At 35.0% G+C, this 60,948-nt stretch overlaps 4 protein-coding genes, 1 long non-coding RNA gene and 1 other non-coding gene across 6 annotated transcripts; 2 read left to right on the forward strand and 4 right to left on the reverse strand.

Annotated features, from left to right (window-relative positions):
• The first annotated feature begins 7,465 nt into the window (after nt 1-7,465).
• On the forward strand, nt 7,466-9,070 carry LOC145036280 (uncharacterized). The gene has a single exon (XM_078984731.1). It carries the CDS (start codon nt 7,466-7,468, stop codon nt 9,068-9,070), a length of 1,605 nt encoding a protein of 534 aa, XP_078840857.1.
• A 5,035-nt stretch (nt 9,071-14,105) lies between these two features.
• Nucleotides 14,106-14,895, reverse strand: LOC145037671 (uncharacterized). The gene is made up of 2 exons (XR_013678945.1): nt 14,593-14,895; nt 14,106-14,484 (listed from the first exon to the last, which is right to left on the reverse strand). It is a non-coding gene; the product is annotated as an uncharacterized LOC145037671 (long non-coding RNA).
• Nucleotides 14,878-16,208, forward strand: LOC145037670 (1-aminocyclopropane-1-carboxylate oxidase homolog 1-like). Its single transcript, XM_078986368.1, has 2 exons — nt 14,878-15,780; nt 15,846-16,208. Exons 1-2 carry the CDS (start codon nt 14,959-14,961, stop codon nt 16,095-16,097), a joined length of 1,074 nt encoding a protein of 357 aa, XP_078842494.1. The 5' UTR covers nt 14,878-14,958; the 3' UTR covers nt 16,098-16,208.
• Nucleotides 16,209-31,306: 15,098 nt separating this feature from the next.
• Nucleotides 31,307-31,434, reverse strand: LOC145038029 (U11 spliceosomal RNA). Its single transcript, XR_013679132.1, has one exon. It is a non-coding gene; the product is annotated as a U11 spliceosomal RNA (small nuclear RNA).
• A 294-nt stretch (nt 31,435-31,728) lies between these two features.
• On the reverse strand, nt 31,729-36,199 carry ARP9 (actin-related protein 9). The gene is made up of 18 exons (XM_078986371.1): nt 36,067-36,199; nt 35,867-35,939; nt 35,460-35,578; nt 35,300-35,359; nt 35,147-35,212; nt 34,758-35,045; nt 34,532-34,652; nt 34,353-34,417; nt 34,180-34,269; nt 34,001-34,051; nt 33,607-33,738; nt 33,429-33,518; nt 32,904-32,974; nt 32,608-32,827; nt 32,426-32,475; nt 32,299-32,344; nt 32,158-32,208; nt 31,729-31,962 (listed from the first exon to the last, which is right to left on the reverse strand). Exons 1-18 carry the CDS (start codon nt 36,067-36,069, stop codon nt 31,819-31,821), a joined length of 1,740 nt encoding a protein of 579 aa, XP_078842497.1. The 5' UTR covers nt 36,070-36,199; the 3' UTR covers nt 31,729-31,818.
• A 14,437-nt stretch (nt 36,200-50,636) lies between these two features.
• Nucleotides 50,637-52,308, reverse strand: LOC145037673 (uncharacterized). The gene is made up of 5 exons (XM_078986372.1): nt 52,126-52,308; nt 51,384-51,498; nt 51,212-51,301; nt 51,019-51,117; nt 50,637-50,913 (listed from the first exon to the last, which is right to left on the reverse strand). The coding sequence occupies exons 1-5, from the start codon at nt 52,191-52,193 to the stop codon at nt 50,803-50,805; spliced, it is 483 nt and encodes a 160-aa protein (XP_078842498.1). The 5' UTR covers nt 52,194-52,308; the 3' UTR covers nt 50,637-50,802.
• Nucleotides 52,309-60,948: the final 8,640 nt, after the last annotated feature.

Here is a 60,948-nt window from a genome sequence, read left to right on the forward strand (position 1 = left end):
AAATGCATCAGGACTTGGTTGAAAGGTATCACCAAAGTGAGAGGCAGGAGAGGTACGAGATCATCACGTTGATGATCATGACCAAGATGAGAGACGGAGAGTCTATCACTTCTCATCTGCAAAAGATGTAGAGGTATGTTGACCGCCTGCTGAAGTTAAATGTTATCTTCGACGAAGAGCTAGCAATTCCCATCATTCTTTATTAACTACCACCCTGGTTCAACCAATTTCGCTTGATCTACCACATGAACAAAGAGGAGGTCACGTTGAAAAAACTTCAAGGCCTGTTGAGGACTGCTGAGAGCAACCTCAAGGACAAGTCCATTGCACAAACTCCTACTCCTATTGTTGCCCTAGTTTTGTTGATTGGGAAAGGAAAGGGTAAGAAGAGGACGGCTCCCTCAAAGAGCCACCATAAGGGAAAGTCCCGTGATGACACCTCTTTTAGTGGAACCAAGGATGGTCCCGCTGCACCCACCTCGAGCCCCAAGGATGCAGAGTGCTATCACTGCCACGACATAGGGCATTGGAAACAAAGTTGCCCAAAATATATGCAAGACATCAATGATGGAAAGATCAAGCCGTCCTTCGCTGGTATTTATACTATTCAATCTAATGATTCATCACATGTTATTTCTTGGGTACTTGATAGAGGATGTGGTTTTCACATTCGTTCTAATTTGCAAGGCCTAAGAAGAAATAGGGATGTGGAGCATGGGAAGATAAACTTGATTATGGGAAATAGAAGATCGTCGCATGTCACCAAGATTGGAGTTTATTCTTTAGTGCTTAGTAATGGATTAGGATTAGATTTGAATAATTGTTGATATTCGTCAGAAATGGAAACAAACATCATTTCCTTTCATGCTTTGTATAGAAAAGGATTTAGATATTCATTTGATAATGAAAAGGGTTCTATTCATGCTTATCTTAATGGTGTTTTCTATTTTGAAGTACTGCCTTGTAATGGAATATATGAAACTGTGATGGTTGTAGACAACTTAGGAAATGATTTGTTGCATATCGAATCTTCCAATAGTTTGGAAAAAGCATGCTTGTGGCATTGTCGTCTTGGACATGTCAACAAGAAACACATAGCCCAACTCCAAAAGGATGGAGTGTTGGAGTCATTCGACCTAAGGGACGATAACGTGTGCGAGTCTTGTTTACTTGGAAAGATGACAGAGTCACCCTTCACTGGTACTTGTGAAAAGGGTGAGGATTTATTGGATCTCATACACACCGATGTGGGTGGGCCCTTTAGATCTGCCATAAGGGATGTGAGCCGCTTCTATGTGACTTTCACCAATGATTATAGCAGATATGGATATATCTACTTAACCAAGCACGAGTCAGAAAACTTTGAAAAGTTCAAAGAGTTTAAGATGGAAGTGGAGAATCAACTAGGCAGGAAAATCAAGATACTTTGATCCGATCGAGGTAGAGAGTACCTAAGTCTTGAACTCTACGACTACCTCAAGGAATGCGGAATCGTTTCACAATTGATGCCACCTAGAACACCGCAGTTGAATGGTGTGGCTGAGAGGCATAATCAAACCTTGCTAGACATGGTTCATTCCATGATGACTCGTGCTTTTCTACCTATCTCATTCTGGGGGTATGCCTTAGAGACTGTCGCCCATATCCTTAACTTAGTCCCTACAAAGAAGGTTGCAAAAATACCTCACAAGATGTGGACAGGGAAATCTCCTTCATTGGCACATATCAATGTTTGGGGTTGCGAAGCTTTCGTAAGCCAAGAGACTCACGACAAGCTCGAACCTCATAGTGAGCGGTGTATTTTCATCGGCTACCTGTAGAAGTCCTTTGGATATGTCTTCTATAGACCGAGTGACAATGTTGTCTTCGTTGTGAGGAGAGGGATTTTCCAAGAGTGAGAACTCATAAGCCAAGGTGACAGTGGAAGGCAAATCGATCTTGAAGAGCTTCAAGAGTCGAGTGATGAAGGAACCTCTAACACTAGCATTCAACATGAGGAGTAAAATCCTATTGCACCAATTGACGAGTCCTTACCTCTTAGACGTTCTGAAAGAGTTAGGGTTCAACCTCTTTTTTATGGTTTTCATATTACTACTGAAGGGGATACGTTTATTAGTGATAGTACACTAGTAAATTTGGATGAACCTAACAGCTACAAAGAAAGCCATGGCAGGCTCGGAGTCTTCAAAATGGAAAGAGGCTATACACATCGAGATTCAGTCCCTGTATGACAACCGAGTCTGGAATTTGGTTGACAATGTGCCAGTCGTAAGACGGTCAGGTGCATGTGGATCTTCAAGAAGAAGACTGGCATGGATGGGAAGGTGATGGGTTTTATACATACAATCTTATGTGTGCATGCAACCCTAGATTTGGATCTATGTTTTTACTATTAGATACACAACATTATGAACACATGAATAAAACCCTAATGTGGCCTACTATTTTTGAAATTCACATAGAAGGTTAGATCACATAATTCTTGTTGTTATATTGCAATAACAACTTAAATCTTCAAACCCTAAGTCTTGAAAGCAAGTACCACAGGTGTAGTACCTCTAATGGCTCACAAACACCACAAGCAATTGGAGAGGCTATAGAGAGAGAAGGGAGAGGTAGAAATCGGCCTTGGGATCTCTTAGAAACAAGTGGATGGATTCTTAATGCCTTAGGGTCTTTATATAGGGTGGAGATTAGGGTTTCAGTCCTTATCTTTATCTAGTTACTTGCCCACCAAGCAATCAAAAGATAAGCCTTGATAATCCTTATCCCCTTGGACCTTTGGATGATTTCAAGGATATCTTATCCCTTGAATTCTTCTATCCTACAACTAGGATAACCATTGCCCTATTTTGCAACTATCACATAATTACAATTCAGTCCCTCTAGTTTAATTAATTACACTTTATCACAAAATTAATTCCTAATTAATTATTGACCAATATTAATTAAACAAATATGATTTCTCCTTTAATATATTATTCTTATAATATATTAATAAATCATAATAACCTCTCTCTCTCTCTCTCTCTCTCTATTTATTGCTCCAGTCAAGTTGCTTTGGTGAAGGCAACCTAAAAGGACCATGCATAACTGGGTCAAGTACTTACCAAATATGCTTACGGCTTAGACACTAATCCAACAGTCTCCCACTTGGATAAGTCTAGTAACCACAAATTCAACGTACAACTCAATTAGAAATCGTAACTCTCAAAGACGTTGTCGAACTCTGATCTCATCAGTAACCTGTCCTTTAGATAAAGGATCGTATAGTCCTCTGTTTGATACCGTGTAGACAATCTCATGAAGCATTGTCATACTTATTGTTTAGCAATTAGTTTCTCGATCTCAGATTTATTTGACATAGAACTTAATTGAACACATCAATTCAGTCCTGACTGGGCCCGACACATAAGTAAAATCAAATCATCGAGCGGCCGTGATATTGCTTTTACCCTCTTAGGATAGAAGTAACAGATAAACTTCGACTTATATGCATTTATTATTTACTAATCAATCATACACAACAATGTGTTTTATAACATCAATTTACTGATGCGGTTTTACATTATCAATGCATAACCAATTAGTAAACAATAAACCATATATCTTGGTTTTAAGACCATATGATATTATCGCCTTGCGATCACTTGCGATACATTCCATAAAGTGATTCCAGCAACCATGGGTTTATTCCAATGCTCAAAAATTGTTCATAAGCACTCATGAACGTTGTAGCAAACCTTTGCTATGTCTAATACCATTTAGACAATCTACACACCAATTCATGACAATCTTCATTGATACCTACTTCCAACATATGAATGATTGTGGACGGTTTGAATAATTCGATTATTCTTAATAAACTCAATTATTCTGGAAATCAAAACATGCAAAGTGAAACAACAGTTAAAAAATTAACATAAGACAAAACCCTTAAATAATACTCCTTTATTTAATCATCAAATGTCAATTACATTTATCTATTACATGTTTCTAAACTATCTAATCCAAACTAATATCATCCTTCAGCCCAATGCTCCTAGTGTGCTGCAAGTGCTTAACCCTACTCAGTCCCTTCGTAAGAGAATCTGTTGGGTTATCTTCTGATGATATCCTCTTTACTACGAGGTGTCCTTCTTCTACTTGATGTCTAATAAAATGATACTTTCTCTCGATATGCCGAGATCTACCATGATCCCTCGGTTCCTTGGTCAAGGAAACCGCTCCTTCATTATCACAGAAAATTTCCATAGGATCCTTTATGGCAGGCACAACTCCAAGGTCACCAATGAAGTTCTTCAACCATATCACCTCCTTTGACGCTTAGCTTGTTGCAATGTACTCTGATTCGCACGTTGAATCAGCTACGGTTTCTTGTGTGGAACTTTTCCAAGTCACTGCTCCTCCATTTAGGGTAAAGACCCAGCCTGACTGCGAATGGTAGTTGTCCCTATCGGTCTGGAAGTTGGCGTCACTATACCCTCGCACCTTTAGGTCATCACTCCCTCCGAGGACTAAAAACCATTCCTTGGTCCTCCGAAGGTACTTAAGGATATTCTTAACTTCAATCCAATGAGTTCTACCAGGGTTCCCTTGATATCTACTGACCATGCTTAAAGCAAAGTCCACATCAGGGCGAGTACAAGTCATAGCATACATGATCGAGCCAACTGCGGAAGCGTAAGGTACTTGGCTGATCTCTGTTATCTCGGCTTCGGTACTCGGACTTTGAGTCTTACTCAACTTGGCATTACTTTGTATCGGTAGTTCTCCCTTCTTCGAGTTTTCCATACTAAAACGTTTTAGTACCTTATCCAAGTAAGTATTCTGACTAAGTCATATTAGTCTCTTACTTCGTTCTCTCACTATCCTTATTCCCAAAATATAGGAAGCCTCTCTGAGGTCCTTCATAGCGAAGCACTTCCCGAGCCAGGACTTAACCTCCTGCAGAGTCGGGATGTCGTTTCCTATGAGTAGTATGTCATCAACATACAAAACGAGGAAGCTAACTATACCCCCACTGACCTTGACATATACACATGATTCATCTTCACTTCGTACAAATCCAAACTCTTTGACTTTCTCATCGAAGCAAAGATTCCATCTGTGAGATGCTTGCTTAAGTCCATAAATGGACTTCTCAAGCTTGCACACTCTATTGGGATGCTTCGGATTGACAAAACCTTCTGGCTGGTCCATGTAAACATCCTCAGCCAACTTCCCATTAAGGAAAGAGGTCTTGACATCCATCTGCCATATCTCATAATCATGAAATTCAGCAATGGCTAGCATCACCCTAATAGATTTTATCTTGGCAACTAGTGAGAAGGTCTCATCATAGTCAACTCTGGGAGTTTGAGTAAAGCCCTTCGCCACCAATCGCCCCTTATACGTGTGCACATTCCCATCCACATCTGTCTTCTTCTTGAAGATCCATTTGCACCCAACCGTCTTACGTCCGGGCACAATGTCAATCAAATTCCAAACTTGGTTGTCATACATGGACAGAATCTCGTTGTCCATCACCTCTTTCCATTTTGCAGACTCTAGGCATGCCATGGCTTCCTTATAGTTATTAGGTTCATCTAGATTTATTAGTGTACCATCACTAATATATGCGTCCCCTTCGGTAGTAATATGAAAACCATAAAACTAGGGTTAAACTCTAACTCTTTTGGAACGTCTAAGAGGTAAGGACTTGTCAATTGGTTCAACCGGAGTTTCCTCCTCGGATTGAGTGTCAGCGTTAGAGGTTCCTTCATCGCTCGATTCTTGAATCTCTTCAAGATCGATTTGCCTACCACTGTCTCCTTGGATTATGAGTTCTCGCTATCAGAAAACCCCTCTCCTCGCAACGAAGACAACATTGTCAATCGGTCTATAAAAGAGATATCCAAAGGATCTTTGTGGGTAGCCAATGAAAATACATCGCTCAATACAAGGTTCGAGCTTGTCGTGAGTCTCTCGTCTTACAAAAACCTCACAGCCCAAAACCTTGATATGTGCCAACGAGGGAGCTTTCCCTATCCACATCTCGTGAGGTGTTTTAGCTACCTTCTTTGTAGGCAGTGGCGGAGCCAACTAGTGCGTCGGGGGTACTGCAGCATCCCCAAAAAAAAATTATTTTATAAACATGCTTTGTTATTGTACCCCCATGCCCCAGCTAAAATGTTTGTAACATATTTAGATTTTAGATAGGGAATAAATAACTACAAAACTCATAAAAACTATATCTATTGATTATATATTTAAATCCACACGTAATTGAGCCCAAAAAGATGTCCGCTTCAATTTCATAAAGTAATAGTTACTTTATTGTGGGCCTTATCTGCCTTATAACTTGCATTCCAATTTGATGTTGCAATTTTATTAATTTGACGTTTCATAACCTTGCCGGCATGTGGAAATCATTCATCGCAAGTTCATAACAAACTAAGATAAATCGACATTTACATCAGGTATGTTTTCGCATGTCTTTTAAAATTATTTTCTGTTTTATGCTTTCAGAAAATTATATTTGTGAATATGATTTTAATAATTTAATTTGTATCATAAATGTTTCTGTTATTGATTATTGCTTATTGAATATTGATTTTCTTAATTTTATATGTTAGGGTTTGTTTAAAATAATGAGTAATCCACCCATATCAAAAAAATTGAAGGGAAAACAACCCGATCTTCGACAATTTATGTTAAAAAAGATGAAATTTCAAGACACTCAATGTTCTTCACCAATTGATTCAGATTTGGGTGGTTCAAATGCTAGTATTGCATCATTAGAGGATGATGAATTAGTTTATGATGTTGAACTTCTTCCTCATGATCCAGGAAAAAGAAAAAACATTATGGATTATCCTCCAAATCAACGAAATGTTGTTAGGAGAGCATACATTCTTAAAAAAACCTTATCAACCAAAAACTTATGCCTTTCCTACAAGAGACATTGGAGGTCCACGTCGGTTTAGCATTTCTTGGTATAAAAAACGGGATTGGCTTGAATATAGTAATTACAAAGATGCAGCCTTTTGTTTTGTTTGTTACTTGTTTAAGAATGAAGTTGAAGCTAATGTAGGTGGAGATGCATTTGTCAATAGCGGATTTCGGTCATGGAATAAACCAGATAGATTCCAAAAACATGTTGGTGGACTTAAAAGTGCTCACAACCTTGCTTATGAGAAATTTGTGAATTTAAGAGATGGTAAAAAGAAATCAATACATGTTGCTTTTGGTAATGCAAATGAAGCGATTCAAAGTGCATACAAAATTCGATTGAAAGCTTCAATTTCTTGTTTATCTTATCTCTTACGACAAGGATTGGCATTTCGTGGGCATAGAGAAAATGAGGAATCTCTTAACAGAGGAAATTTTCTTGAACTTTTGAAGTGGCTAAAAACACATAATGAAGACGTGTCAAATGTCATACTTGAAAAATGCTCCAGGTAATTGCCAATTAACATCTCCCATGATTCAAAAAGAAATTATTAATTATTGTGCTAAAGAAACTACTAAGCGAATTATACATAATGTCGGTGATGACTACTTTGCTATCTTGGCTGATGAGTCAAGTGACGTGTCCCAAAAGGAACAACTAGCTCTTTGTTTGCGTTATGTCGAACGAAATACAGGAAGAATAGTTGAGAGTTTTCTTGGACTTGTTCATGTTAGAGACACCACTGCATTGACTCTGAAAAATGCAATTATTAGTTTACTTGTTGAACATTCTTTAAGTCCATCTATGATTAGAGGACAAGGATATGATGGGGCTAGCAACATGAAGGGTGAGATAAATGGCCTAAAGACTTTAATTCTTGCTGAAACTCCTAGTGCTTACTATGTTCATTGTTTTGCTCATCAGCTTCAACTAACACTCGTCGCAATGGCTAAAAAGAATAGTGATTGTGCTTGGCTTTTTGATATACTTACAACATTGTTAAATGTTGTTGGAGTTTCTTGTAAGAGGAGAGAGATGATTCGAGAAATTCAAGCTCAAAACGTAGCTCAAGCATTAGAAATGGGTGAAATTAAAACAGGAACAGGGTTAAATCAAGAACTTGGTTTGAAGAGACCCGGCGAAACCCGTTGGGGATCTCACTACAAAACTATTTTAAATGTGATCAGCTTGTTCCCTACAATTGTTGAAATACTTGTGAAGATCGGAAAGAATGGTTCAAATTCAGATGATAAAGCAAAAGCCCAAGGTATTTTGTACTCACTAGAGTCATTTGATTTTATCTTTATGGCGCAACTAATGTCTACTATACTTGGATACACTAATGATTTGTCTCTTGCTTTACAAAGAAAAGATCAAGACATTGTTAGTGCTATGAGACTTGTTTCGGTGACTAAAGGAGTTTTGCAAAATATGAGGGATCTCGGATGGGATAACCACATGAATAAAGTCACATCATTGTGTAATAAGTATGACATTGTTGTTCCGAAAATGGAAGATCAGTATATCCCTCAAGGAAGGTCAAAGCGTTTTGTCCAACAAGCAACAAATATTCATCATTTTCGAGTTGAAGTGTTTATTGGATTAATTGACTTATTACGTCAAGAACTAGATGACCGATTTGATGAAGTGAATATGGATTTGCTTACATGCATGACTTGCTTAAGTCCCAAAAACAACTTCTCTTCTTTTGACAAAGATAAATTACTCAAACTTGCTACTTTCTATCCTTCAGAATTTTCAAGCACGGATTTGATGACTCTTGATTGTCAACTTGATATCTTCATAAATGATGTGAAAAAAGATGTTAAGTTCCAAAATATCAATGACGTTACTTCCCTTTCCATGAAGCTTGTTGATACAAATAGACATGTGGCTTATCCACTTGTGTTTTTGCTTATCAAGTTAATGTTGATTCTTCCGGTTGCTACTGCAAATGTAGAGAGAGTGTTTTCTGGAATGACATATGTCAAAAATAAGTTGCGGAATAGGATGGGTGATCAACTTTTAAATGATTGTTTAGTTACCTTTATTGAGAAGGATGTGTTTCTACAAGTTCCAGATGGCGATATCATTGATCGATTTCAAGATATGACGAATCGGCGGATTCATTTGTAATTTTTGTTTAACTTATGTTTTTCCGATTTACGACTTCAAATGTTTAGAAACTCTTTGAAATTATTATTTGAATCTTAACAATTACTATTTTGAATTTGATAATTTTTGTACCCCCGTATCAAAATTTCTAGCTCCGCCACTGTTTGTAGGGACTCGGTTAAGGATATGGGCAGCAGTATCTAAGGCATACCCTCAAAATGAGATAGGTAGTGAAGCACGACTCATCATAGAACAGACCATGTCTAATAGGGTTCGATTACGCCTTTCTGCCACACCATTCAACTGCGGTGTCCTAGGTGGTGTCAATTGCGAAACTATTCCGCATTCCTTGAGATAGTCGTGGAATACAAGACTTAGGTACTCTCCTCCTCGATCGGATTGAAGCATATTCATTTTCCTGCCCAATTGATTCTCCACTTCATGCTTGAACTCTTTGGATTTTTCAAACGTTTCTGACTTGTGCTTAATTAAGTAAATATACCCATATCTACTATAATCATTGGTGAAAGTCACGTAGAAGCGGTTCCCATCCTTTGTGGTGGATCTAAAGGGCCCTCATACATCGGTATGTATGAGATCCAATAAACCCTCACCCCTCTCACAAGTTCCAGTGAAGGGTGACTTGGTCATCTTTCCAAGTAAACAAGATTCGCACGTGTCATCTTCCCTAAGGTCGAATGACTCCAACACTCCATCCTTTTGGAGTTGGGCTATGCGCTTCTTGTTGACATCTCCAAGACGACAATGCCACAAACATGCTTTATCTATACTATTGGAAGAATCCATATACAACATATCATTTCCTAGGTTATCTACAACCATAACAGTTTCATAAATTCCATTACAAGGCATTGCTTCGAAGTATAAAACACCATTTAGATAAGCATAAATAGAACCATTCTCATTATTAAACGAATATATAAATCCTTGTCTAAACAAACCATGAAATGAAATGATGTTTCTTGCCATATCGGGCGAATAGCAACAATTATTTAAATCTAAACCTAATTCGAACTTTTTGGCTGTCTACTGCTAAGCTAAAACTTCGAAAAATCATAACTTCCTCATACGAAGTCAGATTTAGACGTTCTTTTTATGCACGCTCTCGGTTCAACATTATCTACGTCTTTTGTGTTGATCACTAAGGCTAAATATCACTCCTTCGTAAATTCACTATTTACATCACGCTGTGCCACACCGGTTTTGTTGCGAAACTTCGACATATCATAACTTCTTCATTATAACTCGGATTTCAGCATTCTTTATATTTTCGGAAACCTTGTTTCAACCACTACATCTTCGTGCATCGAATTTATATAACATTTTATTTTTGCGCTTATTTTTATTCTTGATTAAATCAAATCACATAATTAAACAGATAAATATAAAACACATAATTCGCAAATAATAAATTCTTATTATTTCAAATTGGGTTACAAAAGTTAACCTAGACTATTACATTGCTAAAAATGGTAAGCCCAGAAACACGGGCATTGTGTGTATTATCGACTCTAAATATTAAGCATTTAAAATAGTTAAAACCTTGAATGTAATTTATATTTAGATATAGTGTGCTGTGTGTATATATATATATATATATATATATATATATATATATATATATATATATATATATATATATATATAATTTTGAGATAGCTTTGTGAACTTTACTTCACTGGATTGGACCAACATCAATTTTCTTTTTCTTTTTTTCTTTTTCAATCGGTGGGTTTTCTTTCCCGATACTCATCTCTTCCCCTTCCTTCTATAACCCTTTTCCAGATTCTTCTCTATGCTTCCCACCGCTGCACCATCTATCTCTCCTCTATCTATCTCATATGAAAGACTAAGGGTGCGTTTGGTTGTGGAAAACTGTTTTCATTTTCTATGAAAATGTTTTCAGAAAATAGGGTTGAGTTTTCATCTTCAATTTTCAATGAAAACGCATTTGGTTGGAATGGGTGGAGTTTTCATTTTCCATCTTAGAAATTTGGAAAACTTTGGAAAACTGTAAAAATAACTTTTCTAATTACATACAATTTGGAAAACTAAAAATTTTCATTTTCTTAGAAAACTGAACGAACCAAACGCGTTTTCAAAATTTCCGTTTTCCTTGGAAAATTTTCCTAGAAAATTGGAAAATTTTCCTAGAAAATTGGAAAATTTTCCACAACCAAACACACCCTAATTTTTCTCTTAGCGAATTTTCCATTTTCTCCGTGCTTTCCTTGTTCTCTTCTGCACCATCGACATTAAGGTGCTATTTGATTTTCTGAAGCAAAAATTCAAGAAGTCTGCGGACCACCTCTGCAACCCTCTGCAGTAGAAGAGGTGGACCAAACGGCTGCAGACTATAATAAGAAGCGTGTTTGTTTTTTTAACATCTGCATACTGCTGCAGATATTACAAAATTAAAATAAACTAATTTTATAAACCAAAAATAGCTTTTTAATACGTAAACTTTAATAATGTATAACATTTCGGTAAAAATTAATGATATTTAGTAAAAAAGAATGATATTTCAACAAAAAAAATAAAGATATTTTAGTAAAAAATAATGATATTTCATCAAGAAATTATCATTATTGAATATAAAAAAATGAAAAATAACTTCAATAAGAATAAACGAAAAAAAACGAAAAAAAAATGTGAAATAAAACTTTAATAACATATAATCAAAATTCCAGCAATAAAAAAAGAAGAAGAAGAGGTTGGAAGAGGCAGTACAAGTGCTGCGCCAAACAGAGCACGCGCAGACGTTTTTGACTCAGAAGACTTCTAAAAAACAAACAGCTGCGAGATAAAAAGTGTTGCGCGTGCGCGTGTGCTGCACCGCGCAGCAATAAGAGGTTTGAAGAGGTTTTTTTTCAAAAAACAAATATCACCTAATTTAATCCGCCATCATCACTGCTCCACCAAATCGCCACTCTGACACCTTCTTCCAATCATGGTTTCAATGATAACTGATGGTGAACGAAGCACGACACTCCGGTGAACGAACGGTCGTTACCCTTTGATTTTGCTATCTGATGCGCTTTATCACTCTCTTCGATTTGTGCTTGATTTTGGATTAGATGATTACAAATAGGCTTTACACTTTCGGAACATTTTCAACGACTGTTACTCATGGACCTTCATTCAATGGGGCATCCGTTACACTACCATATGCTTCTTCCAAAGTGGAGTAAGGTAATGTTTTTTTATTTTATGTTTGTTCGTTGTTGATTTCTCCTTCCCACATCTCAAATAGCTCAACGAACACCATCAGTTGAGGTTCTATTACAATTTTTCTTCCATATGTTCCATGAAAGTAGTAAGTGAATTTTTTTTTATTGTGATTGTTCCATGGCGCTATTTCAAGAGCCTCAAGTGGCATGGGGACTGAAACTTCACGGGTTCTTGCACTTTGTAGAGTTTATGTAGTTATGGTTGTTAGGAATACGTCGGCATGAGGATTTGAATGGGTTACTTGGAGACGCTGACTACAGGTTTGCGAACTAGAAAAGCTCAAAAAGGTTACTACTTTTAGATGAGAAACATACTATAAGATGTTCGATTAAATGTCTGAGCCAATTAAGGTATTCATTCCTGATTGCTTTACCAATCAGTGTTTTTAATAAGGTGTTTTTATTCTATAGTTCATTATGATTAAGGTATTCCTTGAAAATTAGCTTGAATTAAAAAAAAAAAAAAAAATTTCAAATATTTACTCAGTAAAAAGCAAAATGGTAAAACTTCAAACATTCATTTCCTTTACTTTAACTCAAAAACACAAAAGGTTGTCATAACATGAATTTATCAATGATTAGATGTCATCCATTTAAGAATACAGTGTTGTATTAAAAAAAAATCAAAATGAGATGCTCAAATAAAAACTTTTCGGTTTGAATTTCAAGTCAGCCAATATCGAACTGTTCATATGCTTAAAATGTTTTGGTGTTCACTCAAAGTCTTGGTGTTTATATTTCCAGGGTACATCCTCACCCCCCTCCAAAAATAATAATAATAATAATAATAATAATAATAATAATAATAATAATAATAATAAATATGAGGAAATGCATTTGCAAATCCAATCTATGAAGCATATATTCCTTAAGGATCACGAAGCCTAGACCAGATGTTACAGAACACGAGTGGACGATTATGCCCTTTTGTTCATCTGTTAATAATTTACTATAAAGCAAAACAAAATTAAGCAAACTGATTTCAGTAAACAATATAAGTTTATTAAAAAATATACATGTCATAATATATTTGTGAATTTTTCTAATGAGTTATTATTTTATCCATATGATTATTATAAAATTATGACGGAAAAGCATGGTGGAATTCACTCGAGATAAGAGATCCCGAGGAAAAAATCATGTTGTTCCTAACATGCTTTTAGAATATAAACATTCGAGAAATGTATAAATGACAAAATATATATATATATATATATATATATATATATATATATATATATATATATATATATATATATATATATATATATATATATATATATATATATATAAAAAAGCAAATGAACCTTTCGTGGGGTGCAACTAATTGGATTCTACATGTGGATACTAACTCTATTGTTATTTTTTTGCATTTTATTTTGTTGTTTGCAATTATTAATAGCTTTTTTTTTCTTAATTCAGAAAGTTGCTGAGTAACTAAAAAATGATTTTGGTAGTGTTGATGCTTTGGTGCATTCACCTGCCAATGGAGCAGAGCTTTGTAGTTCATGAACATCAGTATATTAAATATAGTAATATACATTAATATATACCATTTTTTGTTACTTACTACATGATTAAATATTTGATCGAGTGACTAAAGCTTATATTTAAAATTGGTTATAACACTTGTACAGTTTCATGCACTTGCTTTGCACCCGGTATGCCAAAAATCTGTTTCATGCTCCTCTAATGCTTTTCTCATTTCCCTACAATATGTAACAATTAAAGGATTTATCACAAAAATTACCAAAATATCTTTGTTATATTGGGTTTTGACTTGAGCATATGAACTAATGTTGAACTTCTCATAAAAACGCTAACTTCCATTTAATCATTCATGAATATATGACAACATCAAATGTTTACAATAACATCTTTTATGTTAATATCAGGCGATGCTCGATACAATTGGTGATGACATGTGGATTGTAAGTAAGAGTAACAAAGTCATTGCACTTCAACAATATGATGTTGTGACTCCAACCCCCAACGAAGACTACAAACAGTGACGGTTTTACTTGGTACTCCGGTGTGACACCGGCAACACCTAATTTTCCCGTACGCAATGGAAAAAATTTCGTTTTTTTTTTTTTTTTTTTTTTTTTTGCCTGTTTTTCATGCACCGGCAACACCTCTTCAACCGCGGCAACACCTACGGTGTATTTCTACGTCCGTCCCTAACTACAAAGTTACATCAGAGGACCAATATCACAAACTATGGAAACATGTAGTAAATAACAATGTACTTTCATTGCTTTTATCGGAATTGCAATTTGTGTGTGAACTAACCAACTGAAGATGAAGCAGTTGCGATCCCACGGAGAAAACTGAAAAAGCGTCAACTATTTGGGTTGAATTTGATGCAGTACAGTAGTCAAAACTCAAATACTATATAACTCAATAAAATGTTTCCGTTTTGTCAATTTACCCCACATAATGGTGATTCTTTCCTAGTTATATAGTAACTTTGTTCCATTTAATATTAGTATTTACGTATGTAAAATATCTAGTTGTGTAGTAAATATTATATTATAATATTAATAAATAATGAGTTGGAAGCCTTTCCATATTTGCTAAGAAGATATTGAAAGGCGTATAATGTACCACATGCTCTCAAACTGAAGTATCACACAAGGCCTATCATTTTCACAAAAAATGGCTGCCGCCACTGCCTCGGACGTCTCAGGCTACGATCGACTAACGGAACTCAAAGCTTTCGACCAAACAAAAACTGGTGTTAAAGGCCTCGTCGATGCCGGAATCCGCCAAATCCCTCGCATCTTCATCCACCCACCGGAAACCTTCCCCAAAACCTCCACAACTTTCGAGATTCCAGTCGTTGACCTTGGATCAACCGATAGAGCATCGACGGTGGAGGTGATCCTTGCAGCATCGGAGAATCTAGGTTTCTTTCAAGTGGTGAATCATGGGATCCCTGTGACTGTTATGGACGAGATGCTTCAAGGAGTTGGTAGATTTCACGAGCAAGATCTGGAGGTGAAAAAACGGTTATACTCGAGAGATTTTTCGAGAAGCGTCGTGTATAATAGCAACTTCGATCTTTACAGTTCCCCCGCCGCGAACTGGAGAGACACATTCTCTTCATTTATGGGTCCGTCAACTCCGCCGCCTGAGGAATTGCCGGAGGTTTGCAGGGACATACAAATCGAGTACTCGAATCATGTGCTGAAATTAGGCAGCTTACTATTCCGATTGATCTCAGAAGCCTTGGGGTTGAACGATAATCACTTCGGAGATCTGGATTTTGACAAAGGGATTTTAATCGCCGGCCATTATTATCCTGCTTGTCCACAACCAGATCTAACCATGGGTACAGCAAAACACACGGATAATGGATTTCTAGCAGTGCTTCTACAAGATGAAATCGGAGGACTCCAAATCCTCCATCAAAATCAATGGATTGATGTTCCTCCAACACCTGGTGCGCTTGTGATCAACATCGGTGATCTATTACAGGCAAGTTTAAATTTTTTACTCTGAAAAACCAAAATCGGAGTGTAACGTTTCTAGGGTTTCTCCAGATTTTATCGAATGACAAATTGAGGAGTGTGGAGCATAGAGTAGTGGCAAATGTGAAAGGGCCGAGAGTGTCGGTGGCGTGTTTCTTCGGAACCTCCTTAGCGCCGTCGGAGAAGGTGGTGGGACCATTGCCGGAGCTGGTTTCCGATGAGAACCCACCGAGGTACAGAGAAACCACCTACCATGAATACGGGCAACATTCCATCTCCAAGGCCCTTGATGGTGTTCCTCAGCTGCTTCATTGGAGGATTTAGGTTTTATCACGCTTACACATTTATCAAAACTCACTGTCGTTTTCTATAAAATGAAAAAGGGTTATTACTTTACTTATTATTTATTAACGAACTATCATTTTATTTTTTTTATATCCCATTTTACTTTTTGCTTAATAAACCATCAAATCAAAAGTACTGAAAATTCCACAAAAAACAAAAACCTAGATCTTGATTCATTAAAGATGTAAAGTGGAATATCTTTTGGTTCCTATTTATCATTTCAGCAAAAACTCTTAACAAAAATTAATTTATTTTTTTATGTATTTATCGAATGCATTACCTGTTGCACATCATAATAATATGGAACTAAAATTAATATTTTTGTAACTAATACACGTCATAGTAAATTGTTCAAACTAATTCATATCAATCATATCACGTTTTTGAGGGGTCTTATATCATCACATTTAATATGTTAACCCGAGTTATTCCCGTTTTAAACCTATAATCTAATAAGCTTTTACATGTTTAACACTTTTACTTTTTAATTAACAAAGATATATGTTAAAACAGTAAACTAAAGCTAATGTGCATACTTCAAAGACACTATGTTAATGCATTGCATCATGTACACAAACTGAATCTTTTTACTCTTTACATTTTAGTTGTCTAAGGTGAACTAGCAATTCTTTTGAGATGCTTAGGTTGCGTTTAGTTGCGGAAAAATGGGCTGTTTTCCGGAAAAATTTTCCAAAAAAAATGAGAATTTTGAAAACGCGTTTAGTTCGTCTATTTTTCTAAATTTTTCACGGAAAATGAAAATTTTCCGTTTTCTAAAATTACAAAGAAGTTGTAAAATTTTGGAAAACTGATAATCATTGTTTTCCACATTTTTCTAATTCCAAATTTTTTTTATAAACACACACCCACTCCACCCTATCCACCTCTACCTACCCCCACCCACACACACACACACACCCATACACCCGTACACACACACACCAACCCACAAACACACACACACACACATACATACCCACTCACATACACACACACACACACCAACCCACCCATACACACATACATACCTACCCACCCACAAACACACACACACACATACATACATACATACATACCCATACATACCCACACACACACCGACCCACACACAAACACACACACACACCAACCCACACACATACACATACATACCCCCCCCCCCCCCCCCCACACACACACACACATACATACCCACACACACACCGACCCGCACACACACACACACACCCACAAACACACACATACATACCCACCCACACACACACACCAACCCACACACATACACACACAAACCCACCCACAAACATACACACATACATACCCACCCACCCACACACACACACACCCACCAACCCCCCAACCCCCCCCCCCCCCCCCACACACACACACACACACCTACACCTACCCCCACAAACACACACTCGCACCCCCACCCACCCAACACCACCACGACAATCACCGACCTACCATCACCACTACCACCACTACTAACCCGTCACTAGCACCACCACCACCGTTGCCGCCACCATCACCACCACTGACACAATTGCCGCCGCCACCACCATCGCCTGTCATCACCACCGCCGCCGCCGATCCGCTACCATCACCGCCCCCACCCACACCCTACCACCGCTACCGTTTTCTAAAAATGAAAACCGATAGAAAAATACACATCTAAACACGTTTTCTAATTTTCTAAAACTGAAAATGAAAAATGAATAAGTTTAACTAAACACGTTTTCAAAAATTTTCAATGAAAAATGAAAACGGAAAATGAAAATCAAAAAGGGAAAACAAAAAACGGAAAATGAAAATTGTTTTTCCGTAACTAAACGCAACCTTAGGGTGCGTTTAGTTGCGGAAAAATGAGTCGTTTTCAGGAAAATTTTTCCAAGAAAAATGAGAATTTTGAAAACACGTTTAGTTTGTCTATTTTTCTAAATTTTTCACGGAAAACCGTTTTCTAAAATTACAAAGAAGTTGAAAAATTTTGGAAAACTGATAATCATTGTTTTCCATATTTTTCTAATTCCAAAATTTTTCTATAAACACACACTCACTTCACCTCATCCACTTTTACCTACCCCCACCTTAACACCCCTCACCCACACACACATACATACCCACCCCCACACACACACCCGCACACACACACACCAACCCACAAACACACACACATACATACCCACTCACACATACACACACACACCAACCCACACACACACACATACATACCCACCCACCCACACACACACACACCCGCACACACACACATACATACTCATCCACACACACACCCACAAACACACACACATACATACCCACCCACACACACACACCAACATACACACGCACACACCAACCTACACACACACACCCATCTACAAACACACACACTTACACATACATACCCACCCACCCACACACCCACCCACAAACACACACACACATACACATACATACACACCCACACCCACCCACAAACACACACACACACACCAACCCACAAACACACACACACACATACAAACCCACCCATACACACACCCGCACACACACATACATACCCACACACACACACCTACCCCCACCCTCACAGACACACACCCACACACACACAAACCTACACCTACCCCCACAAACACACATACACACACAAACACACACTCGCACCCCCACCCACCCAACACCACCACAACAATCACCGACCTACCATCACCACCACCACCACTAACCCGTCACTAGCACCACCACCATCACCACCACTGATAAAATTGATGCCGCCACCACCATCGCCTGTCATCACCACCACCGCCGCCGACCCGCTACCGTCACCGCCCCCACCCACACCCTACTACCACTACCGTTTTTTAAAAATGAAAACCGATAGAAAAATAGACATCTAAACACATTTTCTAATTTTCTAAAACTGAAAATGAAAAATGAATAAGTTTAACTAAACGCGTTCTCTAAATTTTTTATTTTTGTTTCCTCTTGTTTTTTTATTATGGACTACATTTATGAGCATAACAATGCTCATCAAATGTGCACCATGTCAGCAACTTCCTTATTAAGTATACAAAAATTATTACCGAGATAAAAGAAACTTGCAATCAATACTTTATACCCATAATAGCAATATATATATATATATATATATATATAGACATTATATATCACAAATGTAAGTACATTGCTATTATCTGTAAATAAATATAAATACAATGCTATTACGGGTAAAAAATAATATAAAATTCTTGTATTGGAGTGGGTGACGTTAGCTAATTCACATATTCACTGAAAATATATTAAGCCTAGTAATTATTAGATGCTTAAATTTCCCAAAAATCCATAATACTCGTATGAGTAATCCAAAATGTAGGTATTTTTAGCGACACGTTATTTTCGGAAGGTTAGTGTATAAATAAGGGATAAGTTTGAACTCATATTAAGTAAATACTATAAAGTATCTTGACTTTTGGTTATTTTAGATGATTAAGACATATAGCAATTGTTTTCATTCAAAGTTTTGAGTTGTAGGCTTTTTTGTTTTCTCTAAGTTATCTCCCGTTTGCATACACAGTAATAAGAAACCATTTATAGTCATTCTTGTTGATTTCTTCTTAACTTGTAATCAATTGAAGTTATAAACACCACTCAGCCCTTGTGGCCATGGAGGTTCGCCTGCAGTGACTCCAGGACATAAGGCAAAGCTTTATGTTTGCAGCGGGGGATTAGTCGGTGCGCGAAAGCTGGCCCGGAAACCCTCGTTAGGGAAGTTCCCTTTCCAAAAAAAATTGAAGTTATAAACAGCAAATGAGGTTTTATGATTTGCATCCATTCATAGTTAAAAACCTCAAGATTATAGTACAAACGGTCATTGTCTAAGTTCAAGCAATTAGCATTATAGCTAATAAATTTTGTTCTTTCTTTACCACTTAAATGACAAGATGTCTGCTCCTTTGATTAATTTTAGTGGTGAGGAAAAGCATGAAACCTAGTGCTTACTAGAGGATTAGGGTTCATAAATCAGACGAGAGGAAACAATAATTCTCCACCCAATGCCATGCCCCATAATAACCTCATTTTCCATTTGGCAGTCCAATCCAAAGTCAAAATCAAACCTTCAAACCCTAAATAATCAAAATTTGAGAAAAAATTTACCTGACTAATATAGGATAATGACTAAATTTGAGGAATCGATTACCGATTTTTATCCGTTTGAGTTTGATTTCGTTTTCAATGCATCGTTTTCAATTTTCAGCGTGATATTTGTAGAGAATAAGAATATGAATGTAACATTTGAAACCTTAAGGTACTTAAATTCTCAATTAATTGCATTTTTTAAGGGGGCTCACGATGTGAGCCATAGTGGTCACGGCGTGAGAGTGACCATTGACTATTTGACCCACATTTTCAAACCTCACAACGTGAGCCATAAGGTCTCTTGATGTGAGCCAGGCCTGATGACCCAAAACCCTAATTTTTAAGTATTTAAAGGAATTAGAGGGCTTAGGCCACCCATCATCAGCCCCTTTCACTCTCTAGCCCCCTGAAAACCTTAAATTCGACCTCATTGAGACCTTTGCCCATTATTAGTGATATTGAAGAGCTTACTTGGAGGTTTTTGGTTCTTTGAAGTAGAAGAAGGCTCTTGTGGTGTTTCATTTTGGCAATCTAGCTTATACCACTTGGATTTGCGGAGCTTTTGAACATTTGTAAGTCATGAAGCTCTTATCTTTTTGCCTTAAGCATGCTAGATCTAAGCTTTGGAACCTTTCTTTGCATGGTTGGGTTGTTTAGCATGCATGAGATCCATAAAGTTGGCAACTTTATGGATTATCAAGACATCTTCTATATCTGAGTCCTTGGATATGAGTTTTAGTGCGGGTTTTGGACTCCAAGCTTGAGTCTTGATCTTAATACATTTCTTTTGACCTAGTTCGTATCTAAGTCATCGATTGGACATGCATGACTGAAAAGCTACGATTTTTATGATCCTTAGGGTCAAGGAAGGTGTTCTGGAAAGTCCCGAGGAATGTCTTAAAGGATTAAAAACTTAATGCTCAAAGTTAGTCAGAACCAATCGCACTTCATCACCCTATGTTTTCCACATTTTGAGGGTTTGGGAATTTGTACTCTGATAATGTGTTGTTATGAGATACACTTCTGACTGTTTCGATATGAGTATCTTATGTTTGAATGAATTTTTAAAAAAAAAATTATTTGTATTTTTGGGATGTTACAATTGATGGGTTTTATGCATAAGAACAATCCTATGTGCTCATACAAACCCTAATGCTTGGATCTAGGTTTCTCTATTGTACATGCTTTGAATCCAAGACTAATAAACTTAGATCTGACATATTATGAACTGAATTAGGGTTTATATAATTACCTTTGATTGTTATATAGAAATAACAATCAATTCCTTGCTTGGACTGGCTTCAAAAGCTTAGTGCCTCAAGTGTTGCACCTCTAATGGAGTCACAAACACCATATGCAACTTGGATGAAGAGGAGAAGAAGAGAGGCTGCCCAAAAACGACTAGAAACCCTAGAGAATTAGTTGTCCACGTTTTTGGAGCCTAAGGGGTCCTTTATATACTTGTGTGAGCTGCTGGGGTTTCAGTCAAAACCCTAATGGACAGCTTAAACTCTAAGCAGCCCATGGAACCTTCTGGATAAGGCTATGGACGAAAATATGATGGGCTTCCATCATAATTTCGTTCACCCCTTATTCCTTTAGTATTCCTTAGCCCAATAACTTAATTATCCAATAATTGCAGTCCAGTCCCCTGAATTTAATTAATCTCTTTTAGCCACAAAAATTAATTATCAATTAATTCTTGACTAATATTAATTAAACAATATGATTTCTCCTTTAATATATTATTCTCATAATATATTAATAAATCATATTTAAACCTTTCTCTCCTTAAATCATCCTACATATTGCTATGGTGAAGGCAACCCAAAAGGACCATGCTCATAATCGGGTCAAGTACATACCAAAATAGTTATGGACTTAGACACTAATCCAACAGTCTCCCACTTGGATAAGTCTAATAACTATTTTCCGTATGACTTCATAACCTGATCAGCAATCGTAGCTTTCAAAAGCCGCTGTCAACTCTGATCTTATCAGATAGCGTGTCCTCTAGATAAGGGATTATATATTCCTCCATTCTCAAGATATCGTATAGACATAAGACATGAATTTCAATCATTCTCTCTATACTGTTTCCCGACTTCCGATTTATGACGACTGACAACAGACTACAATTGAACACATCAACTTAGTCTCGGCTTGGCCAAGCGCTTAGGTGTCATCACTAAATCATCGAGAGGCCCACATATATCGCTTTTATCCCACTTTGGGTAAAAGGAATGGATAAACTTTGACTCAAATGCTCGCTTGCATTTACTGATCGAATCACACACAACAATAAGTTTTATAACACCAAATTAGTGGTGCGTTTACTTATTATCAATGTGCAACCGACCAACAAATAACAACTCACATGTCTCGGTTTCAAGAATATACAATATTATCGTCTCACTAATCACTCGTGATAAAACCATGAAGTGATCCAAGTGAGCGTGGGTTTAATCCAATACTCTAATCTTATCAAAGCACTCATGAACTCTGCAGCAAACTTGTGCCATGTCTAAACACTTCAGACAATCTACAGACACATTCATGACAGTCTTTCTTCATACCTACTCCCAACGTATAACCGATTGTGGATGTTTGAATAACCTAGTTATTCTGGAAGTCAAAACATGCAAAGTGAAACATAACAACAATACTTAATCCTATATGGCCCCAAACTTGTGAGAGTAAATAAAACCCTTCTATTTATCCACCATATTGATTACTCATTATTTATCATTTAATGTTTCGGATAATCAACTCATTACTTGAATTATACCAACAATTGTCCCATGCTCTAAACATGCACACTTTGTTTCCTATGGTCCATGCTTTGTGAAATAGATCACCTGAAAACTTTTCCAATGATGCTCATTTCACAATTCCTTAATCCTAATTATTAGTGTAAGAACACAAGGTTCTTGCCACTACTAGAATATGCTAGATTCTAACATTTTATGCAACGATCCCTTTGCAAAATCATAGCACAAAAGTCACCAAGACGTAGCTAATGAAATTACAAAGTACTTTCTTAGAAATTGTTACAAGACAATTCCATAGATGTGAAGTCTCACATTCAAAGTACATTCCTTTGAACATCCTTCTTGCATAAAAGTTTCTAATCTAGGCATAGACTCTCAATATCCAACTCCCAATATGGAAACATTTCCACATTTTCCATATGACAACTCATTCTTAATAGAATCTTATCTATTCATAATAATGTCGATATGGTCCATCCAATACCATACTTCCAACTACTTACAAGCGATCAATCCTCGGCGAACTTTGGATCGTCCTTTGATAGTTGTTAAATTCTTTCAGTCAAAACCAATTCTAGTCCTTTTTCCCTCTTAATGCGCTAGACATTTGGAAAATTTAGAATGGTAAAATACTATAGCATTTACAATCGATCCTATACCCGAAGCGTATGGGACACGATGCATAATGTCTTACATAAAGATATGATACGTTACCAATCTTTTGCCATAATATTTTATGTGTCATGTTCTCACAATTCGAACTATCAAGAGGGATGCCGTAATCATAATCGAATTTTAAGAACACACAATGTATCCTTTGACTGAAAATATTAAAATTTCTTAATCTAATCTTTAGATTTTGAAACGGAGTATAATATTCTCTCCCTTAATTATAGCAAAACAACTTTTCAACCCATGCAACTTTGCAAATGGAATCTTTGTTTTTCTATAATTAATATTGCTAACTTGCAATACTCTCCATAACAATCATACAAGCATAACACTTATGCTCCCACTATCATGATGATTATCATATAAGCATAACATTTATGCTCCCACTATCTTTGACATGTATTCAGAAAACAAATGAACTTCCAGAAAACAATGCCTATTGAATTTCTGAAATTCATATTTCTAATACCAGATGCTTCGATAAGCCTTTATCTAAGCTTCTTAACCTTATACACCTTTGCCTTAGATAGCTCATATGTGTGTTTAAACAATTCATAACTTATGTTACTAAGTTCCAAATGTTGAAACTAATTGCCAAATCTCACAATTCGAACTATGGAAAGGGATGCTGTAACGATAATCGAATTTGAGAATACAATTTTCACAATTGCTATCTTCTTAAAATCTCTCTTAGTGAAAGCATTTCCTCACAGTCATTTTCATGAAGGAGGGAATCTTATGACACTTATATTTTATGGTGTATGAGTTCCTATCCATGTGAATTTGCCAAAACCAAGGTTTGCGACAAATCCAAACTCATATGGACTGAACTTTCTTAATCTTGATTTCTTGCCCTATGGTAACACGAGTGCCCACCATGTCTTCCAAGTAGTTTAGTAACTTGTCCTTACATATCAATTTACTTTCCATCGACTAAGGCTTTAGTGTGTATTCAAATGAGAACTCATATACACAATAAACTCAATTGGAATGGCACAGAAACAAAACAATGTCAGCACGATAGGTTGTAAACCTCAAGTCGTGTGCTAGTGATGATCGATAAGGTTTGTTCTTGATTTGTTCTTGAAACTTTTCAAGACCATTAAGACTCCCACTGACTTCTTGACATATAAGATTCTCTTGTCAAGAAACATTTCTTGACAAACAAATATTCAAGAGTTAGTGAAGCATTTATCAAGACAAAACACTTCACACAATTGGTCCTAGTTGGTCTTTGTCTTATCCAAGACAGCACAACTTACCAATTTCAAATGTGCAAGAATAAGAAAACTTTTCCAAATTCCACATTTGATGAGTGTTATAAACCTACTTAAGACTTTTCACTCAATGTCACAATCTTGACTCTAAGACTTGATATTGGAACGAAGTATGATTGACTTATTGATATATCCATTTCTACAATACTTGATACCTCTTCTTAGACATGCAAATGCACTAAGACTCACTTAGAGGATCAATTGAGATATGGTTCTTAATCATTAAGACTTCATCATAAAAAACGGTACTCTCCCTTCTTCTTAGAATAGAGAAACTTTTATCTTTCTGCCTACTTGATTCTTCTTTATTCGTTCTACTATTCATTGAAACTTTTTCAATCAACTTAGAATTATACTTAATCTTATAAGTATAATCATATTTACTAAGCTTTAGTAAATCATGACGAATATCTTTGTCACTCTTGTGGTGGACTTGATCAACACACAACCTTGTGTACTTGATCTCCTTGTCCTTCAATTGACACTTTGCCAAAGAATTAGTCTAAGTTTCCCAAATGTGAAGGTTTTTCATTCATCATACAATACACATTGCATGATTCCAAGTTTCTGTCCAATTGAAACTTGGGCGATGAGAAACTCTCCCTATTTGGTAAACTTTTGACATTTGCACAAATAACATAATTAAGAATCAAATTCATTATTGCTAATAATAGAAACATTCAAACATCAATTTTTCATACATGCCATCGCAAGGATAAATAAATAAGATAAAATCAAAATTCATTTTATTGCGGGAAAAATTTATCCTTACAATGTAATTCAATTGAAAAACTATGTTATTACATATTTCTTAACAGTCTATTCTAACTCCAAGTAGTAGCTCAAGAATCCATTCTTCAAGTAATGCGATCGAAATCCATTTCTTCATGATTAGATTCAGCTCACTTCTTTTCTCAAGCTTCCTCTCTTTTCTTCGATCCTACAAAACATCAAAATGTTATCTTATCACATCATGTATTAAGAATCTAGAATAGGAACTCAAAAGAGTTAGATAATGGATTTTACCTGAAGTAGAGCCATACGTCCTGACTCTCCCATCTCTTAGATCTTTCAGGTAGTTAGGGCAGCTTCATCTCCAATGCCCCTTCTCTTGGCAATAAAAGCAAATGGACTCCTTTGGCACAGCTCATCGGACAATCACAGACTTAGTTCTTTCTGGACTTCCAATGTTGCCAGTGTCCATTGAAGTTTGGGAGTTTGATTCACTAGACAAATTTGCTTGACCAGCACGCCAAATCATTGCTGACTCAGCAGCTATAAGCAAATAGGTGAGATCAATTAGGGTCACGTCGTGGTCCATCATATAGTACTTTCTAACGAACTCACTATATGATTCAGGAAGTGACTGAAGAACCCAGTCAACAGCCAACTCGCTTGAAATCTCGACACCCAACATGCTTAACCTATCAATGTGTGACTTCATCTCTAAGACGTGTGTACACACAGGTTTCCCATCTTCGTGTTTACTCGCCAAAAGGGATTGAGTGAGCTTGAACTTTTCAAGCCTTTGAACTTGTGGGTCAGGGAGAATAATTGGAGGAGGTGGAGGAAGTGAAGCGTGACTCTCATTTCCTTGATCGTATCTCGGAATGTCATCTTCATTTGGAAAGCTTGTTCCAAAGGATTTGGGAAGACCATTGTAAGATTCAGACATCTACAAAACGGGAGAACATTCAAGTTATGTTGATTAGAATTCTTGATGTAACACCCAAATGAAACATCAAGCTAGGATCCAACACAATACTCTACAACCTAGAAGAGGGATGCCGTAATCTAGTTGCAGAATATTTGAAGGTAGGTAAATGATGATTTACCAATTTCCACCATGAAAAAACGAAAAAGAAGTTTAAGTTTTAAATGAATTGAAACTCCTAGATCTTTTGAGATTCATTGAACTTTTCAATGGCATGTTTAATCTCGATTATGCCCTACTATTTGTGACTGGGATGCCGAGGATCACAAACAAGGTGTGAATAACCATACGAATCACGTGGTGCACCCAATGCTACTATCACCTAATCAATGTGCCGGTTAGCCACACACGCTCCATTGATCTATGATAAGCATCGAGCCACCCTTCTCCACCAATGTCATCCCCAAATTAGTGTGCCGGTTAACCACACACGCTCCACTAACGTTTGACAAGGGTACGAAGTGTAATTCTATGGATTAGCATACAATTTCACATTTTCCCTAAAGTAACTATGATTTGGGAATTTGTATAAGCATTTAGTTACTTTGTACTTCATTATACTTATAATGGAAGGTTTCTGTCCTATCCTACCCGTTCGGCTAACGACCCTCCACTAGTCAAGAGTGCGGTGGGTAAGAGTGGATACCCATTCAATCGCCATTTTATAGGCAATTTCCTTAAACACCCCTTATAGACCAACTTCGTGAATGAGGCCTACTAACGGTAAGACTGACTGTTTACTCATACATATATATAATATTAGACCTTTAATGTTATATAAAGTATAGGGTGTATTTTAAACTTTTAAAATACTAGGTGGTTTATCTTAGTAAATTATACCTTTAATTTAATTAAATGTAAACCAAAACTTTATGGGTTTATTAAATCACTTTTAATTATACACTTTAATTAATTAATAAAACCATAAGGGTGTGATTTGAACTTTTCAAATTACTAGGGTTTTAGAATTTAACATTTCAAAATTAAACTTTTAATCAAAATTTTAAATTCCAAAACTTGAGGGCAAGTTTTGAAACATTTCAAAACATTAGGGATCAAACAACAAATAATTCAAATTAAACAATTAATTTCATAATTATCTATATTTGACCTACTCTTATTTTAGTCATTAGATAATTACCAAATAACTTTAAATAATCCATATTTATCACATAAACAACAAATATTTAAAAGATTTGAAATGATCTATTGTTTTGGCAAGGATAAACATATAATTAAGATAAAATTCGGATTTTAACTTCATAAAACAATTTAAGCATCAAATCCAAGTCAAAACAACAGCTAAATCCCGAAATACCCTCTGCCTGACGCACTGACTCGCCGAGTAGGGCCAACTCACCGAGTCCAGATACTGACTCGCCGAGTTGAGTCAGGCAGAGGTAAAAAAAAACTCATTTTTCAGTAAATAATTCAACATAGCATCACATACAACTGAAACCAATCAAGGCTCTGATACCACTGATGGGTTTTATGCATAAGAACAATCCTATGTGCTCATACAAACCCTAATGCTTGGATCTAGGTTTCTCTATTGTACATGCTTTGAATCCAAGACTAATAAACTTAGATCTAACATATTATGAACTGAATTAGGGTTTATATAATTACCTTTGATTGTTATATAGAAATAACAATCAATTCCTTGCTTAGATTGGCTTCAAAAGCTTAGTGCCTCAAGTGTTGCACCTCTAATGGAGTCACAAACACCATATGCAACTTGGATGAAGAGGAGAAAAAGAGAGGCTGCCCAAAAACGACTAGAAACCCTAGAGAATTAGTTTTCCACGTTTTTGGAGCCTAAGGGGTCATTTATATACTTGTGTGAGCTGCTAGGGTTTCAGTCAAAACCCTAATGGACAGCTTAAACTCTAAGCAGCCCATGGAACCTTCTGGATAAGGCTATGGACGAAAATATGATGGGCTTCCATCATAATTTCGTTCACCCCTTATTCCTTTAGTATTCCTTAGCCCAATAACTCAATTATCCAATAATTGCAGTCCAGTCCCCTGAATTTAATTAATCTCTTTTAGCCACAAAAATTAATTATCAATTAATTCTTGACTAATATTAATTAAACAATATGATTTCTCCTTTAATATATTATTCTCATAATATATTAATAAATCATATTTAAACCTTTCTCTCCTTAAATCATCCTACATATTGCTATGGTGAAGGCAACCCAAAAGGACCATGCTCATAATCGGGTCAAGTACATACCAAAATAGTTATGGACTTAGACACTAATCCAACAACAATTTGGTATCAGAGCCTTGGTTTGAGGGATTTGGGCATACTCTCAGGTGTACCTGGAGTCAAATAAAGGGTTTGGTATATTTTTCCATAAAAAGAAACATTTTTAATCAAAGGATTTTAATAAAAGAAAAAATGGGTGTGATCCGTGCAATCAGACAGCTCAAGTAAGTCTTTCCAAAATACTCATACATGTTATATGTTTTATGCTAAAATATGAGAATTGCATGCTAGATTAGAGGCTAAGGATCTGCTCAGAATTGCATGATAAAATGATAGATGAGATGCCTTTATGTGCCTATTTGTATAAGCTTATAGATTCGTATGTTGGTATCAGATCAATTACTTGATAGGATGGCCTGTATAGGTTATGTTTTGAGTTGAATTGCCTGATGCTCGAATGTTTCATGCTTTGAGCTTCAGGTAATACTATTGGTACTAACTAACTAGTGGATGAATGCGTTAGGTTACATATTATTGTGATTGGATAATTTTAGAAGGATAGGTGTAACTATATTGTGCAACTCTTGTTTGAGTCCAATCGTTGTAGTTTGGGGACTGTCATTCAAAAAATTATCTAGTACCGGTAGTATGTAACTGTGTTTATGTAGTAGTTAGGTGGTATCAATGGAAGTTCATTCTGCAGCTGATAGCAGAGAGGGGTAGGGAAGGGAGTCCTAGGAAAACCTTAAGATATGCATTGGTGTGTAGGATGCCTTATAGTATGAGGAATGTACTAGTTACGAAGAGTGGCTTGGAGGAGTCGGGGTAGTCCTTGAGGAGGGTATAAATAAGTGTAGAAGGTAGTATTAGGTCCGTACTACTAAAAGCGCAAGATTTATACCTGAAGACTAGGAAGACCATAATGAATCTAGGGAACTCGAGAGTGTGAAATTTCTCGTGTATTTGCTAATTGTTTATGTGGTTATGTTTCAGTATGATGGTGACACGTCATGGGGTAAAGGGTTCAGGATCGGGATTTGGTTCGGGCATGAGCACCGAACCGATTAATGAGAGGCTATGCGAGTTCATTACAACTGAGGTTACTAAAGTCATCCTTGATGCGACCTCGATGATGTTTGGGTCGATCAACAAGGGTATCATCGAGCTAATGGAGGATCGCCTTCGAATCTTTAGGGCTGATCTAGCCGCTAGCCAGTCTGGGGCCTGCACTCTCTCCTTCAAGGATTTGAAGGGATGTGGGGCACCATATTCCTTTGGGGTGAAGCACCTCATTGCAGCCAGGCATTGGGTAGCTAACATTGAGTGTGTCCAGATGACGAGCTTCTGTCCCGAGGGGTTGAAGGTGAGGTTTGCTACGGGATGTCTAAGGGAGCGAGCTCGAGATTGGCGGGAGGAGGTTGGCTTATGATTATATGAAGTTAACACGTATGTTTGGTTTTTTGAAAATGACTATTAAATCGTGTATAACTATATCTATCCAAAAGTATCCACATCACCTAGTAGACTAAAGTGGGATGCACCTGAGACTTCTTTATGGATGCACCTAGTAGACTAAGGGGTTGTTTTTTTTTTTTTTTTTTGTGAAGAGTTGTGCAACCACTTTTGTCTGCGCTGCGCAGACAACGCGCAAACATATGCCCTCGCAGAGTGTTTGTTTTTTGGAAGTGCGCAACGTCTGCGCGAGATCTTCCTGGTGCAGACATGGGTCACTGTCTTCAAAGGTCTTCAGACCTCATTTTAACCAAAAAAAAAAAAAAAAACCACCCGTTTTTTTTTTTTCCTCTTTTTGCTGAAAATGCAATTTTAATCTTTATGACATGAAATTAAGTTTGAAAAATTAATTTATTTCAACAGCTGCAGACGTTAAAAACAAACAGTCTTCTTATTGCAGACTGCAGACATTTGGTCCACTTCTTCTGCTGCAGAGGCTTGCAGATGTGGTCCGCAGACTGCATGCAGATGTGGTTCGCAGACTACAGACATTTTGGTTTCAAAAAAACAAACAACACCTAAAAGGTGAACCTGACCCTTCTAAGAACGTGGGTCCCCTTGATGGCCTTCAAAAATAATGGTCTTGTTATAGTTTTAGAATAACAAGAATGTTTATTTGTATATTACTTATAGAGAGAGAGGATAAAATGCTTCTTTTTATGTTACGAGTAGCTTATTTTGTTGATTTTCTTTGCATTATATCTAAATCTTAAATCAACGTAAGAAATAAAAATAACTAAAAAAAAAAAAAAAAAAAGTTAACGTGGCTTCACATATTGTAGTCACAAACTCACAATTGTGTACCTTACGAACGAAATTAATATTATGATTTTATTATATATTTTACAAAATAACAAAAAATGATTTCACATAAAACATGGAGGGTCGGCCAAAGGGAGCCAACCCTATGAGTTTCCACAAATTATGTCGGCCATATGTCTTGATATCCATACGGCACTCACCATTAATAGGTAAGCGTGGCATATTTAGCCAACCGACCCTTTTAGTTTTTAAAAGTTACACCTTCCCCCCTTCTTATACTCTCCTCCACCTACCAATCTTTCATCTTCCACTCGATGTGGGACATTCACCCCAAAAATACAAACTATCAAACATGGAAAATTATAACCTTCTAGTCCATGTTGAACAAACAACCAAAAAAAACATTTTGATAGGATGTCTAAATAAAAAAATGACGTGTTTTTTTTAGCCTAACTCCTTTTTATATACGAAGTTTGATAGTGATTTTAGGATTTTACTAGTTAGGATTTAGGAATATGAAACTTGAATAACAAAATCCTCATTGTAATATGAAATTAGTATATAATAAAATGAAGAGGTTAATAAGTAATAACATAAACCTAACACAAACACAAACACGTTTCAAATTCTAGGAATTAATGTAACACATTGGTTGCGCTTGTAGATAATAAGAATCTTTGTATTTTCTAACTCCTCCAATATGAATCCCATTTTGAATCCAATCTTCTCGATGTATCCAAGCATCTCGAACAAAATCAATCACGCCCAATATCTACATAAAATAAGTGTAAGCATTTATACACAACATGATGACGTTTTGTATTGTGTTTGATATGCACTGGACCACGACACAGACTGATAGCAATACGACAAAACTAGCAACATTTTGTCCCATTTGATCTCTTGTCCGTGAAAAAGACAGAAATACCCTCATCACCGAAAATAAAAAGGTAGAGTTTTGACTTACAGCTCCGCCTCGCCATGCAACAAAGGACGGATTGGTTCTTGATTGTAGGACCTATTCAAGAAACGACAAATTTTGCATAAGAAAAATTAAAAGTAAAACCTTTTGGCTAATTATCTCTATTAGAATAAAAAAAAAAATAACCTCAACAGTATCAATTGCTTCATTTGAGGGAATCGCATGTAAAACTCTGCAAAGTAAATACATCTCTTATCTTTTTAATCTAGTAAAGTAATTGAAGTTTTGAAAATAGAAAGTAATAATTTCAAACCTCTCCTCTACAGCAGAAATAAGACCAGTTGTCAAAGCCACTCCACCAATCTACAATATTAAAAAACATCTCATTGGTTAAAATTTAAAAATACAAAAAAAAAAAAAAAAATTCTAAGCTCATTAAATTAACATACAAAATTGCTCAAAAATTACAATTGGGGATATAGAAGTAGAACTCACTAATTGCATGCTACAAAACAACTTTCTTTGAAGATCTATACGCCCTGTTGAAAGAATACTCTTTGAAATTGCTTCTGCAAGCCCAATATTATCTTCTTTTTTCTGTTGGTTTGATGAATACGGATAATTATCCCACATCTGTAACGGATTATTCACACCTGGATATGATCCATCTGAGATATGCCACGTGTCCTCTAACATATCCTCATAATCTTTAAACCTACACAGCAACAAAAAAATATATATTAAATCAAATCATTTTTTTACCACAAAATGGATACAAAGTTAACACTCACCATGAACGAGGTGGAGGTGGATAAACATCTGGAACCAAAAGTGTTGGATAGAAAAGTCCCATTGGTGCCACCTATTATTATTATTATATTATTATATATAATTAAAAAAAAAATTATTGTTTACAGTAAATCAGTAATACAAAGACTTGTATTGTGTTTGACATGCATTGAACTGTGGCTGATACTGATGACAATCGGACAAAATTACAATTTTTTGTCTCGTCCAGAAAGGTGGGAAATGGATGCGTTCTCGATCTCTCATTAGTACAAAAGACGTGAATGCCCTCCTCGTCCTCGTTAAAACTAGCCCTAGAAGGCTTTCTAGGGCTATTCTCGACGGCGAGGATGAGAAGGGCGATTACGTCTTTTGCACAGACGAAAGATCGAGAGCGAGTTCATATCCCACCTTTCTGGACGAGACAAAAAAAAAAATTGTAATTTTGTCTCGTTGACATCAGTATCGGTCAGAGTCCAATGCATGTCAAACGCAGTACAACAAACAGATAAAAAAAAGAGGTTCCGTACATTAAGAGCGGTGAGCCTTGTTTTATGAGATCCAGGTGGCAAGCCGTCTTCATATGAATGAACCACCCCAACAGCTTCAACCTCACCCTCCTTTGTAATTTTCACCGTTTTATAAAATTAGAAACTGAACTATTATTAATTTTTTTTAAATAATTATTTATTTTAAATCATCTCTCACATATATTTGGCAATAAGATTCTTTGAGTCTGTTCAGCATCAATAAATCTATTGGCTTTGTAAGAGGATCTGTGCGAACTGGTGGCCATGTTTGATGGTGCCTCTGAGTCCACAAAAGACATCTTGATACATCCTGAAAATGTTATATTTACACTTAAGCCACTCACATTTGAATAAATTACAGATTTGGTCCCTGTGGTATACATTTTTTTTTTCAGATTTGGTCCAAGGGCAAAAAAAAACATTTGATCAGTTAGATTTAACAATACATGAAACATTGAAATAAGGACCTAATCTGAAAAAGTTTTATTTTTGGACTAAACATGGTTAATATCATAAAACTACAGGGACTGTTTTTGTAATATATTAATTATATCTGAAAATAGAATTCAAACCTCTCCACCAAAACGTAATGTGATCTGTGTATGAGGGAGAGCAACTCCATCCTGACAACAACAATAAATAAAAATTGAAAGTCAAATAATTAAATTTCTTTTGAGTTCCAAATTATGCAAATTATTAAATTCTACAATTTAATTAACAAAAAAAAAATTAAAATTAAAATTTTTTGCACCTCAACACAAATAACTGATGTGACCTGAGCACCAATATTCACAACACATGCTGTTGATAATCCGTTTCCAAACACTGCAGCAAGACCTTCCTGAATTTAAAAAAAAAAAAAAAAATGGTATTACTTTTTAAGTTTTTAACAAAAATTAAAAAATAAAAAAAATAAAAAATTACCTGGTGGACTACAGCTGAGCTGAATCGCAAGTCTCGTAATACAATAGATAATATTTCCTTGATTTCTGAAAAAGTATAAACCAAAATAAGAGTTCAATTGTAGTTTTTGTAGTTTAAAACTTTAAATCATAATCATAAATCAATAAAAAGAAAATATAAAAGATTAAAAACATGATTACCTCGATTGTCAAATGTTTCAGGTACTACAATAAGAGCACAATACATGTTTCTTTCACTTTGAGGAATATGTAGTTTTTCAATCAACATCCAATCCCAAATAGCTTCTATGTCTTCAACTACCTATAAAACAAAAATAAAAATAAAAAAAACAAATGGAAATAAACAAAAACTAAAAATTCCAAATCTTTTTTTTTTACTAAATGACGAAAATACCCTTCTGAGTACCTGTTGCATGGAGTAATGTTGAGAAATATTAAAATGTCCTCTACGTATAGGACGCCTTAAGCAATAAGGCTCAGTAGGAGATATTCTCATAGCTTCTTCACCACACACAAACTCCCTGTACCTGCACTCACTTGATTGTGGCTGCTGCTTCTCACCTTCTAGAAGCTCATTCTTCTCTAATGAACTTTCTGGCAAGGGCAAATCGGTAATTTGCTGGGATACATCAGTCCATGTCAAGGCACTCTCTTTCTTACTGTTTTGTTGAGATAATACATCAACTCGACCCGTCTAGAGATAATAAAAATATATAAAAAAATTATAATAAAGTACATTGATTATATTGATAATAATGTGTAGAATGATAGAATCAAATAGTAAAGAAGTGTTACCTTTCGTGAGTAAGAGTTGTTTACTACTTCTTCATCAAGAAATGGTATCTTTAACAAGGATGCTATCTACAACAAGAGAAACATCTTCAAAAAACATGAACATAGATTTATAAATGAATAAAAAAAATAAAAAAAAAACTATAGATTACTTACAATGTCATAGGCTTTCTCCCTATCTGCATGTTGGGATGTTGTAACTTGAGAATTAAGCATCTGGTAAGTTCATCACATCACAAGAAATTAACTGGAAAGACAATGATGGATAATAGAATATAGTTATTAAGTTTAAGAACCCTAGGAGTATAAAATCTACCTGATCTTGCACGTTTCTTCTGGGTGATTGATTAGATTCTGTAGTACGACGAGCGATGCAATGAGGAATACTGAATGGGGCATCCTGTTGAGCTAATCCAATTCGTACATTTCCAGACCCTAGAATAAAAAGCAAAATTTTCGTATATTTTGGGTAGAAGATGAGAAACTAAAGTGTAATAACGAAGTTTTTTCAAAAACGAAAGAAAATCCCCTCCATTGATGAATTGGGCATAAATCGATAGCGGGATTGAACTCAAATTTTAGTTTGGGCGAGAAAGTTGAACCACTTTGGACAAGTGCCAGGAGTGAATAGATTGATAGAAAGTATCAGTGTTGATGATTACAGAAAAATTCATAAAAATATTACAGAAATACGTATAGATTAGGGTTTAGAAAGGTAATTACCTGGATTGATGACAACTAGATTAGAGCCACGGTCGGCGAGGAGGTGAGAAGGGATTACTGATTTGGAGTAATCCTGCATAGGAATTGAAATTGAAAAATTAAGAATTGGAACAGATAATGAGTAAAGAAGAAGAAGAAGAAGAAGAAGAAGAAGAAGAAGAAGAAAAAGATGATAGAAAAGGGCGTGTTCTTCCTTTTACCATGGAGGACTGCAATTAGAGTATACCAGTGCCGGTTGTTGTTATCAGTAGTGATCTCGGTTAGTAAAAGGAATGTTATATGAAGTTCTTCCGAATCGTTGAACCTCCGTCTGGTTAACACATAAAAGGTCCGACATAGTTAACATGGTGACAAACTATATAAAATATTTAAACTAAATAAATATTATGGTGAAGTTTTTTTTTTTTCCTTTTCTTTTTAACTTCCCATTGTAATCTAAAATAGTAGATTTTTATTTGTTAAAATGGTCTTTTAAAAACTAAAATAGAAGTTTGTTACATATATATATCATAAAGTCTTTCTTTCATTGATGAGTAGGATATGATCGATTATTTTTATGAGTTGAGTTTGATACGTATAATGAAAGATTGTCCTTTTAATAATTTAAAATCGACATTTGACTGTTCTGAAATCTGTTTAGACATTCTTCAAAAAACCAATGATCAATGATTTTGTTCCATTCTTACAACTTCGTCGAAACACCTAACTGGAAAACTGTTTGGATCTTCGTTGAAAATTCATCATCGGAAATTAGAACTCACAACTAAATTTGTTACATAACACAACTCCTATGTCATCATCAAAATATTGTATGTGTCCTGACTTGTGCCTTACCGTAATGCACAAGAAAATTTGCATTAATCGTTTACAAGTTCAATAAGACTCGTCTTAAATTTATATTTGAAATCTCGTTTTGCACCCTGATAACATGCCCTTTAGCATGGGCCAGGAGTTGTGCTCAGCCGCGCTAAAGGTTCTTCAAGGCAAACTGCTAGACCAAGCTACTCCCAACGTAGCTGCCTTGACGAAGTCTCGCGCTCGCGGGCATCCCCTCAAAGTCGGGCGTCCGTACAAAATACCCAACCTTGCAGCGGGCACCTTCCACCCCACGACAAACCTAACGACTCCAAGCGACAAGGAGTATGCTTAGAGAATTACCACCTGAACCAATCATTGGTTATGGCACAACGAGAAGCACGATTAACCAATCAGGGCATCGGATCCTGTCGGACCTGACGACCTTGTCCCACGTACGGACTAGCAGGAGGTCTTAGTATAAATGTAACGTCCCAAAAATATCGAGTAAAAAATTCATTTGATATAAGTTAAAGTCATTAATTCATTGTTTCAAAAGACGATTAGAGTCAAAGTATTATCAAAACATCAGAGTAATTTGTAAACATTCAGCACGGAATAAAACTCCAGAGGATGCAGTGCGATTAAGTCGAGCCCTTCCTTTTGGAAATGGAAATGCCTAAAACCATAAACATAAACTGCAATCACAAAACTTAGTGAGTTCCCCAAAGTACCACATACCATAGATACGTATCATACTAAAACATGTAACGACTCTATTTCACCCCTGAGTCCCTTCCTACTCTCTGAGTCCCTTCCGATTCGCTGAGTCCCTTCCGACTTGTTGAGTCCCTTCCAACTCCTTCAGTATCTTTCAAATGTTACGAGTCTATTTCACCTTTATAGCTAAGCATATGATCATACTAGTAAGAGTTACAAAGACATCAAGAACATACAAGCATATCAGTAAGTGTTACGAACACCACTACTATCCTACAACATAATCCAATGGGTCGGTATTGGTGCCTTCGATCCACAAGTACAATGGGGAGACTCACCTCACAGTTTAAAAGAAAATTTACACCAATCACTGCTCCAAAAGCCATCTTTACTTGTTACCAGTAAAATTAACAGGAACCTAAATCTCAACTACTATTTAAATTACCCAATATGCCCTTAGGTCAAATTCAAAAAGTCAAAGGATGTCAACACAGAATGAGTACGCCTAGCGTACTCAGGCACTATGTTGAACGTAGTAAATCCCTTCCTGATTACGAGGCTCCAACCTGGTACGCTCAAGGTACTACCAGGTACACCCAACGTGTTGGGTTTTGATATGAAATATAAGTTTGTTTTTCACAAAAACCAGCAACGGAGACTTTAAAAATAACAAGTTTATTTTTAGTTCATAACAAACCAGACCATCATGGATTCATTTATAGAGGTTAGAATGAAATAAAAACAACCATAGGATGTTTTAGAGATAACCTTTGAAGCCTTTGAACCCACTTGGTTTTTCGGTGTTGATGAAGATGTAAAGATCAAAGAACATGATCTTCTCTACAAGTATCTACCATCAAGATTAAGGCACTTGGAATGCTAGTTTATTCTTGTATAAAGTACTTTTTAAGCCTTTAAATGCTTAACTCAAATAAGCACTAAAGGAGAAGCTCTTTGAACCACCAAAGAGTTGAATGATCTTCAAAAGAAAAACAAGAGAAGTAGCTCCATGCTACTTACGATTTTGGTGAGAAGAAAGGAAGAAGAAGAGAGTGTTTTTCTTGTTCCAAATTCAGGCCTCATGCATCGCTTATATAGAACATGGAAGGTAAGGGCTTTACATTAAAATAATATAAAGTAACTCTCCTATTTTCAAGAAGCATGGGTAAGGCATGGAGGTTGACAAGCAACCTCCATAATATTATATATATATATATATATATATATATATATATATATATATATATATATATATATATATATAGGCCATGCCTCTCATAAGAGGATGGATTCTTTATTTTTTATAAACTCGAAGTTTATAAAATATAAACTTTGTCTTTAGGTAAAAGAAAAAAGAATCTATCCAGTCCAAAATATTGTGCATTACTCATTAATTCATATCATATGAAATAATAACTAGTTATACTCTCTTATGATTAATATTTTCATAAAATAATAATTATTCCCTAATTAAAATACAAGAATCAATATTATTTATTAATAATCACATTAATAATAAATATACAAAATGTACCAACTTGATAAAGGTGTGACCCTATAGGATCATATATAATTAGCAATATCACTCCATAATGATTATTGGGTATAGATTCAACAATCTCCCATTTGCACAAGATTCATTATAGACTGACATAGACATTAGTTGACGTCTAGCAACGGGCTACTGCTGGGATATTTATTTTGTTGTGTCAATTTTGTTATGCTTGTAATTAGTCTTTATTATTAGTGGATTGGGCCTGTCCATACATCATTATGAGCTAGGGTTAGACTATAAATATTACATGCATGTATTGTATTAGGGTTAATCGTTTTGTGATTCCCTACCATGCCTTTACAGAGAAGTTCTTCATCGAGCTCTTCTAAGGCATTGATTTTAATCATTCAGCACAACTTCGACAATTGCTTTTGTTGTTTGATTTACATTGTTGTTGAGAATCTATCAATCAGTTATTATTTGTTTTAACAAGTGGTATCATAGCATGAGCTTGTGTAAACCATACACAATTCTTCTATCGGGTGTTATTAGGGTTATCCGTTTTTATTGGATCGCTTGATCCTTATTTTGCCCTAAACTCGATTTTAGTTTTACACATCTGATTCTTTACGGGCTTTAGTGAATCAACAACATGCAGCACGAAGATCCACACACTCTATCTTTCAATCTTTCTAGCAGCATCGGATCTACAACCAGAATCCCTATCCTCTTCCCACAAGACTATGAAGTTTGGGCTTTACACTTTGAAAACTACATTTTAAGTATCGAAAACCATGGGAACAATAATCTAGAAAGCCATGACAGAGGGAACTTTCATGCAAATGGGAACTAGGAGAGTCATCAAAACTCAATCATAATATAATGCTCTTCTTATTGACATTAAAGAGATCACTCAGGATGAAAAAGATAAATTTCTAAGAAACATCAAGGCAATGAGAATTATCAGGTTCGCCCTACCTCTAGACACGTTTCGTCTGGTGAGTTATTGGCAAAAATCATTTGGCTAAAAAGTGCATGTTGAGAAGAATGAGTGAGAAGAAAGATGAAGAAGATGATGAAGCTTACTATCTCAAAAAGATAGAGGAACATAGAAAGAAGAAAAAACGTTGGTAATATTAAGCCTGCTTTAATTGTGCAGGAAGATGTTGATGAGTTCGGAAGAGTTGAAGTTTGGTCAACCGATTCAGAGGATGAAGAAGTTCGCAAGCCTACACATGGAGAGTGTTTCGTAGCAAACTCTGAAGTCCCTGAGTACGAGGGAAAATGCTTGATGGTTCGCAATGATGTATCGGAGCAAAGAGGATACACAACTGCCAACGATAATGCTTCTGACAATTGTTTTGCTGTAAGACCTGTCTCTTAGCAGATCAGTGAATGAGAGAAAGTGATCAGCAAGGTACACTCTATTCTTAAGTCTCTTAATAGTCATGTCTCTCGGTACGAAACTGAATTAAATGATTTAAAATTTATTGTTTCCAATTTTAATGATAGCTTAAAAAGAACGCGTTTAAGTAATTCTAACTTAACTAATCAAATCAGCAAGGTTACAAACAAGAGTGAAAAGAGATGAATGTGAATTGAAAAGTTGGAGTTAGAGTTTTCTAGGTTTAGGGATGATATGATTTATTTGCAACGAGACAATTTAGGACTTTGAAACAACGAAATATATTCTAGTTTGTTTGTTAAACGTCTTTATTTTAATATTATGTCACAATTAGAATTTTAGCTAGGAAATTATGTTTCCATGTAAACATCAACTATTGTAAGACTTGTACTCTAAGTGAATATCATGTTATATGCTAACATGAAACTATCCATTTGAATCCAAACTCTTGATTTAAATTCAAAACCTAATACAATACATCTCATATGTTCAACTATAGATTGAAAACCCTAGAAATCCTGGTTCAAGTTAATATGGACTAGGAATCTTTTATTGGGCCTAATGGACCAATAAACTTTCAATTTGACTACTTTGGGCCTGGGAACCATGTTTGGGCTCTAATTAGACCCACCTCCATGAAATTAGGGTATTTTGGTTCATATGGGCCTATAATAATTAATCTTATTTCTAATGGGCCATGATGGGCCATAATTAGTTTCAATAGCCCTAATGAGCCGTAAACCACATTATTGGGCTTCTTTGGACCGTGAACCCTCACAAAGGCCCAATAGGCCGAAAAATAGTTATTTTGGGCCTCATGATGTCGAAATAAGTCAAGAAGGGCCCAAACTTTTTTTTACTTTCCTCCTTCCTATCTCTCGGCCCAACAACAGCAAAAAAAAAAAAAAAAAAAAAAAAAAAAAAAAAAAAAAAAAAAAACAAAACAAAAAACAAAAAAAAACAAATGGGAGGATATTTGAAGTGCCACCTCATAATTACCTTGTGGTTTTCCACCCTAATTATCCTTCAAGTAATCAACTAATCTCATGTCTCAAGGCATCTATCACATCTCAACCTCTCCTCTCTCTCTCTCTCTCTCTCTCTCTCTCTCTTCTTATTCACGCCCATAGAGACAAAAACCACCATCACCTCTATTTTATTTTCAAACTCACGCAAGCATTCCTCTCTAAAAACACTTAAATAAATCCTCTCACTTTCCTTTCAAATTTTCGAGTATTTCATGTGTGTATCAAGGAGATTCTTGCAAAATTTTCACTAACTTGGTAAGTTTTGTTAAACTCTATTGTTTCCTTCCTATATTACATTAAAAGTCCTCCTTCTTACACTCCATTTTCGTATATGGCTTCCTAGAACTAGCTTGGTTCCAACAACCTCTTCAAAGAAGCATCCAAGGCTGAAAACTCTTCCAAATCTCCTTCCAAAACCGAAAACATCAAAGCAATGTGAGTTCATACCCCTTGTTTTTCGGTTTTACTATGTTTTGGGGGAGGATACAAGTTGCTTATGTGTTAGATCTATGCATTTGTGCATGTTTATGTGTGGTTTCTAAGTTATATGTTGTGATTAGTGAAGAACTTAATATATCTCGACAATATATGTAAACTAAGACACTTTATGCAACTTACCATAAAGATGAAAGTGTTAAACATTTTAAGGATGTTGAAAAACTAAACAAAATCTTGTAAAGGGACCATTTTTGACAAATAAAGAAAAAGAATGGAATTTTATGAAACTTACAGTTTTACATGGACTAAAAGAGTCATATAAACATAAAAATGGTTCTTTATGATAATCATAGTTTTAAAAAGGCCAAAAGTGTTAAAATTTCGTCTAATGGGCCTTAATGTAGGCCTTTACGGTTTCTTTGGGCTTAAATTGTAAATTTATATTTTTATGGATTAAATTGTCATTTAACATAAATTTGAGCCAAAAATGTAAATTTACGGTTTTATGGGCTAAAAATGTCACTTTTTTTGGATTTGGGCCTACCATGTTATTTTTACCAAACTTGGGCCAGAAATGTCATTTTTATCTAAAAGGGTCTGAAAATGTAATTTATATATATATATATATATATATATATATATATATATATATATATATGCCAAACATGTAATTTTTATCTAAAAGGGGCTGAAAATGTAATTTATCTATAAATAGGCCGAAAATATCATTTTTATCTAAAAATGGCTGAAAATATAAATTATATATATATATATATATATATATATATATATATATAGGCTGAAAATGTATATTTTTAAAATAATGGGCCGAAAACTTCAATTTATATTTACTTGGGCCAAAAATGTCAACTTATAGACAATTGGGCCGAAGATGTCAATTTTCATGATATCGGGCCAAAAATATCACTATCACAAAAATTAGGTATTTATGTTATTTTGGTAAACAATCGAACAAAAACAAACGACGTAATAACAAACTGACTAAATACACTGATTATATGTTTATTGGGCCTTAAGGGTCCATTTACATGCTTATTGGACCTAATACTTACATGTTTATTGGGCCTTAAGGGTTCATTTACATGCTTATTGGGTTCTGTCACACCCCCGAACCGGGCGGCGGAAACGTTCGGAGGCTGTCGTGACTCAATTGAATACCATAACATTGAATATATATGAAACGTAACAACATTCGTCACCATGCATTAATATAGTACAACCAATGAAGTTTACATGAAGTACATTGTTTAAACATTTCATTCCCAAAAAATAAATTGTTCAGTTCGTTAATAAATAAACTGCAAGCCATCACTGAGTACGATTTCCTTGAATTCACTGGTTACCTGAAAATACAAGTATTTTGAAAAACGTCAACATATGAAATGTTGGTGAGTTCATAAGCGGTATTTGAAGAAAAACAATGTTTCGTATCGTTTGAAAATCACCAGAAAATCCGATATTTTCTGAAAAGAAAAGCTTTTGAAAACGTTTGTGAAGATCCATAGGTATGCTTGTTTGTTTCTATACTTGTAAAAATTGTTCATTGAAGTTGTATGCATTTCAAATCTGTATGTATTGAAAACCCTAGGAAAACCTGATGTTTTCCTAATTCCTTGAATCCCATGAAGTCACATTGAAACCATTGCATAGCGCGTAGTGTCAGTCCCAGGCGACGTTGGATTATTTTTTAGCATGATTATTTGCTACAAACACGCATTACACAAACGACCACTTTATAGCTATACTAACGTTCCCGTAGGCGTCATCCGTATTAATCACGTTATCCAATAGCCCTGACTATGTGTAGTCCCACATCCGAAGAGAAAGAGGACACGAAGACCTCGATGACTCCATTAACCGGTTGGGGATAAAAATGTACGAGGGGTCCCAGACCCGCCTCGCATGAAATGTAGACTTTACTAGCAATACCAAAGGACCCTTAGGGACCAGTAGTATACAAGCCATTGAAAGTCCTTTTACGTTGTGTCAGGTCGGTAAAACCCAACACTTCGTAAGATAGAGGTCTTTGGGCCTTAAGATCAGGTCATTGGGCTAGCTAGGCCCAACAAACAAGATTTTACACTTTTGGGGCCCAAAGATGGTGCGTAGACGTCTGTGCACACTCGCATGTATATTGAATTCCCAAACGTTACTTGTATGCATCGTAGTGTCGTCGTGTTAGTAGTTTCGGATTTTATTTGTTCGAGACCGAACCAATTCGTTTAACAACGACTTTTGGTATTGTAGTGTATTGTATTTCGTCGATAGTCGCGGTGCCATTATTTGATCAAATTGCATGTATTGAATAAGCCTTGGAAGTTTTCTGTTTTCAGCCCCTCATTGTTTGTAAAATTTACTTTTTCAACCCCTTAATTAAATAATTTTCCGGTTTGGTCCTTAAATCATTTTTCTTGACATTTTAACACCAAAAATTATTGAAATTGATATTTTTCAGCATATTTTTCAGCATATTTTTCAATGAAAACAGTTTAAGTCCCTGAAATTTCAGTTTTCTCGGTTATAACCCTTCTTTTTCGCAATTTTGACAATTTTGGCCCAAATTGTAAAATTTTTGCAACTTTGGTCCTTTTTAAATTTAGAAAAAAGCATTTTAAACCTTTGAAAAGGACTTGGAACACTTATAGTCCATTGTTTTACAGAAAAACACAGTTTTGGCCCTCCAAAACAGAAAATCTCGCATAATGGGCCTCATTGGGCCGAAAATGTCATTTTTAGCCCATTAAGCTTGAAATTTATGTTTTTTAATCCTCTAAATGAGTATATTTCCAGAAATTGTTTTATTGAAACTGTTTTGACACACCTCATCCATCAGAATTCGTGATATGTCAATTTGGGCCCTTAATTTTTGTATTTTTCACATTTTAGGTCCAAAAATTGTGTTTTTGGCCCAAAGAAATTGTTACTAAGCCATTTAGCTATTTTTCTAGAAACACTTTGTATGTAGAAATATGTTTGATGCTAAAATCATTTAACATAAGGTATATCTCGGTTTTGAGGGGTTTTATGGCTAGATCCAACATTATAACACACAAAAGCACACATATAAGCATGGAAATCATACAAGGTATACAAAACACATATAGATCTACACTTTCACTTGTATCCCCCCCCCTACAAAACTCATAAAAACAGAAAATAGGGGGTATGAAGCTCACCTTAGTGTGGTTTCGGTTTTGAAGAGAAAATGGAAGGAAAAATGAAGTGATTTTCGGCCTTAGCACCTTTCCTTAGTAGGTCTCGAGTTTGGTGACTTCTAAGATGCATGATCACAAGTTGGAATAGATTTAGGAGAGATTTTTGATGGAATGAAATAGCTAGATCATGTATATAAGTAAATACTTACCTAAGATGATGATTAGCTTGAAAGATCCTCTTGAAAGCTTCTTAGAATCTCGAAATTATGGAGAGGAAAGGAGAGAGTTTCTTTGAGAGAAGAATGAGTAAATTTTTTGTGTGTGTGTGTTTGAATGTGGTCGAGAGTGAGAGAGAGGAGAGAAGAGAAGTGATCTTTGAAGTGATATGTGCTTGGAAGTATGAGTTCCATGCATAGATACCCTTTGGTTAATAATGAGGTGGCATGCATTAAGTCAACTCTTCCATTTCCTCTTGGGCTTGGGCATTGGGCCGAGAATTTGGAAGGGAAAAGGAAAAATTTGGGCCTTTGCCTCTAAGCCCAATATTAGAGTTAATCTTGGGTATGTTTTAAGTCTAAAGGAATGTGGTAGGATTTTTATATTTTTATTGGACTAGTTTAGGTTATTCATGTATCAAGGCTTTTAATTCATTTCATTCTAGGCCCAACATGGCCCAAAATGTTGAAATAAATTAGTGTGGGTCCAATTAGAACCCAATTAGGGTTCTAAGCCCATGATAGTCTAATTGGAAGCTTATTGGTCCATTTGGATCCAATAAGGGAGTCCTAGTCCAAAATGGAATTAAACAAGGACTTCTAGGGTCTCCAATTGTTTGATGACTATTTGTAGTACTTGTATGATGTATTTGATTGAAGTTTTTGAAGTTATAATCATAGGTGTTACACATGTTCTTAAGTTTTTGACTCACATTAACTTGAGTGTATAGATTACATGACACAAAATTTTCAGTTGTGACAAGTTCAGAATGTACACCATATGCTTATTGGGCCTTTATGGCCCATTACATGCTTGTTGAGCCTATACTATGCATTACATGTTTATTGGGTCTTAGTGGTCCTCCTACATGTCCGTTGGGCCTTGTACATTCACATATATACTCGTTGGACTTTTCAAACATAAAACGTACTCGGAAAAAACATTATACATAACATGACACCATATTCGCGTAAACACAGTTAAGGATCTAGTGAGACATGTCGGTTGATACCTCTGGAGTGTACGATCGTAGCATGTAGTTATAACCAGAGTCTCTAAGAGGGAGAGCGAGAGTTTGTGTATAGATCTATACGGGGTGACATCCCACACCCGAGCTGTTCGCTAAAGTTAGACTAGGCCGATCTAGGGTGACAAACCTTACCTTAATCAAGCCGGTGCCTGAAAACGCCACGACAGGCGAATTCGTCATAATCAAGTATGGTTAAAACGACTCACCTAGAGATTCTCTCCAACATAATTTTATGGAACACCTATAAAATCTTGTTGATATGAAAACATACATACATTATATTCGGTCTTAGGGTTGACACCACAACACTCTTATAAACAGAAAATATAGGATTTTCTGCGGAAATACACAGTTAAACAATACATTTACTTACAACAGAAAATACAGGATTTTTAACCGGATTACATCTTTATATACATTCCAAAAACAGAAAACACACATGCATTAATACTTGGTTTTGACACATCACGTTCAAACTATTTTTCAGAAAATATTGGATTTTCTGGTGTTTTACTAACAATACAAAACTTTTCATTATGAACTCACCAACATTATATATGTTGAAATTTTCAAAATAACTTGTATTCTCAGGGAATCGTTAAGCGGAAAGGTCTACAAGAACATGTGGAACTTGTTGAATTTTGTTATCATCATACATTGATTGTTTTGGCATGTAATTTATGATAATGTACTTGATGTAAACAATGTTAGTTGTATTTTGATATGTATGATGATCGTGTTGTCTTGTTTCAATTATATACATTGTGATGATATTACTAGATGAAGTCGCACACAAGCCCCCGAACGTTTACGCCGTCTGGTTCGGGGTGTGACATATTACTAAGCTGCATCTTCATTGTGAAATAGGAAAGAATATACACAAAATGATTTTGACCTTTCTCGAACTGCAAAAGGACGAAATCGATGCATATTGCTACAAAAGCAAATTCATTGTTTCCTCTAGTGATGTCTTTGATTCTTACAAAATTAGACTAGACAAAATTGAAGCTTACATACAATCCAAAGAACATAAGGATATGCTGAAAGAAATTTTGAGTGAAAAAAGATAAAGAGAAAATTAAACCTGATACTGTACAAAAATTTAACTCGTTTTGCACTAAATTGATTTCAGAAAATACTCTTTGATGTTGAAAATGTATCTGAATTTGATGATGAAAGTGACATGGGTGAAATTTATGTGGAGGATGAGATTGATTGCTCTGAATTTTTATAAAGTGAACCTGAACCAGAGAAAAATCTGATTTCTAAAAATTCAGTTGAGTATGTTCGTATTTCTGAAAAATAAAGGTTCAAAGGTTTTAAAAGAAAAGGCAACAATTTTTCTGAAAGTTCAAACCGTTCCGATCAGGTTTTTCTAAAAGGCCCACATTATAATACTAGATTGCCCTTGGACATACAGTCTCTCAATTGTATTAACCTTGGCCACAGTCTCCCGAATGGATTGCCCTGGCCCACAATCTCCCGACTAGATTGCCCTGGGTTTGTTGGCTTACAACACAAAATAGTATCGCCTCAACCCAACCGCACTATGGCGACATATGCAACAGATAAATAATAACCAACAAGTACAAGTAATCATACAAATTCACAAGTCTAACATATCACTATGGCATAGAAATATCTTATACCCAAGGATACATGACACAATTTAGTGGGTTGACATTGGTGCCTACGATCTACGAATACAGCGAAGATAACTCACCTCGAAGTCTAGAAGATATCTGAACTGATCATAGATCCAAATATCGGCTCTACATGTCACATATACAACAAATATGGACCAAGTCTTAATCTATAGCTCAAAATGCTCCATTTGATCTAAAGTCAAACTTGATCAAAGTCAACGGTCAACAGTCAAAAAGTCAAAACTCCAAATCAATAAATCTCCAAGTCGTATCCATCCATTGGCCACGTTGTGGCAGCGTAGAGACAAAAAAGATAGGTCCTTACCCAGTCGCCACGTCGTGGCAACCTAAGGTCATGCCTTGGGGACTGGTCTGAACAACTTAACATATTAAGTTGTTTTCCAATGATTCTAAGAGTTCCAAGGATCAAATCTAGTTCATCCCAAGGTCTTGATGGATAAAGTTTCCAACTTTATCCATTAATACATCCCAACAAGTCAAAACTCTAAGTCTTTAGAGGCAACTTAAGGCATGCAAACACCCATTAAGCACTTAATCAATTAAAGTTACTCATTTAAAGTTTCTAGAAGGGTTTCCTACACCTAATGGACCATAAAAATCATAGCTTTATGGATATACGTGTCCGATGCATGTCCCTTCCATTTTAGGTAAAAAAACATAACAATTATTAACTCAAAGCTTGAGCATGGGACCAAAACTCCAAGGATCCTTAGAACTGAAACATATAACACTAAGATGACCACAAGGATCCATAAAGTTGTCAACTTTATAGAATCCAACCTTTTCAAACTCTCACACCATGAAGATCAAGGGACAAAAGGGCTAGATCTAGAAGTTGGTAGCATAAAAATTAGATCTTGAGGACTTACAAGGTCCAGAAAACATGTACAAGGATGATGGGGAGAGTTACTTGTTGAAACAAAGCTCAAGGGTACCTTTTTCTTTTTCAAAATACCACCAAACACCAAAAAAGCTCAAAGAGTTAGCAATGGATGTTAGGGTTTGCTTATGGAGACTGGGGGAGAGTGTTGGAGGTTGGGGGTATACAACATTTTCCATCACGTACCTTAAATAAGGGCACAAATCCCGAAATTAGGGTTTGTCATTAAATAACGGCTATACCGTGGCAAATAGATTGTCACACCATGACACTTACTTAGCCTCCACAAAATCACTTGACATGACCATGTTGTGGGACTCATTCACCACGCTTGGCCACTAGAAATTCAAAACTTGAAACATTAATACGTTTTAAGAGAAACATTTTCGAAGCACATCCCAAGTATGAATTCATGATTATGAACATACTTTACGATGAATATGATCTAATTAAGTAGTTAATCATCTAATAAATCCCATATCCAAAGTTTCACAACTTGATTCTCTTATTTCCTTAGAGTTTATGAATTCTAAAGGATTTCTTGCAATAAGCCACATCCATGAAATACTTTTTTACAAATTAAAAGTTGAAAATGTTTTTTTTTGGACCTTCTAAACGGTCTCGCTTCTAATCAACTGTTGAAGTTTCGTTAAATTCCAACATCGAAAGCAAGTTTGGCACAATAATAACGATGTGTTTGGTTGTGGAAAATTATTTTCATTTTTCTAGAAAACATTTTCATAAAGTTGAGTTGAGTTTTCATTTTTATTTTTCAATGAAAATTTTAGAAAACACGTTTAGTTGTAATCGGTGAAGTTTTAATTTTCTATTTTAGAAATTTACAAAGCTTTGGAAAACTTTAAAAACCACTTTCTAATTTATATATAATTTGAAAAACATAGAATTTTTTTTTTCTTAGAAAAATTTTGAAAATTGAATCAACTAAACGTAGTTTTTAAATTTTCATTTTCATTTTCAAGAAAACCTATAATATCTTCTACAACCAAACGTGCTCTAAAATTTTGTGAAAATATTTTTTTTTTCAAACTGATCCTAACCGATTTCTATAGATATATATGTTTTTGCATGGAAATAGGTTTATCCGGTTTTGAATTATTATTTAAAAAAAAAAAAAAAAAAAAAAAAAAAAAAAAAAAAAAAAAAAAACCATGTCTTTGCACCTCTAAATATGGGGGATCTCCACCATATCCAAACCCATTTCACATGCACTTGAAATTTCATGGTTTGACCTCTTTTGTGACGTTTAGAGTGTGTTTGTGATGGTGATAGGAAAATGAAATTTTTTAATTTAAAAAATATTTGCATTAGTTTTTTTATAAAGATAAAAATCAATAAATCAATAAGTTATATAAATTAATCATAACCAAACTAAAATCAGGATAGTAAAAAGGGGTCAAAAAGTAATTTTCAAAAGCCAACTATTTGTTACTTCTCAAAATCTCTTTTTTATGTCTTGCCAAAAAGCCAAATAAAAGAAAAAACACTTATCACAAAATCAAATACCTTTTTAACTTATTTTCCAAAAACCAAATAAAAAAGCATTTATTATAAAACCAACCACCTTTTTAACTTATTTATTTAAAAAAATACCAATAAATTAATAAATCATTTTAATAAGTAATCCCAAACACCCTCCTCCAACTAATTAAAAAAAAAATAAAAAAAAATTAACCCTTGCTCTTAATTTTAAGCATTTACACAATACATGAAAGCAATATTTTGATTAACCTACTAACCTCGTTTTAAACGATACATCTTCACTTTTCTTTTTATATACATATTGGGCGTTAACAACTAATTCATACTCAAACATCATTCAACATAAAAACACATTATTTTAAATGAGAAAAAAAAAAAAAAAACAATAATCAAAAGTAAGGATAAGATAAGAGAGCAAAATAAATTAATAATAGAAATCTTAAATTAAAAAAACCAACTCAAAAAATGTTTTCATAATTCCGTAACAACAACAAAACTAAACATAATCCATACAAAAGAAGTGCATAAAATGGCACAAAAATCTAGAAAAATCTCAATACAACCTTACATCATCATCATCTCTCTCTTAAACAGTCTTTGTTTTGTGACTCTTCTTTGTTGCAGAAGTTTTCTTCGGAATAGAGTTCTTGTTCTTCATTCCAACGAAGAACAAAAGCCCCCCCAACAATGCCAAACTCTACAAAAAAAACCCAACCAACAATCAAACTTATTTTTCAAATAAAAGATTAAATTACAAAAGTAAACAAAGAAAAGTATGTCCCTTTTTTTTTTCTTTTCTAACCTGTGTAAATTTGATGAAAAGTTGGAGGAATTCCTTCTTCTCAATGTCATAGTTGTAGAAGTCATATAACATGGGTGTAACAATCAACTGATGAACAATCTGTAAACATGTGATAAAACAATTAAAGATTACCCGATTGAATTTTTTTTAAAAAAAGAGAAAAATTGATTTTTTTTTGGAAATAATTGCTAACCAGTAGAGTAGCACCAATGGTACTTCCAAAGATGAAAAGAATGCTTCCAACGGCTTTAAAAGCTATGGCTCCAGCAACCAAGATTTTGATCTGTATATGTAAATTGGAATCATCCATGATGATGTAAATTAAAGATGTTTGAAAGTAAATTAGTAAATTGTGAAATTATTACCTCAAAATCAGGCACTTGTAAGCCTGTATGTGTTGTGAAATGCTTGGAAAGGAGATTGAATTTTGGTGTAATGGCTTTTGTTGCAGATCCACCATCAACTCCAAAGTCATTAAACCTGTAAGAAACAAAAGTACACCATGAATCATTGCAAATGAGCATTATGATTATCAACTATGAAAAGGGCATCTACTACTAATTGCAATGATTGAAGAGTTAAGATTTCTGAAATGATGTCGAAGCTATCATATGAAATAGTACAAAAGGTTAATAACTTGCATGACAAGATCTATTTGAGCTATTTCCATGGGAGGAGCTAGATTTAGCTTCGAGTATATTAAAATTCAAGGTGTAAGATTAAATCGAAGAGTTCAATTTCATCAATCAAGCAAACTTACGCCATAACTACGAAATATTTTGTAAAAGCGAAACTTTCTTAAACGGATTTGGTTCTATTTGGAAACAAAACACCTAATAACCATACCAGACCATAAATCTCCATGAAATTTCGTATCAAATAGTGAATCACAATTATAGTTCCACAGATCAACAATCTTAGAACTACATCTAATTCGAAGACATACAGAGAAAAATAACTCAACGGAATTCAAATTTTCAGATCCGGAACCACAAAGGTGAAATTTAGAAAGAATCAGATAATACAGGACTGAAGATTGCGATGACGTACGAAACACACTGAATTTTTCAAAGGAGACAGATCTGAAGTTGAAGAAATGGAGCTTACTCTTGCCACGCGGATAGAACGAAGACGGAGACGAAAAGAACACGGCCGACGAAAGATAAGAACGCCATTGATGCAGCTGCAAGCTCTCTTTCTCTCTCTCTCTAGAATTTTACGAAGACTGAAAGAGGCAAAGACAAAGAAAGAGAGACTGAGGCGACTGTCGAGGAGAAGAGATGGGCACTGGGATCCTATTTAAATTTTGGGCAAATCTACCGCTTTAAAAGACAGCTTACGTTATTACCCCTCAAAGTTAGGTGTATTGATCAAAATGAGGACCCTTAGTTTTAAAATGAACGGTTTGCTCCCCTATTCACTATTCTCATTTAAAAAGTCAAAATTTGAGGGCAACAAAAAATTGTGGATATGTAGTATGATATTCAAACAAACAACATATTCAGATGAACAAGATAATAACAAGGGATAATGACTTGAAAGGGTAACGAACTTTCGACTTTTGTTACATTTAGTCACTAAATTTTTTTTCGTTATCTATTTGTCATTGAACAATTTCAATAGTTCAATGGCAAATGGATAACGAAAACAAGTTTAGTGACTAAATATGAACAAAATCGAAAGTTCGTTTCCCTCTAAAAAGTTCAATGACTAAATGTGAACAAACCTTCTCTTGTATTATGTTTTAGCAAGTTATTTATTTTTGTTAAATTGTAGCAACATTTGTTGATGAAGAAATCTATGAAATAAAAAAAAAAAAAAAAAAAAAAAACCCTGAAAATATATTTAAAAAAAAAAAAACAAAAAACCGAAACCGAAATAAAAAACCAATGGTTTGACATTTCCCAAAATAAAAAATCAAAATCTCCAATCTGATTTTGGTTTTATAAAAAAATGAACCATTCTCACTGATGTGAATTATAACCATTGGTTTGGCATGCGAAATTTGTGACATCCCATGAATATGTAGTTACAACATCGTCAGAACTCGTAATTCATAGTAAGGAGTTAGAGTATCATCACATGAATACGTAGTTACAACATCGCCTGAACTCGTAATTCATCACCTACAGGTTATGGGCTTGCTGGTGTTTCCACTGGGTTGTCTAGAATAGTCCGTGGTCGCCATCTATACTCTGGTAGATGACTACATCGCCACATTGTTGGTTAAGGTTATGGTATCTCCTTTCATCCTACATCACATATTCATCATCATCTATTTACCTAATTATCACCACCTTTCTATCATTACCTATCTCTCATCATTTTATTTCATCACACACCAACTATTTCATCTACCCATGTTTCATCCGCAACATATTTGTAGATATAAAATAAATATACCATTTAAATCTTTTAAAACATGTATAAAATCGTTCATCCAGCATAGACAACAAGTATTCAAATAATATGCACACATAGTACGTAATTTATATAAAATACTTCATATCTATGTGTAAGATGAAAGTAACTATATATATACCATAAATGCTTCCTAACTTTGAACCCCAAGGTCTACTCTACTAAAGCTTCATATTCTCGGTCTCTAAACCTAGAAGGGTCCAGATCTATCACACCAAAAAGCTCAAGATAGCTCTTCCTCTCACTCTACACACTCAAGTTCGCTAGGGTTCGCACTTATGGGAAAGTTAGTCGCAATTGAAGGCCATAAGTGCCTTTAAATATAGCTCGAGCCCAAAGATTTAGGGTTTCTGCCAACAGTGCGGACTCGTCGAGTCTCCTCACCGACTCGTTGAGTCCATTCATTAATCTGAATCACCAGTCGCGACCTTACTCGACGAGTTGAGGCGTCAACTCGTCGAGTCTCTCTTCTTAACTCAAAAGAAAAGTACTTAAATGATGATACATGGAAATCCGGATGTTACATTTTGTATTTTTATTTCATAGATTTCTTCATCAACAAATGTTGCTACAATTAAACAAAAATAAATAATTTTGCTAAAACATAATACAATAGGAAGTTTGTTCACATTTAGTTATTGAACTTTTTAGAGGGAAACGAACTTTCGATTTTGTTCACATTTAGTCACTAAACTTTTTTTCATTATCTATTTGCCACTAAACTATTGAAACTGTTCACATTTTACCCTTATGACCGGTAACAGCCGGTCATAAGGGTAAAATGTGAACAGTTTCAATAGTTCAATGGCAAATAGATAACGAAAAAAAGTTTAGTGACTAAATGTGACAAAAATCGAAAGTTCGTTACCCTTTCAAGTCATTATCCCTAATAACAATAACGTTATATTATATTATATTATTATTTTATTAAGTAAATTTAATAAATTATACATAAATATAAAGATAAAAATAAAAACATAAATAATTATATATATGCATGTTTATCTTTATATCATATTTAAATTCAAAATATATATATATATATATATATATATATATATATATATATTATTTACATTTTAAATAAAATTTATTTATAAATTTTTAGGATAAATGTTCGTTTAAAAATATGATATATAAGATACACATCACTTCTAATTCTTTAATTGTATGTGAAAATATTTGAAATCTTATATATATTTCGATTATTTTTATTCAATTGTGTTTTATATATGGACTTATATTGTTGTTTTTGCCTTCTTAATTATAATCATTTTTATTACAATTGATATCAATTTTTCGGTTAAAAAAATTCAAACCCAAAACCAACAATTTAGGTTTGGTTTTGCTTGCTCATTCCTATTGACATGTGTGTATACTCACACATCATTATTGGATTGGAAGAAGAGATATCACGTTTGATGCACTGCAACCTCGACTTTTTGTCTGTAATATCATTATCAAATAAGTTTTGTCACACACCATCCTCACCATGTCATTTAATGTAATAACAAATGGAGGTTAATGTTAATATTTATAGTGAATTTAAATGGTTAAAATTTTGAATATTTAGTTTAAAACAACTAATTTTGATTTTCTTTTAAAGAAAAGTCTGCTCATATTACTATTCCTGTTAGTTTTAACATAAATATATTATTATTGGTTTGCTATCTCAAGTGCAAAAGAAGGGGTAGAATGTCATTTTTATTTGTGAGAGTAGTATTTTGACTGACAAAATATCTTCAAGGCAAGAAGGTGACCCTTTGCTCATACTTGACTAGTAAACAATGGATTTTGAAAATCACATTACCCTTTTATCATACGCGCGGGCTCAAGCTACGTCGTGTACACCTCCTTTAACAACGTACCACGTGGCGTCTAGAGGTCATACACGTAGTTGGACCAATAGCAAGCAGCCGGCTGCGCACGCGTCATGCACGTGGCTATTACTTAACAAGTGCGACGTCATTTCTTAGGTACGCGCGTGAGTTTATATAAGTTTTTAATAGTTACAAAACTAATCCCTCTATTATGTAAAATCGTTCACTTTTAGTCATTAAAATTTTAATACTTTGTTTGTTTCTTTTGAATAAAAATATTCTTAACATTTTTTATCCCACTTGACCCGTATTTACAGAAGTTAGTGGCAAGGGGTTAGAAATGCAAGTTAGACAATACTCTGAGGATGTAAAGTGATGTATAAGTGGGGACAATGGAGGTTTAACTAAAGGATTCTTTTCATACAAAGTTACAAAGTGCTTAAGAGTTAAGATAAAGACAACTTTAAGGTCTTATGGTTAATGTGTGAAGTTTAATTATAAAAAATTCAGCTTTGTTATAAAAAAATGTTATCTAATTCTAAAATATTTGTTCTGGTCATTACAATAGAATTTAAACTATAAATTATTACGACCTTATATTCTAACACTCAGATTTGTAGCATATCAAATAATGATTCATTAGCATCTCATAAATAATATAATGTTACTTAACTAGATCTAATATTCGTTTTGACATGAAGACAAATCCTAAACTAATAATAAAAGGTGATCAAATACTTTTGAATGAGATACAATCTTAATTTAATAATAACTAGAAAATATTATCCCCTCGTTGCGGGGTTGGAATGAAAAGTAAGTAAGATAAACATATTAGCAACGTACTTTGAAAAAGTAGCCCGAATAAATAGAACTTCAAAAGTTATTACAATTCATAAGTAAATCCCATAGCTAAAACAAAATCAGCAAACATAGTTAGGAAAAAAATCTAAAAATTCATCTCCTTAGATTACCACAAATTAAGTTACCCATTTTGAGCATACTTTTCCCCAATGGAAAATTTTACATGAGAGTTAAGCTTTCTTTTAATTGATTAAATATCCCAAAATCAACCCAATAAAACGAATGATCACAACATATATCAAAGGGATACCACCAACATTGTTATTTTGGCCTTCACGTGTCAACAATTCCTGGAAAAAAAAATATTTATCTTTTACTAATTACAGTTACAAGTATTAATAAAATAGGAAAAATAATAAATAAAGATTTATACAAGTTCCTTGTAAAGTTTGTTAGTTTGTTGAATGCCCAAATTCTTCTCTTCACTCGACATTGAAATAGAAAATGATAACAGAAGCTACGAGTAGCAACCCCAAACAACTTGTAAAAACCAATCTTTTGTATAAGATATATCATCTTGTAGTCACTACAATCGACTCTCATCAAAGTAGCAGTCATCTAATGAAGTCAGTACCACAACACCAACATTGTTTATATTTTTTAGTCTAATATGTATAAAATAAAAATATATGAGACTATTTGTAATAAAAAAACCAAGGAGGGAGGGGGGTCCCACAACACCAACATTGTTTATATCTTTTAGTCTAATATGTATAAAATAAAAACATATGAGACTATTTGTAATAAAAAAACAAGGGAGGGAGGGAGGTGGGTGGCCTAGTCCTAATAAAACTCCGCCCATAAGTCTAGTTGCAAAAATTTATCTTAAAAATATTGTAGAAATAATCTTAAAATAAAAACACCTTGTAATCCTTCTTTATAAATTAGAAAATAAAAGTAAATAAATGAATAAAGTGAATCTTGAAGTAAAAAGAACATACAACTCATTCCAATTTTATACAACGTACCACAACTCCACCACACTTTCTATGTCACCTTTCAATAAAGGTTGGCGCAAGTGCACCTCGTAAATTTTATACTATAAAATGTGAGATTAATTTTTTCTTTTACTCTCTCTCTCTCTCTATATATATATATATATATATATATATATATATATATATATATATATATATATATATATATATATATATATATATATATATATATAAAGATCAAATGAGAACACCTAAAAGGTTAAGAACGCAAAAATAGTTTTGAACCAATCAATAGATAAGGGCATATAGGTAAACTTATCTTTTAATTAAATTATCAAAAATAAAATAAAATGATATTTTCCTAAATTTTGGGGATCCTAATTGACTGTTAAAAAAAAAAGATTTTTTTTCCATTTTCTTTATATCATTAATGAAAGAGAAAAAAAGTTATAAATTTAAAATGATTTTATATTACTTTACGTAATTATTGTCCATAAATGAATAAATATCAAACTAATTTATTTAGTATACAATCGATTAAAAATATATAACAGTTAACTAATTTTAAAATTTAATTTTATCAAATAGTGTCATATTCATAACTAAAAATGTCATGACTGGATTTATTTTTTATTTTTTTGTTCATGAATTGATATCAAAAAATATTTCAGAATTCACCATTTCGTTGCAAATAAATATGCGCTTTATTACAATCATAAATGAATACAACTATAATCATACATGAATACATTTACAAGAATACAAAAAACATCTAAATTCTTATATTTTCAGTAGTTATATTCATATAAGAATATAATGTGAATCATAGATGAATTACTATAACATTGTTTTTTTTTTTCCTTCATATTTTCTTGTTGCTATCATACATATAGAAACGAAGAGGGACACCCTTGATCATGTTATCTGTAACGCTTCATTTCTAGTATGTGATTTAAATAAAGTATTTTCATTTCTTAAGGGGTACTAGACGAGTCTGTAGCCTGACTCGTCGAGTAGAGACGGGATGATCACGCAAATTGAGTTGGCTACTTGACGAGTCCATACCCTGGGACTCGGCGAGTCTGCCTGTCTGGAGGAAGCCCTAATTTTAAGGGCTTGCACCTTATTTAAACGCATTAATGCGCCCCAACCTCGCCTCCATCACCCTCAGAGCATCCTTTACCGAACCTTAGCCCCCTTAAAGAGTGTGTGAGTGATTGTTACTTTGTGAAGGAACTTTTGGAGCAAGTAGAAGAAGGAGAAGGTTGAAGAGTTCAAGGAAGAGGAAGTAGATCCAGAACACACTCATTTGTGGTCATCTTTTCTGGTAATAGTCTCCATCTTGCTTATTGATCTAGTAGATCTTGTTTGTCCCAAAAATTGTTGCTTTTAAGCCCAAAAACCCCAAAACCTTTGTGATAAAGCCTATGATCGGGTTATACTTCAGATCTGGACCCTCATTGTATTATAGAAGTGTAAAGTTTCAGTTGTGGTCGTGATTGAGGTCCCTCTTGAGCTTAGAACCCGATTAAGAGCCAAGATTTGGCATTTGAAGCCTTTAAAGCCATGCATACACGTAAAGTTTGCAACTTTACGTGATAAGCATGCTCTAAAAGCTTGGATCTATGATTTGGAGCCGTTGCATGGCTTAAATCAAGTATGTATGGAAAAACGACTAAATGGACTCCGCGAGTCGCAAGGTTGACTCGGCGAGTCATATGAAGATAGTCGTGGACTCGGCGAGTTGGATGAGCGACTCGGCAAGTCCGATGAAGATTGCCTTAGACTCGACGAGTTGCTCATACAACTCGGCGAGTCGGATGAGTTTTTCCGATTAAAGTAGAGTTTGAGTGAAATAGCCTCATTCCTTTTTAGTTACACGGGAAGTTAGCATCTTCACGTGTTCAAATGATCCCAGGAGCTTAGATCTACGAGTTGGATGCTCTGGAATGGATTAGAATCGATTGTATGAAATTTGCACGCTAGGACTCGGCGAGTTGTTCTTCGGACTCGACGAGTCAAGTCGCGAGTCCCCCGTCTTTCTTCGAGTTGTGAGTTCAGGGTGAATCAGTGAGTGGGGAAGGGGCTTGGTGAGTTAAAGTCATAGTTAGTAATGGAGGGACTCGGCGAGTCTGCGCCCTGACTCGGCGAGTCCGGTCAACTGGAAGTTGACTTTGACCAGGGGTAAAACAGTCATTTTGCCCTGAGGACATTTATAAGTACCTGATCTAGTGTTTTTGGGATTTGTAGCCGGATAGTTCCGAAGCAGCAGTCAACCACTTTTAGAGTTAGCACCTCAGCAACAAGCATTACGAGGTGAGTTTTCCTTCCAGTAGGAACGGGTCTACGGCCACAATGCCAGTCCGTTTAGTTAACAGTAGTTTCGGACCTCGGTCCGATGCAGTAGTTAGATTTCTTGATGTCTTTGTGATTCAAGCATGTCTTGTGTTATGTGTTTCGGACCCTGGTCCGATGCAGTATGCAATATATGTGTTCATGCTATTTGATATGTTTATGCTATGTTATGATGCAGTCAGTTCCGGACTTCGGTCCGATGCAGGGGACAAGGTCCCAGTCAGTTCCGGATTTCGGTCCGATACAGTTAGTTCCAGACTTCGGTCCGATGCAGGGAACAAGGTCCCAGTCAGTTCTGGATTTCGATCCGATGCAGTTTCTGGACTTCGGTCCGATGCAGAGGGCAAGGTCCTGGTTAGTTCCGGACTTCGATCTGATGCAGTTTCCGGACTTCGTTCTAATGCAGTGAGCAAGGCCCAATATGTGTTTATGTGTTATTGTATGGTGTGTGGTAGTTTGAGGGAGCTCACTAAGCTTCGTGCTTACAGTTTCAGTTTTGGTTTCAGGTAGTTCTGCAAGCAAAGGGAAGGGCTCGGGTTGATGGCATCGCACATACCACAACTTCAGTTTATCCTGGGAGTTTATTTTGGATGTTACTATGATTGATACATATTTGTTTGACACAGTACTATGACATTTGAGTTGCTTATTTCGTGGTTTTATTATATATGATGTGATTTTTAGTATTATTAAAACAAAAAATTTTGGGTCGTATTTTGGGTCGTTACACTATCAATTTCCATGCTTTACGGTTATCCTTATTAGAAACATCAAGCTCTAAATTACACTTGTTCAAAACATAAATCATTAAGGTATGAAATCATGCATTTATAATATACTTCTATTCATTGATGTTTAACTACAAATGAGACATTTGATATTGTATTCATTTAAGATTACAACTGATTTTTTTATCTAAAAAACATAGTTCTAATCATTAACAATTAATCAATCCTTAATATCGATTCACAAAATACATCAATGAATAAGACAAAAATCACAAGGATGGTTTACCTACTATGATTTAACAGTTCTAATCATTAACAGTTAATCAATCCTTAATACTGATTCATATACAATTGTAACAATCTACGTGACTTACCTTCGAAACCTTGACTTCTGATTTACATTTTGACCATGCACTTGATTATCTGCAAAATTAAAAGATTTATCAACCAATCCAGCCTAATACCCGTGAAAAAACCTATTTCATCCATTTCGTTTTTGTAATCAACAAGTATAGCAAAGCAGATTGATCATCAGCTTCAAATGCAGGGCGCCCTTTCAAATTGGCTGTCAAAATCTTCCATTCTTCTTCACGAACAAACCCTCTTGGCCCTATTGGTTCCCATTCATTCAGCAAACTAAAGACCATTGCCAATTTCTAAACAAAAATGTACCATTGTTGAGAGTGATCCATGATTTTCGATTAAATACCAAATCTGGGTAGCCATGTGTTAAGATATTTGTATTTGGATAATAAAATTTCAAAAGCGTACCTGTGAACAATGCGCCTCTTTCCATCCACTAAATCC

Source organism: Lactuca saligna, chromosome 3 (assembly GCF_052625555.1).
Source record: "Lactuca saligna cultivar CGN05327 chromosome 3, ASM5262555v1, whole genome shotgun sequence".
NCBI lineage: Eukaryota > Viridiplantae > Streptophyta > Magnoliopsida > Asterales > Asteraceae > Lactuca > Lactuca saligna.

Bases quoted from the DNA above. Each gene is read 5' to 3' on its own strand.
- LOC145037670 (XM_078986368.1), top strand. From the start codon at position 14,959: ATGGCTGCCGCCACTGCCTCGGACGTCTCAGGCTACGATCGACTAACG. The intron at 15,781-15,845 runs GCAAGTTTAAAT...GGGTTTCTCCAG, and splicing joins ACATCGGTGATCTATTACAG to ATTTTATCGAATGACAAATT.
- LOC145036280 (XM_078984731.1), top strand. From the start codon at position 7,466: ATGATTCAAAAAGAAATTATTAATTATTGTGCTAAAGAAACTACTAAG.
- LOC145037673 (XM_078986372.1), bottom strand. From the start codon at position 52,193: ATGGCGTTCTTATCTTTCGTCGGCCGTGTTCTTTTCGTCTCCGTCTTC. The intron at 51,302-51,383 runs GTAATAATTTCA...TTACATATACAG, and splicing joins TACAAGTGCCTGATTTTGAG to ATCAAAATCTTGGTTGCTGG. The intron at 50,914-51,018 runs GTTAGAAAAGAA...TTTTTTTTGTAG, and splicing joins TTTTCATCAAATTTACACAG to AGTTTGGCATTGTTGGGGGG.
- ARP9 (XM_078986371.1), bottom strand. The intron at 33,739-34,000 runs GTTTGAATTCTA...TAACATTTTCAG, and splicing joins CATTACGTTTTGGTGGAGAG to GATGTATCAAGATGTCTTTT. The intron at 31,963-32,157 runs GTAAGTCAAAAC...TATTTTATGTAG, and splicing joins TTGCATGGCGAGGCGGAGCT to ATATTGGGCGTGATTGATTT.